The sequence below is a fragment of the Medicago truncatula genome, chromosome 5, assembly GCF_003473485.1.
Source record: "Medicago truncatula cultivar Jemalong A17 chromosome 5, MtrunA17r5.0-ANR, whole genome shotgun sequence".
Lineage (NCBI taxonomy): Eukaryota > Viridiplantae > Streptophyta > Magnoliopsida > Fabales > Fabaceae > Medicago > Medicago truncatula.
The window spans coordinates 27,387,737-27,459,825 of NC_053046.1; the positions used below are offsets into that span (position 1 = coordinate 27,387,737).

General features: G+C 34.3%; 7 protein-coding genes and 1 non-coding gene across 11 annotated transcripts in view; 2 read left to right on the forward strand and 6 right to left on the reverse strand.

Moving 5' to 3' along the window:
• Nucleotides 1-5,086: 5,086 nt before the first annotated feature.
• On the reverse strand, nt 5,087-5,440 carry LOC11428844 (rRNA-processing protein FYV7). The gene has a single exon (XM_003614949.3). It carries the CDS (start codon nt 5,438-5,440, stop codon nt 5,087-5,089), a length of 354 nt encoding a protein of 117 aa, XP_003614997.1.
• A 17,014-nt stretch (nt 5,441-22,454) lies between these two features.
• Nucleotides 22,455-25,634, forward strand: LOC11431993 ((+)-neomenthol dehydrogenase). The gene is made up of 5 exons (XM_003614951.4): nt 22,455-22,619; nt 22,756-23,002; nt 24,508-24,573; nt 24,721-24,900; nt 25,119-25,634. Exons 1-5 carry the CDS (start codon nt 22,600-22,602, stop codon nt 25,491-25,493), a joined length of 888 nt encoding a protein of 295 aa, XP_003614999.1. The 5' UTR covers nt 22,455-22,599; the 3' UTR covers nt 25,494-25,634.
• A 59-nt stretch (nt 25,635-25,693) lies between these two features.
• LOC11431994 (probable glucan 1,3-beta-glucosidase A) lies at nt 25,694-30,465 on the reverse strand. Its single transcript, XM_003614952.4, has 8 exons — nt 30,217-30,465; nt 29,980-30,099; nt 29,702-29,887; nt 29,367-29,525; nt 27,414-27,583; nt 27,177-27,332; nt 26,518-26,870; nt 25,694-26,088 (listed from the first exon to the last, which is right to left on the reverse strand). Exons 1-8 carry the CDS (start codon nt 30,406-30,408, stop codon nt 25,907-25,909), a joined length of 1,518 nt encoding a protein of 505 aa, XP_003615000.1. The 5' UTR covers nt 30,409-30,465; the 3' UTR covers nt 25,694-25,906.
• Nucleotides 30,466-34,159: 3,694 nt separating this feature from the next.
• LOC11431995 (zinc finger protein ZAT3) lies at nt 34,160-34,900 on the forward strand. The gene has a single exon (XM_003614953.1). It carries the CDS (start codon nt 34,160-34,162, stop codon nt 34,898-34,900), a length of 741 nt encoding a protein of 246 aa, XP_003615001.1.
• Nucleotides 34,901-36,745: 1,845 nt separating this feature from the next.
• Nucleotides 36,746-41,224, reverse strand: LOC11431996 (phosphatidylinositol transfer protein 3). 3 transcript variants are annotated; one of them, XM_024784508.2, is made up of 6 exons: nt 40,923-41,224; nt 39,107-39,202; nt 38,796-38,972; nt 38,473-38,571; nt 37,994-38,236; nt 36,746-37,433 (listed from the first exon to the last, which is right to left on the reverse strand). In XM_024784508.2, exons 2-6 carry the CDS (start codon nt 39,179-39,181, stop codon nt 37,029-37,031), a joined length of 999 nt encoding a protein of 332 aa, XP_024640276.1. In that variant the 5' UTR covers nt 39,182-39,202; nt 40,923-41,224; the 3' UTR covers nt 36,746-37,028. The 3 variants fall into 3 exon arrangements, with proteins under 3 accessions (XP_024640276.1, XP_003615002.1, XP_039690461.1); XM_003614954.4 differs by having other exon boundaries at nt 41,034-41,223; XM_039834527.1 differs by lacking the exon at nt 40,923-41,224 and adding an exon at nt 40,128-40,288.
• Nucleotides 41,225-47,600: 6,376 nt separating this feature from the next.
• LOC11432485 (probable beta-D-xylosidase 7) lies at nt 47,601-53,203 on the reverse strand. Of its 2 annotated transcripts, none has more exons than XM_039834094.1 (6): nt 52,762-53,203; nt 51,942-52,244; nt 51,362-51,531; nt 50,872-50,969; nt 49,350-49,916; nt 47,601-48,340 (listed from the first exon to the last, which is right to left on the reverse strand). In XM_039834094.1, exons 1-6 carry the CDS (start codon nt 53,176-53,178, stop codon nt 47,751-47,753), a joined length of 2,145 nt encoding a protein of 714 aa, XP_039690028.1. In that variant the 5' UTR covers nt 53,179-53,203; the 3' UTR covers nt 47,601-47,750. The 2 variants fall into 2 exon arrangements, with proteins under 2 accessions (XP_039690028.1, XP_003615003.1); XM_003614955.4 differs by having other exon boundaries at nt 47,647-48,340; nt 49,152-49,916; nt 52,762-53,201.
• A 15,737-nt stretch (nt 53,204-68,940) lies between these two features.
• LOC112422319 (5S ribosomal RNA) lies at nt 68,941-69,059 on the reverse strand. Its single transcript, XR_003012685.1, has one exon. It is a non-coding gene; the product is annotated as a 5S ribosomal RNA (ribosomal RNA).
• A 1,569-nt stretch (nt 69,060-70,628) lies between these two features.
• LOC120580484 (probable beta-D-xylosidase 7) overlaps nt 70,629-72,089 on the reverse strand; it is a 6,611-nt gene continuing 5,150 nt past the window's right edge. The window contains exons 5-6 of the mRNA XM_039834093.1: nt 70,783-71,547; nt 70,629-70,703 (exon numbers count right to left, since the gene is read on the reverse strand). Coding sequence (XP_039690027.1) covers nt 70,648-70,703; nt 70,783-71,547 — 821 coding nt within the window. The 3' untranslated portion in view covers nt 70,629-70,647. The remainder of the gene's footprint in view (nt 70,704-70,782; nt 71,548-72,089) is intronic.

Here is a 72,089-nt window from a genome sequence, read left to right on the forward strand (position 1 = left end):
CTTGTTGGTTTTTTTTAATACAATTTAATTAATTAATAAAAAAATATGAGTATATGAGATAAAGACAAAGAAATATCATTGATGGTGATGATGATTCAAACAACCATGGTATATGAGTTCAACCATTCATTTTATAAAAAAGTTTAGAAAAAAAGTTTGAGTATGATTATAGAAATCTAGGAAAATTTATAAATTTGGGGAAATAAAAAAGAGGAACAAATAAATTTGGGGAAATAAAAATGGAATGTTTGATTATAAATTAATGATGATAGATATGTTTCTTAATTAGGTGATAGAGAGTATTTGGTGTATATTAATTAATTTGGTGATAGTTTTAAACCTTTAGATTAAATGAAATGAATGGATGAGATTTGGTGTCAAAATAATTTTGACACCATGGTGTCATTTGATCCTAACCCATATTATATTAATCTTATCTTATAGTATTAATAATAAATAGAATTTTGATCATCTTTAAAAAAAACTAAATTTTTGACGTGTGTTAAAAGAATTTAATGGAGATAAAATATCAGAGATAATTTTAATCAAAATATCACTAATGTTTTTTTTAGAGAATTTCTAATCTGATTCACAACTTTAACAAATACTAACTAAATAACAATTAATATGATAACATTAGTTGATTTTAAAAAAATTATTAGAGAAATGTTAATTTGTATCCTTATGTCACATGTTAAGAATTCCACTAATAATAATTATGTATTGGAAAGTGTGTTCATTTATTACTCAAATTGTTTAATACTACTTCCATCCCTAATTATAAGACCCTTTTGAGAAAAAAATTTGTTCCTTTTTATAAGATCCCTTTGGTATTTCCAAGTACATTAATTATTTCTTTACTAACATACCCTTATTTATTTTGCATCTTTTTTTTCAATCAACAATAAATATTATGTTGAAAACATAAATTAACTCTCTCTTTTAAGGATAAAATTGTAAAAACAATAGTAATTATATACAAATTTAATACTACAAACAACTTTCTTAATCTTCGTAATTTTGGTAAAAGGCTCCTATATTTAGGGACAGGTTAATATAATGAAATTAATGCTTAACAAACAATAGTAATTATATTTTGGTAATTTTGGTAAAAGGCTCCTATATTTTGGTAATTTTGGTAAAAGGCTCTTATAAACAATAGTAATTATATTAAATTTTTCCCATTAAATTCTTACCATTAATATAATGAAATTAATGCTTAACATGTGTCTTAAGGGCATAAGTTAACAAGACCCTTAAAAAAAAAAAAAAAACCTACTAACTCATACGGACTTATCACTTATTCTTTCTGTCTTTAAATATAAACAAAATTGACTTTTTAGATTTATTCATTACATCATTAAATGAATGAACCTAAAAAGTCAATTTTGCTTATATTTAAAGACAGAGGAAATATCACTTATATGTAACAACACAATTTTTTCCCAAGTATAACTTAAAATTACCGAGTGGAGTATATTGCACACATTTAAATATATGTTTTTCTTGAAAGTGAGTCAAAATTGATGAATCCAGAAAGTCCAAAATCAATGCCCGAAGTGCACAAAACGGCGCCCCATTTTGCTGGTTTTTTGAGACCTTTTGTCTCGACAATTTTCGACGGTGGAAGGCTAAAAATCGACACCTTATTTTGCGTGACAGCAAAAAACATAAACGTATTTTTGGGTCTGGATTTGTTCCAATTTTTTAGGGATGCTTTTAATATAAATTTAAACTTTGTATCATATGAAAACGTGTGTAGAAAACAAGGTTTAGAAGCCAACAAAGAAACTATGGTTTATAGAGAATTCTCTTGGTAACAAACACTAGGGTTGAGATTGTTTTGATTCACCTTGAACAAAACACTATTAGGAGAGAGTCTCTTGGTCACGGGGACAAATTCGAGATTTGGTTAGAATTAGATTTGAGATTATTTTTGTCACTTTGAAGTTAAGAGTGTTTTTGAGACCATAGTCCTTTTTAGGTATAGTGTCCCTTCTGAATTAAGGATGATATTAAGAGCTTAGTCTTTTTCATAAATTACGTTCCTTCGGAATAAAGAATACTTTTAAGATCATAGTCATTTTTTAAGAATAATAATGTCTCTTCAAAATTAAGAATTAGCTTAAGAGGGTATGTATGTATATGTGTGTGTGTGTGTGTGTGTGTGTGTATATATATATATATATATAGGGTGGGGATATTTTGACTCCAAGAGTAAGTGTAATATCTTACTCCAAATCTTGACCTTTAATTCTAATATTGGTTAATGGTTTAGATTAATTGATATGATAGGCTTTAATTCAATTTTCTATTGTAGTTAACACTTATCACTACAAAATAACAAAACAATAAATGTCTTTTAATTGCATGATTTTTTTTCTTCTTCCATTGTTTTTTTTTTGTTTCACGCAAAAATCTTTTTTGAGTGTTAAATTAAAATCCTTTCCTTGAAATAAAAATTTCAAGATTCACACATTCTATTCCTTCAAAAAAATTGCATAAGAAAAAAAAAATTTGCATATATTTTTTTACGCTAAAAGATTTTTTTTTCTTCTTTTTCCTTCTCCCTTTACTTTTTTAACACTAAAAAAATTGCATATATATTTTTTTTAAAGAAAACAATTGTAAAATTCAAAGAATTGCATATTTATTCGTTCTCCCGTTACTATTTTTTATACGAATTTTTTTTTTATTTCTTCATTATAGTCCTGATCTTTTCTTATGTTTTTTCGTAAATACACATTTTTGTACTAATCTGTCACGAAAAAAAAAGACGATAGAGGAAGTAACCCTAGTCTTTTCTTATATCTAATTCATTTACGATAATTGCATAAAAAAATAAATAAATTTGTGTATTTTCTTATATAAATAACGACAAATTAAAAAAAAAAACACGTGAATCCAACATAACATAACATAACAAGGGCTCCCTTAAAAAAAAAAATAACATAACAAGGGTAAAAAATTCAAAAACAAATTCGCAAAAATTCCAACATCGTAAAGAGGGTATATTTGGGCACACATTATGCCACTCAAATGCTTTGTAAATCACTATGTTGTGGATCCAAGCATGGCCATAAACCTGCATTTGAACATAAGTAAAATTAGTTATTTTAATCATTAATTTAAATTAAATAATGAAGACAACATGTACAAATGTAAGAACACTTACCTACACATGTATTAATCCTGTTGAATTTTTATTTCAAGGAAAGGATTTTAATTTAACCCTAAAAAAATATTTTTGTGTGAAACAAAAAAACAATGGAAGAAGAAAAAAAAATCATGCAATTAAAAGACATTTATTGTTTTTTTTATTTTGTAGTGATAAGTGTTAACTACAATAGAAAATGAAATTAAAGCATATCATATCAATTAATCTAAGCCATTAACTAATATTAGAATTAAAGGTCAAGATTTAGAGTAAGATATTACACTTACTCTTTGAGTCAAAATATCCCAACCCATATATATATATATATATATATATATATATATATATATATATATATATATATATATATATATATATATATATATATATATATCCTTTGATATTTTCTGGAGAACTTAAAAGGTTAAAATGGTGGTCATGCCATATTTGAGTGGTTTGATATTTGGAGAAGTTAAATGTTAGATTGGTGGTAACATCATATATGAGTTGTCACAATACGATAACAGAGTGAACACAATATCTTAATTGATTTGTTTCAGTATTAAATTCAAGTGACCTTAATTGCCATATTTGAGGGTGTAACTTCGAATGATTTTCTACGGTGCAAGCTTGTTTTACCTTGGAGGCGACGTGGTTAATAATCTGCTTGCACAATTTAGGCGGTGCCACGATCTTGAAGAGAGCGACATGTTTGTAACTCAATCCAATAATAACTTTGGTGGGTGAAAAAACTTTTTCAAAATAGACTTTGCAACTTCAAATACAACAACTTAAAAACCCAAAAACTAACATCTTTTGATTAAAAAGATAAGATAAGACCAAGAAACAGTTTCTAGATCTTCTCAAAGAGGATCAGTATGAAGTATTTTCTTAACACTACTCCTTGCTTCAGTAGTTGTAGACTTCTATCTTCTAAGGCAAGACTTCATACTTTCCTTTAGAAAGAGTCTTTGTAAAAATATCAGATAATTAGTTTTTTATGTCCTTCAAATTCCAATATTCTAACAAGATGTCACCCGCTTGTTGAACTTGCTTGAATGTACAACTTTATACTGAATTCTTGTTCTTTCCATGAAACACGGAATTCTTAGTATATTTCATGCATCGCACGAGTCTAAATACTAGTTCTTTCATAATATTTAAAGGATTGGCGGCATACTTCAAATGATTGTTGTGTTTCCTAATATAACATAGAGAGAGGGAGGAAGAGTCCCTCCGATCACATTTATAAGTAAAAAACAATTTTTTTAAATTCATTGAATAAGTAATGTATTTGGTCACATTTATAGATCAACTACATTAGTTATTCGGTGAACTTAAAAAATTGTTTTTTTGCTTATAAATGTGACTGGATGGAGTATTTAATTACTCCATCCGTCTTGAAATATAAGCAAAAAAAACACATTTTCTTTGTCCCAAAATATAAGCAAAAATGACAAACTTTTATTCTATTTAATCTTGTTTTTTAAAAAAATCATCTTTTCCAATAAAAACTTTTTCTTATTCTCATGAAATTAAATGCAAATTACATTTAATTTTCTCTCTCTTTTATTTTTTCCATAAACAATTGTCAATGAAAATTGTTTTTACATCTTCCCATGAAACTTATTCCAAAGAAAACACAAAAAACTATGCTACAAATTTTTATGCTTTAGTTTTCTTAATAAGTGTGATTTTTGTTTTTTTGCTTATAATTTAGGACGAAGGGAGTATACATTAAACAAGTTCATAAGTTCACATACAAAAGAAACATCACACACAGGTCAACACACTCAAATTCCGGATTACCAAGGACCCATTTCCGTGGGAACCGAAGGGTTAACGTAAAGACAAAAAAAAAATGCAAATACTACTTCTACAAATCTTATTATAGTGCCCCTTCCTCTTGTATTTGGATTTGGTCTCCTTTCAAGGCTTTCCATATTTTATATTTAATCGTCTCAGTTTAGCTTTCGCATCATCTTCAATCTTATCCTTTTCGATTTGTAATTTTCTGAATCTAACTTTTGCCTCATCTTGAATCTTCTCCTTTTCAGTTTGTAATTTTCTGAGTTTGACTTTAGCGTCGTCTTCAATCTTCTGCTTTTGAATCTGCAACGGTCTGAGTTTGGCCTCCGTGTCGTCTTCAATCTTCTTCTTTTGGAATTGCAATGGTCTAAGTTTGTTATTCTTCTCCTTTTCAATTGCCTCCTTCTCTATTTTTATATTTCTTTGTCTGGCTAATTCCCTTTGATCTCTTGCAATTTGTCTCTGTCTCTCCATTTTTTTTTTTGGTATTGCTTTAGACCTACTTTCTCTCTATCTTCACTCTTCTCTGATGAGGTGATGACTTCCCTGCTTCTAAAGAGAGTATATATATAGGCCTATATATTCACAAATAATTATGCATGAGAGCTGTTCAATTATTGATTAATGGCAGGGTACTATTTTTTTAATTTGCTTTGAACTGAAGTCGTCTTAAAATATATTCATACTCTAATATATGAATTTCATACGTCTATTGTTAATTTTATATGAAATGCGATGGTAACATAGTTGTTGAAAACATTTAAAATTAAAAGCATCTTACCCAATTAAGTCATCTAAACAAATGTGGCCAAGAATGTTTTCGTTGGAAATCAATATTTTACTTGGTTGTCATTTGTCAAACCAAAGTTTGCTTATCTTGAATGAAATTTCTTCGAAGCATGCAACAACAATTTGCTACCCACAAGTGTTCATAAAAAATTTAGCCAACTACCAACTTGGATTGAATGTACGAAGGATCATTTATATGTTAATTTGTAGAACAACCATAAACTTGTAAAAAAAATATGCATTGACACAAAAATCAAAGCAATAGAAAGATAAAGCAACAACAAAATGTGAGTATGAGACAAAAAAATTGTCACAATAATTGTACAAATATCATTTCTTTTTACGGAGAATGATGCACATAAGATGCAATATAAGGTCCTGTATAGCACGGTCACATAAAAAATATTGCCACATGAGCTACTTATTTAGACTTAGATATAATTTTAAACTTTGACTAATATAATAGAAGAAAAGACTTAACAGTATGTTAAGTCTATACCAAAAGACTTTGACAATACACAAATTGTTAAGTTGGTCATTTTTAACCAAATTTATATTCAGAACCTTGTAGTGTGTGTGAGCTTTATCGATGTTGATCACTTCCTCTATAGAAGCTTCAAAGGACATATTAGGTTAAATATCATAATCTACTAAAACAAAAAGAGGTTGAACATGAATAATACTCAAGGTACAATTAGCGGTAATTAGTGGCGTAACTAGGATCCTAAGTTAGGGGTTTAAACTTTTGAATTTTAATTAATATTTATAGTTAAAAATAAATCGTTGATAAATAACTCAAGTGTTACAAATAAATAAAAAAAACGACTCTCGAAATAATTTTGTTACTTTATAATTATTCTATATGTGGTTTCATGTTATAAAATCGTTGATAACCAACTCATTATCAAAGGTTTTGAACACTTATCTTTTAGTTTCAACAAGATTTATTTAAAAAAAAAAATCAATTATTTCTATATGTGTAAAACATTATTAATCGTTTCTAAATGTAAGATCTTAAAAAGACAACTTGCGGTGAGATGAGAGTGAGTGACAGAGTGATCAAGAGCGGTGGTTCGTCGTGGCTCCGCCATGCACAACCACGTCGGTGTTCCTTCTTGCCGGCTGTGAGGACAAATTGGGGGGATCAAGATCTTGATGGGGACGATTGGCATGACGTGAGACGGCGATGAGGGAAAGCTCATAGACAGGTTGGAAGCGGATGGGAGGATCAGATGGAGGTCAGGCAACGTGGAGGAAGGAACGTCTTTGTTAACCAGCAATCTAGGGTTAGGTTTCCTTTAGGCAATCATGGCAATAACAGGTTTGGGCTGAGTGGAGGAGCGGTGGTGCACAACTACTGGCCACCATCACGTAGGGCGCAGGTCAGGCGACGGTTAGAGACGGCGGAGGACTTTCATAGGGGGCGCGATGAAGAAGATGACAGCCATGATGCTGAAGCTGCGCGCGGTACAGAGGCAGGGAGGGATCAGTCGACAGATTCTCAGCTTAAACGGTTCGTTACTTTTTATTTTACCAATTTTCCGCCTCAACTGTCAAATTTTTATTTGCGTAAAGGTTTTTAGGTCTGTGGAATTCTTGAGGACGTGGTGGTTCCGAATAGAAGGAATGCGGATGGAGAATTGTTTGGTTTTGTTCATTATTCTAGGGTTAGGGACGTTGGTAAATTATTGAAGGCTGTGAATGCTGTCTGCTTTGGAATGTACCGTGTTAGGGCGACTTTAGCACGTTTTGATCGTAGTGTTGCGGCAGAGGGGTCTAGAGGGAAGGAGGAAGCCACTGTGGGGAAGACGGTAGTTAGAGCCGGGGTTGTTGGTTTTAAGCATTCGGGAACGGGAGGATCTTGTGACTTAACAAGTGTGAAGGATGTAGGGAAACAGCGAGACGCGGCCGGTACTAGTTCTGTGAAGGTGGGGGATGTAATTGTTGAGGTTCGGGATGGAGCGGAGAAGGGTTTTCTAGGTAGGGGTGCGGAGAAGGATGTTGGGGAGACGGTGCGTGCGATTAAGAGGACAGGAGCGTCCTATGAGCTAAACGTTGACAAGCAGCAAACCGGTGTTAAGAAGTTGGTTCGTATGTATAGGTCGAACCCTGAGGACTTAAAGTGGGCCCGATCAGGTGTGCTAGCTAATGTGGTGAATGGGGAGGCTATTACTATGGTTCAGAATCGGGTTGAGGATGCGGGTTTTGTGGATTTGGAAATCATTCCGGTGGGAGCGGATAGAGTTTTTTTGTGTAGTAAATCCGAGAAGGACACTGTGACTATGTTAGACGAAGCAAAAGAGTTCTTTAATCTTATGTTTACGAATGTTACCCATTGGGATAAAGAAACGGTTCCTTTTCGCAGGGGTGCATGGTTGAGACTTTATGGTATCCCTCTTCACGCGTGGAATGAGGATTTTTTTAAACTTTGTGTTATGGACTGTGGGTCCTTTCTTCGGACGGACGAAGTGTCTTTGGTCAGAGGACGATGTGATTATGCCAGGGTTCTTCTATCAACACCATCTTTAGACATTGTCTCTCGAGTGGAGAGACTATCTGTAGACGGTCAATTGGTGGATATCAAAATCTTAGAGGAGTGGGGTTATAACATTGGGGAAGATGCCTGCATTTTTTACGATAGGGAAGATCAGCAGTCCCTCTCGGATTATGAGGATGTTCAAGGTGATCTGGAGGCTTGTAATAATGCGGATGCGATTGTTGATAATATTGTTAAGGAGCTCGAGAAGGAAAAGTCAGTCGTTCGGGAAGCTGGGAGAGAGGAAGTTGCTGAGGTTGAGGTGGGTTCAACAGCTTTTTCTAATCTAGGGTCGCACAGGTTAGCAGTTGAAGATGATGGTGGGATGTATTCTCAGAGTACACCACAATCTTTGGGTGTCAGTTTTGTTAATGCTAATGTGGAAGCAAATCCTTTTGATGGGGCGAAATTGGTGTCTAAAGATTTAGTGGAGCCTCACGAGGATGGCGATCTAGGTAAGAAGACCTTGGTACCGTTGGCAGGCAAGGGTCCTTTTCAGTCGGTGTCTGGCCCTCCTCTGGCAGTTGAGCCGGTAATGTCAGGTCCGTGGAGCTCGGAAATGTTGAAGGATCTTCATGGAGGAGCTGGTGTTATTTTTTCTGCTAAAAGAAAGTTGTATAAGGCGGGGAAGCGGAAAGTTAAGAATTCTTTAGAGAGGGTTGCGGACCAAAAGCGAAGAAAAGTTGGAGGTGAGTTGCGTCATTCCGTCCATACTTTGAAAAAGGTGGCGCGTTTATCTGGTAAAGATAGAAGAGCAGTTTTAAAAACTTTGAAGAAAAGAGCTCGTAAAAGGGGGGAGTCAAACAATACTAACCAGGTTAATGAACGGGTCCCTCAAGAGTCTTCTGACACTATGTCATCCTCAGCGTCAGTGAACAAAGATTGGAATCATTGGGTTGTTTTACATGGTAAGGAGAAGGAGGCGGCAGAGGATGTGTGGGGGATAGGGAAGGCTCTAGGGTTACAGTTTGAAGGGGACGTTCATAATATGTTTAGTGCACTCTCTAGAGATGGGAATGGGAAGAGAGAGTCTTCAAACTGCAAGGATGGAGGGAGAGGGGGTGTGAATGATGTTGCGAGTTAGTTGTGAGATGTGGAGGATGGGGAGTGTGAGTGTGGTTTGTAACACCCCGTTACCCAAAAGCAATTAAATAACATTTATACATCAGAGTAATCCACAAACGGGCATGCTACACGCCATTTCAAAATTTCTTGAATAGAAAATAAAACTATTTAATCAAGCAACTTATTATTTATGAAAACATAGCAGCGGAATAGTTTTCAAATCCATAACCTCATAGCATCCAACAACAGTCTATGACATTAAAGGCCTTAGCATAATTCAACAACATTGTTCAAAAGACAATAAAGGCTCCACATCACACTTCCAAAATTTGATACATGGAAAAGAAACAACAATAAATATAACTAATAGTTCCCATCCCACGTATCAGAGCCCTAGACACGACATTGAGCCACCACCAACTACTTAGGATCACCTGCAAGTTACCCATAGGAAGGGCAACATTTTCAAGCAGAAGGGGTGAGATTCACAACAATAAATATAGATATTAAAATCTTCAATTGAATCTAACACCCTAATCAACAAACACATCATCTTGTAAACATATATATGTATAAGCCACAAGCAACAACAACAACAACATCAATACACCACCATCACAATGAATATATATAAATGCACATTCAACATCAACATCAACCATCAGATAATAACTGCAATCAACAACCAAGACTCATGCAAATGACATGACAACACTGCTAAGACACCATCTTAGACTTCTCAATGAAATGCAATATGCATGTGGTACCAAACAGGACCGAAGCCCTCACCGCTTTTGAATGGTTAAAGCATTCATCAGGACCGAAGCCCTCACCGTTGTTGAGCAACTAGTACTCCAGGACCGAAGCCCTCACCGCTGTTTTATGCATATGCAATGGACCTACTTGTGTATATCTACATACAACTGACCATGCAATGCAACTCAATATATGACTCCACTTTAACAACATGTATGATTCAACAATTGGCATACATTTCAACCATCATCAGTAATCATTAATCCAGTAGTTCAATCAACCCAAATAATGCATAATTATATATAACCATGCTCAAAACAACCACTACTATTCAAGCTAGCAAAACAACATTCAGGAACTGTGCAGCTCGCCTCGCGAGCACAACTGCTCGCCATGGCGAGTTCACAAAACACTAGCTCGCCATGGCGAGTTCAAGGCGAACTCGAGGCGAGTGAACATCAGGTGCTCTCGGGAAAAATGACATTTTCTCACTCAAATCTCAATTCTAAGTTCCCTATTCATCTTTTTAACCTAAAACTTTCACCATTCATCATTAATATCATCTAGGTACCTTAAACCATCCCCAAAACATCTTATAACAACTTTTCAAAAATCAAGTTTTATCCAGGCTTGCTCGCCATGGCGAGTTGGACTGCTCGCGAGGCGAGTGATGATGTTGCTCACTCGCGAGGCGAGACATGAATGCTCGCGAGGCGAGCGATGAACATCAGTACGGGCAGAAAACTGGTTTTACCCAAAAATCCCATTTTTCTTCCAATCACTCCCCAAATCAGTTTACAGATACAAATTAACTTTTTGTATGCACTTAGAACCTATTTCTAACACCAAATTCACACTTACAACTTCAAATTCATCATTTCATCATAAAAACCCAATTTCCCCAATTCTCACCAAAACTCTGTTAAACACAAAATCAGAATTTAATAACTACATTCTTGAAGTAAACCTCACCCTTACCTTAATTCAGAATGAAAAATGCACAGCAAAAATGGATTCCCTTGGTTCTTCTCTCTTGTTCCTGGTTTTCTCTCCCTTGGCTTGGTTTCACGTAAAAACTGCTTCTGACATCTATTTCCCAACTTCCCTCTTACTTAACTCCCTAATATTTCCATTAGCTCCCCATTAATTTTAATAATTATTAAATAACTCCCCAAACTCCAAAATAACTAATATTTCATACTTATTCTAATTATTATTAAATAACTATATAATAAAATAGTTCACCACATAAATCATCCAAAATCACACACATATATATATATATATATATATATGCATATACTCCGCATAAATCACCAAACATCATATATAAATATATATATATATATATACTCCACATAAATTAAAATAATTAATTATAACAACTAGGGCGTTACAACTCTCCCCAAATCACAGAATTTCGTCCTCAAAATCTTACCTCAAGCAAACAACTTCGGATACGACTCCCGCATCTTACTCTCCAGCTCCCAAGTCAAACTTTCACCAGTCGCTCCACCCCAAACGAATCTCACAAGAGGTATCTCTTTACCCCTCAAGGAGTTCACCTTTCTATCATCAATCCTCAATGGCATAGTCTCAACTGTCAGGTTGTCCCTAACCTGCACATCATCATCCCTCGGAATCACATGTGAAGGATCCGCAACATACTTCTGAAGCTGAGAAACATGAAACACATCGTGCAAGTTCGAAAGATGAGGTGGCAAACCAACTCTGTATGCCACAGTTCCAACTCTCTCTGAAATCTGATACGGACCAATGAATTTAGGAGTCAACTTTCTCGATTTCAAAGCACGTCCAACACCCGTCAAAGGAGTGACTCTCAAAAAAACATGATCACCCTCCTGAAACTCAAGATCCTTTTTCCGCTTGTCATGGTAACTCTTCTGTCGACTCTGCGAAGCTTTCATCTTTTCTCTTATCAATCTGACTTTCTCAGTAGTCTCATGAACCAAGTCCGGTCCCAACACAACACTCTCACCCGACTCAAACCAGCATAAAGGAGTCCTACACCTCCGACCATACAAGGCTTCGAACGGTGCCATACCAATACTCGAGTGATAGCTGTTGTTATAAGTAAACTCAATCAAAGGCAAGTGACTGTCCCAAGCTCCACCTTGCTCAAGCATACACATCCTCAACAAATCTTCCAATGATTGAATTGTTCTCTCCGACTGACCATCTGTTTGAGGATGATAAGCCGAACTCAACCTCAACTTCGAACCCAAGGCGTCCTGTAAATTCTTCCAGAACCTAGAAGTGAACCTCGGATCTCTATCCGACACAATGCTCGACGGAACACCATGAAGCTTCACCACACTGTGAATGTAAATCTCTGCCAACTGTGCTACTGGATAACTGATATTGATAGGAATAAAGTGTGCCGACTTCATCAACCGGTCGACAACAACCCAAATAGCGTCATGCTCTCTCGGAGTGTTCGGTAAACTCGTCACAAAATCCATAGAGATACTGTCCCACTTCCACTCCGGTACATCCAACGGTGTCAACAACCCTGCAGGCTTCTGATGCTCAACCTTGGACTTCTGACAATTCAAACAGGCATAAACAAACTGAGCAACATCTCTTTTCAAACCGGACCACCAAAACAATTTCTTCAAATCATGGTACATTTTTGTAGCCCCCGGGTGAATACTCAACCTACTCTTATGACTATCATCAAGAATCAACTTCTTCAACTCATCATTGTCAGGAATACATACTCTTCCTCTGAACCTCAGAACACCCTGATCATCAACCTTAAAATCACTATCCTCAGTGTCATTACCTGAAGTCATCAAATCAATAAACTTCAAATCCACTTTCTGAGCTTCTCGGATACTGTTCAAGAAGTCACTATCAATCTTTAGCATCCCCAACTGTATACTCTGAGATGACAATTCACAGACAAGACTCATGTCTCTGAACTATTCTAGCAATTCAAATTCTTTCACCATCAAAGCAGACATGTGCAAAGTTTTCCTGCTCAAAGCATCAGCAACCACATTGGCCTTACCAGGATGGTAATTCAAGCCAAAATCATAATCTTTCAGTAACTCTAACCATCTCCTCTGCCTCATGTTCAGTTCCTTCTGGTCAAATAAATACTTCAAACTTTTATGATCACTGAACACCTCAAATCTGGAACCGTACAAATCATGCCTCCAAATTTTTAAAACAAAAACCACTGCAGCCAACTCCAGGTCATGTGTAGGATAATTCTTCTCATGAACACGCAATTTCCTAGAAGCATATGCTACCACCTTACCATCTTGCATCAAAACGCCACCTAAGCCTAGCTTAGATGCATCACAGTACACAACAAACAGTTCTTCTGGTTTAGGCAAAATCAAAACAGGAGCAGTTGTCAATCTTCGCTTCAACTCATTGAAACTACTCTCACACTGAGCATCCCACACAAAAGATTTACCCTTACAGGTCAACTGTGTCAACGGAAGAGCCAATTTCGAAAACCCTTCTATGAACCTGCGGTAATAACCAGCCAAACCCAGAAAACTTATGATCTCAGTTACCGACTTCGGAGTCTCCCATTGTGATACCGCATCAACCTTTGAAGGATCTACTGCAATACCACTACCAGAAATAATGTGACCCAGAAAACTCACTTCACTTAACCAGAACTCACATTTCGACAACTTTGCATACAACCTCTTTTCCTTCAACACTTGCAATACTATTCTCAGATGCTCTGCATGCTCCTCTTCATTCTTCGAATAAATCAAGATATCATCAATGAACACTACAACAAACTTATCCAGAAAAGCATGGAAGATTTGGTTCATGTACTCCATAAATACACCAGGCGCGTTAGTAACACCGAAAGGCATCACTTTGTACTCGTAATGACCATAACGTGTCCTAAAGGCCGTCTTCTGCATATCCTCATCCTTCACCTTTATCTGATGATAACCAGACCTCAAATCAATCTTACTAAAAATTTTAGCACCAACCAACTGATCCATCAAGTCGTCAATTCTCGGAAGCGGATATCTGTTCTTTATCGTAACCTTGTTCAACTGACGGTAATCTATACACAATCTCATACTACCATCCTTCTTCTTGACCAACAACACCGGTGCTCCCCAAGGTGAAACACTGGGTCTTACAAATTTCTTATCCAACAGGTCCTCCAACTGTTTCTTCAACTCAGCTAACTCAGAAGCTGACATACGGTATGGTGCCATCGACACCGGCTTAGTTCCTGGAACAAGGTCAATTGAAAATTCAACCTCCCTCTCTGGTGGCACATCAGGAATCTCATCAGGAAATACTTATGGAAATTCATTCACTACAGGTAACCTGTCAATCACAGCTTGATTTTCTAACGACAATTGTGCCATTAGAGAATACATCAAAATTCCATCACGTTCAAACTGTTTCATCTGTTTTGTAGACAGAAGCTCAACTTCTTCTTCCTCAGCAGAAGAAAAATGCACCGTCTTACTATAGCAATTGATATGAACTCGATTATATTCTAACCAATTCATTCCAAAAATAACATTCATACCCGTCAACGGCAGACAAACTAAATCAATCACAAAATCTCTACCAAACATAGATATAGGACACCGCAGACAAACAAGAGAAGTGGTTACTGAACCTTTAGCTGGAGTTTCAACAACCATTTCCCCTTTCATATCAGATACATCCAAACCCAACTTATAGGCACATTCAATAGCAATAAAACAATGAGTAGCACCAGTATCAATAATAGCAATTAAATGAGTACTATTAAAGAAACAAGTACCTCTGATAAGACGGTCCTCATTGGTAGTCTGCGTACCAGTCAAAGCAAATACCTTCCCACCAGTTCTAGCCTTCTTCGGCTCAGGACACTGTGAACTAATATGACCCTCTCCATTGCAGTTGTAGCAGACAATGTCTCCACGCTTGTATTCAGCTAGACTGTGACCCTTCTGACCACACCTGAAGCACTTCCTATCATCTTTACCACAAACATTACTCTTGTGGCCTTTCTCACCACACTTGTAGCAAACAATCTCAACAAGAGCATCTCTCCTCTTGGGCCTCCTATCATCACCCATCTTCTGCTTTCCTTTGTCAGCAGGAGCACTGTAAGGCTTAGGACGATTCTGCTGTCCCTTACCCCTCCTCTCACTCATTATCTTGTAATGAGCTTTGGTGTCTTCTTCATAAATTCTGCACCTATTAACCAACTCAGAGAAAACTCTGATCTGCTGATACCCAATAGCTCTTTTGATGTCAGCCCTCAACCCATTCTCAAACTTGATACACTTGGAGAACTCAGCTGTCTCCGCACTATAGTGAGGGTAGAATGTGGCAATTTCCACAAACTTTGCAGCATACTCTGTGACAGACATGTCACCCTGTTTCAACTCCAGAAACTCAATCTCTTTCTTTCCTCTGACATCCTCTGGAAAATACCTGCCCAGAAACTCCTTCCTGAACATAGCTCAGGTTACCACAACATCATCCTGTTCCAACACAAGCAACAGACTAATCCACCAATCATCGGCCTCTTCAGCTAGCATGTGCGTCCCAAACCACACCTTCTGTGTCGCTGAACACTGCATGACCCTGAAAATCCTTTCAATCTCCTTTAGCCATTTCTGAGCACCATCAGGATCATACCTACCCTTGAATGTCGGTGGATGATTCCTCAAGAAAGTTTCCAGCATCCTAGTTCCATCAGTACCAGTCTCAACCTTAGGTTGCTGTTGAACAGCTTGAGCTACAGCCTCAAGCGCAGCAACAAGGACAGCATCACTACTTCCAGTCATCTCGAAGTTCTACACGAGAAACAACAACTCAGAACAACAGCAAAAAAGCAACATTAAAGTTGACACTCTATCCTAGGTGGCTCAACACGACTCTACTACTTGGCCGGACGGACCAACCTGCTCTGATACCAAATTGTAACACCCCGTTACCCAAAAGCAATTAAATAACATTTATACATCAGAGTAATCCACAAACGGGCATGCTACACGTCATTTCAAAATTTCTTGAATAGAAAATAAAACTATTTAATCAAGCAACTTATTATTTATGAAAACATAGCAGCGGAATAGTTTTCAAATCCATAACCTCATAGCATCCAACAACAGTCTATGGCATTAAAGGCCTTAGCATAATTCAACAACATTGTTCAAAAGACAATAAAGGCTCCACATCACACTTCCAAAATTTGATATATGGAAAAGAAACAACAATAAATATAACTAATAGTTCCCATCCCACGTATCAAAGCCCTAGACACGACATTGAGCCACCACCAACTACTCAGGATCACCTGCAAGTTACCCATAGGAAGGGCAACATTTTCAAGCAGAAGGGGTGAGATTCACAACAATAAATATAAATATTAAAATCTTCAATTGAATCTAACACCCTAATCAACAAACACATCATCTTGTAAACATATATATGTATAAGCCACAAGCAACAACAACAACATCAATACACCACCATCACAATGAATATATATAAATGCACATTCAACATCAACATCAACCATCAGATAATAACTGCAATCAACAACCAAGACTCATGCAAATGACATGACAACACTGCTAAGACACCATCTTAGACTTCTCAATGAAATGCAATATGCATGTGGTACCAAACAGGACCGAAGCCCTCACCGCTTTTGAATGGTTAAAGCATTCATCAGGACCGAAGCCCTCACCGCTGTTGAGCAACTAGTACTCCAGGACCGAAGCCCTCACCGCTGTTTTATGCATATGCAATGGACCTACTTGTGTATATCTACATACAACTGACCATGCAATGCAACTCAATATATGACTCCACTTTAACAACATGTATGATTCAAATCATGCATAATTATATATAACCATGCTCAAAAACAACAACATCAACCACTACTATTCAAGCTAGCAAAACAACATTCAGGAACTGTGCAGCTCGCCTCGCGAGCACAACTGCTCGCCATGGCGAGTTCACAAAACACTAGCTCGCCATGGCGAGTTCAAGGCGAACTCGAGGCGAGTGAACATCAGGTGCTCTCGGGAAAAATGACATTTTCTCACTCAAATCCCAATTCTAAGTTCCCTATTCATCTTTTTAACCTAAAACTTTCACCATTCATCATTAATATCATCTAGGTACCTTAAACCATCCCCAAAACATCTTATAACAACTTTTCAAAAATCAAGTTTTATCCAGGCTTGCTCGCCATGGCGAGTTGGACTGCTCGCAAGGCGAGTGATGATGTTGCTCACTCGCGAGGCGAGACATGAATGCTCGCGAGGCGAGCGATGAACATCAGTACGGGCAGAAAACTGGTTTTACCCAAAAATCCCATTTTTCTTCCAATCACTCCCCAAATCAGTTTACAGATACAAATTAACTTTCTGTATGCACTTAGAACCTATTTCTAACACCAAATTCACACTTACAACTTCAAATTCATCATTTCATCATAAAAACCCAATTTCCCCAATTCTCACCAAAACTCTGTTAAACACAAAATCAGAATTTAATAACTACATTCTTGAAGTAAACCTCACCCTTACCTTAATTCAGAATGAAAAATGCACAGCAAAAATGGATTCCCTTGGTTCTTCTCTCTTCTTCCTGGTTTTCTCTCCATTGGCTTGGTTTCACGTAAAAACTGCTTCTGACATCTATTTCCCAACTTCCCTCTTACTTAACTCCCTAATATTTCCATTAGCTCCCCATTAATTTTAATAATTATTAAATAACTCCCCAAACTCCAAAATAACTAATATTTCATACTTATTCTAATTATTATTAAATAACTATATAATAAAATAGTTCCCCACATAAATAATCCAAAATCACACATATATATATATATATATATATATATATATAAATATATGCATATACTCCGCATAAATCACCAAACATCATATATAAATATATATATATATATATATATATATATATATATACTCCACATAAATTAAAATAATTAATTATAACAACTAGGGCGTTACATGGTTAATGCGGATTGTGTCGTGGAATGTGCGGGGGTTAAATGGGTTGGAGAAGAGAAAGGAAGTCAAGGAGTTGGTGCGGGAAAAGGTGCCTTTCGTGTTGTGTATTCAAGAATCAAATTTACAGTTGATAGATGATTATGTTTGTAATTCGATTTGGGGTCAGACGAGCCATGATTACTCCTTTAGTCCTTCTGTGGGGGCGTCAGGAGGTCTGCTTACGATTTGGGATACTTCGGAGGTGGAGTTTTGGATGTCTTCTCGAGGCAACCATTTTTTGATGATTCATGGCAGGTTTCTTAAGTTCAATGAAGAGTTCTACATTTTCAATGTGTATGCTCCGTGTGATAGGAGAGATAAACAAATTCTGTGGAATTCCTTGTCGTCTAGGGAGCTTTCGTTGGGAAGTCGTAATGTGTGTCTGTGCGGGGATTTTAATTCAGTTCGTGGTGTGGACGAAAGGCGTTATGTTCGGGGTTCTCAGGTGTTAGACGAGTTCGTGTCTTTCAATGAATTTATAGAGGAATGCATGTTGGTTGATTTACCTCTATGTGGGCGGAAATTCACTTGGTTTAAGGGGGATGGGCGGTTGATGAGCAGGTTGGATAGATTCTTGTTGTCAGAAGGTTGGTGTCTGGTGTGGCCTAATTGTATGCAGGTTGCTCATCTTCGGGGTCTGTCTGATCATTGTCAGGTCGTGTTGTCAGTAGATGAAGAAAATTGGGGACCGAGGCCGTTGCGTCTTCTGAAATGTTGGCAAGACATGCCTGGTTATAATGATTTTGTTCGTGAAAAATGGAATTCAATTCAGGTTACCGGATGGGGCGGTTTTGTTCTTAAAGAGAAATTGAAGATGATTAAGGTGGTTCTTAAGGATTGGCATGCTTCGAATACTCAGAACTTGCCGGCTAAGATTGATTCCCTTAAAAACCGACAGGCGGCTTTAGACAGTAAAGGGGAGGAAGCGGATTTGTCGGAGGAAGAACTTAGTGAATTGCATGGTATTTCGACGGATATTCATTCGTTGTCTCGTCTTAACACTAGCATTTGTTGGCAACAATCGAGATTAAAGTGGCTCCGTGACGGTGACGCTAATTCTAAATTTTTCCACTCTGTGCTGGCTGGTAGAAGACGTCGCAATTCTTTATCTTCGATCATTGTGAATGGGACGGTGGTGGAGGGGGTTCAGTCTGTCCGCCAAGCTGTTTTCTCGCATTTTAAAAATCATTTTAAATCTCAGAGAGTGGTGCGACCCAGCGTGGGAAATCTTCAGTTCAAAAAGCTTTCAGTGGTGGAAATGGGTAACTTGACCAAACCTTTCTCAGTGGAAGAAATTAAGTCGGCGGTGTGGGATTGTGATAGCTTTAAAAGTCCGGGCCCCGATGGCATTAATTTTGGTTTCATTAAGAATTTTTGGAATGAGATGAAAGAGGATGTTGTGAGATTTGTCACTGAGTTTCATAGGAATGGGAGGTTGTCGAAAGGTATAAATGCTACGTTCATTGCCCTTATACCTAAAGTAGAGTGCCCTCAATCCCTGAATGATTTTAGACCGATTTCGTTGGTGGGGAGTCTTTATAAAATTTTGGCAAAGCTTATAGCTAATAGGTTGCGTCAGGTTATTGGGAGTGTTGTGTCGGACGTTCAGTCCGCGTTTGTTAAAAATAGGCAAATTCTTGATGGCATTCTGATAGCTAATGAGGTGGTTGATGAGGCTCGTAAGTCTAAGAAAGATCTGTTGTTGTTTAAAGTGGATTTTGAGAAGGCGTATGACTCAGTTGATTGGGGGTATCTTGAGGAGGTTATGGTTAGGATGTCGTTTCCAACGTTATGGAGAAAATGGATCAAGGAATGTGTTTGTACAGCAACAGCTTCAGTTTTAGTGAATGGCAGTCCTACAGATGAGTTCCCGTTAGAGCGAGGTTTACGACAGGGTGACCCTCTTTCTCCTTTTTTGTTTTTGTTAGCTGCTGAAGGGTTAAATGTGTTGATGACATCCATGGTTGAAGCCAATGTCTTTACGGGTTACAGTGTGGGTGGCACTAATCCTGTCGTGGTGTCTCATCTTCAGTTTGCTGATGACATGCTCTTGGTAGGGAATAAAAGTTGGGCAAATGTTCGTGCTTTGAGGGCTGGTCTCGTTTTGTTTGAAGCTATGTCTGGTTTGAAAGTTAATTTTCATAAAAGCTCTCTGGTTGGGGTCAACATTAATGTCTCGTGGTTGTCTGAGGCGGCCTCTGTGTTGGGGTGCAAAGTGGGTAAAGTTCCGTTTCTATACTTGGGCCTCCCGATTGGAGGTAATCCGAGCCGGTTATTATTTTGGGAGCCTATTGTTAAACGTATAAAGTCTAGATTGTCTGGTTGGCATAGTAGGTACCTTTCCTTTGGTGGTCGCTTGATTCTGCTCAAATCTGTCTTAACTGCGATTCCTGTCTATGCACTTTCCTTTTTCAAAGCTCCGTCAGGTATAATCTCTTATATTAAATCTTTGTTTAATAAATTTTTTTGGGGGGATGTGAGGATAAAAGAAAGATTTCGTGGGTTGGGTGGAGTTCTGTGTGCTTGAGGAGGGAGTATGGAGGGTTGGGTGTTAGGAGGTTGCGAGAGTTTAACATTGCTTTGTTGGGGAAATGGTGTTAGAGGCTGTTAGTTGATAGGGGAGGTTTGTGGAGTAGGGTGTTGTTGGCTAGGTATGGCGTGGAGGATGGGGGCCGGAGTTGTTCTTTGTGGTGGAGGGAGATTGTGAGGATTAGAGATGGGATAGGTGAGGGTGGGGAGGGATGGTTTTCAGGTTGTGTTAGGAGGAGGGTGGGGGATGGAGCTGATACCGATTTTTGGCGCGATTGTTGGTGTGGCAGTGTTCCGTTGTGTGTGCGTTTTAGGCGGCTTTATGATTTAGCTGTCAATAATGTTATTACAGTGCGGAACATATTTTTGTTGGGGGTGGAGGGAGATGGGGGGGCGTGGCAGTGGCGTCGTCGTTTATGGGTATGGGAGGAGGAATTGTTAGTAGAGTGTAGGGATTTATTACTGACAGTCACTTTGCAGGAATCAGAAACTGACAGGTGGATGTGATTGCCGGATCAGATTTCTGGTTATACTGTTCGTGGTGCATATGACTTGTTGACATCACAGGAACAACCTCTTGTTCATCAAAATATGGAGTTAATTTGGCATAAACAGGTTCCTTTAAAAGTTTCTATCCTTGCTTGGCGACTGTTGAGGGATCGCTTACCTACTAAATCTAATTTGGTGGCACGAGGGATTATAGCTGTGGAAAACCGATTTTGTGTAACGGGATGTGGGCAGGTTGAAGATGTGAATCATTTATTTTTGTCTTGTTTGACTTTTGGTGCCTTGTGGCCTCTGGTGCGGGCTTGGCTTGGTGTCGAAGGGGTCGATTCTCATACTATCTCAGATCACTTTGTGCAATTTATTGAATATGCAGGTGGCTTGAAATCGCGTCGATCATTATTTCATTTGATTTGGTTTCAATGTGTCTCGGTTTTATGGAAAGAACGGAATGATAGGTTATTTCAGAATCGTCACAGTTCTATACCACTATTGCTAGATAAAGTAAACTCAAATACCTTGTGGTGGTTGAACGCTAGTAACATAGTCTTTATTTTTGGTACACATAGTTGGTGGTCGAGCCCGCTTCTATGTTTGGGCATTGACTATCCTTGATGTAATTTTGACTGTGTTGTAATCTTTTTGTGATTGTTTTGGCACGTCTTGTGCTTCAACAATTACAGTGTTTTTAGTAATATATTACATTTTTGTTTGTTAAAAAAAAAAGATCTTATTGACCAAACCTCAAAATTGAAAAGTTTGTGGCGGGTATGCAAGTGCATCACCTTAACTCAATGTGGCTCCGCATTGACGGTAATCTATATATATATATATGAGTCGGGATCCGTTGACACTAGGTGTCAACGGATTCGTTGACACCAAATCATAATCTTCCATTTCAGTTTAATCAATGGCTCGTAATTACTCACAAGAAATATATTGTGATCTCCAACTCTTACAGTGCATGTAATCTCGCTCCATTATTGTGTGTGTGTTTTTTTTTTTTAACGGATCTTGGACTTTATAATATTTAATGCTGAAAATTGGATGCATTATGTATTGCCAAAGGTGAACGAAGGCAATCAAGAGGATATCTTTCTTTATTTATTTCAGTCACAGACATATCATATATCATGACAATGGAGGTTTAATATATATATTTTTTTTATTTTTAACGGGATGCTCAGAATAATTGTTTGGAAAAATTCATATTAATGATAGTTATTTTATAGTAGAAATTAATCTGAGATCACTTAATATAATCGAGCAGTGTGAACATAATTAAATAGAATAAATCATAATCGAGCAGTGTGAACATTAATATAATTCTTCAATATTTAATGACAAGGTAATATAGTTAAAACATAACAACAATCCATTTTGCAGCAGCTTTGTATTCACACAAATCAATGGCAGAAGCAAGTGAAAGGTACAACTAGTTTTCTTTGCCTTGTTTTCTTCAACTAATCCAATAACCCACAAATTTCATAATTCATATTTTTTTTAAACTCGGTATCCAATCCAAAATCAACTATTTTAACACGATTAATTTTCTTGATTTCTAGGGTTGCACTTGTGACAGGAGCAAACAGGGGAATTGGATTTGCAATATGCAAGCAATTGGTTTCTAATGGTATCAAAGTGGTGCTGGCAGCAAGAGATGAGAAGAGAGGTCTTGAAGCTGTTGATAAATTGAAGGATCTTGCACTTCCTGGCCATGTGGTTTTCCATCAACTTGATGTCATAGATCCTACAAGTATTGGATCTTTTGCAGATTTCCTCAAAAATCAATTTGGTAAACTTGATATCTTGGTATGATAATTCTCTTGTTTTTTCGGTCTATTCTTTTCATAATTATATTTAATTTAAAAGTATTAGCATTTAGGATATGTTAGGAACTGTTGTAGAAATATAATATCAAAATTAGAGTCTTAAGACTATGAAGGAGAAATTAAGCACAAAATAAAATATATTTTTTATTGACTCATTCATTCATTCATTCATGTCCTAATGATAAAATTAAAATGAACCATTCTACATGAATGATAGCCATCCATGTATCACCATCATAGAAGAGCTTAATAAAACCCAAAATATAATCTCTCAAAAAAAATCAAAATATAAAACAATTAAAATTAAAATCATTACTAGCTTTTGTTAAAATTTTAAAATGAAATTGTTCAACTATCATTTTCTCCCGGTTCAGACTGAAATTTGTCTTATAGTTAAGAAGAAAATCTTAATATTTAATGTTAGTGTCTTGTGTACTTGAGAGATTTGATGGTGGGAGAGACCAATAAGATAAAGTTAATTGTTGACTTGCTAGTGTCTTGTGGAATTTTAATAAATAAAAAAATCAATTATGGAAACTCAAAAAGTTATATGTGCATGTTACATGGACTATGGTTATCTTGTTGGGAATAGTTAAGATAACATGATTCATGGAGTAATCCTATCACATGGTTTAAGGGCCTTGGAAAAGAAAAGGTGTATGAGGGAGTATGTCATGCTCATACGGATCCAAATATTTTAATAAGTGGGGTCAAAATTATATAATAAAAGAAAACTGGTTAAATATTTTATGTCATGCTCTAAGATTACTGGTTAAATATTTTATAAAAGAAAACTTTATCTTAAAAATAAGCGTTATTTTTATCGATATAATAATTACAATTTTTTTTATAAAAAACTACTTCTTTTGATTTAATAACTAGTGCTCTTAAAACACTCAATAGGATCCTTCTTAGTTTGCAATTTTTTGTAGTATTATAAATGAACTATGTGAAGACAATAATATTATATATAAGTGAAGTCAAACCGGATAAATATCTAATTTTAGATTAAAAATACAATACACAAGTGGAGGGAAGTGGAGTCGGTTGACCCCATTGCCCCCACTTTGGATCCTTCCATGGATGAATATATTCTCAATTTCTCTAAACAATGGGAGTATTTCATTGGAAAATATTAGATAGACACAAATACCCAGATTCAAGATCTAATTTTGAAATTATTTTTAAAAAAATGGTCATATCTATCTCTTTTATAAATTTTTTTATTTCATTTGTGAAAAAGAAAAGAATATAACAACTATTACTTTGAGTAAGTTACAACATGATTTCTAAGTACCAATAAAGACTAAAATGAAGTTTAAAGCTCTCCTTCAAGTTTATCCTGATCTTAGTTAGTCGCTGAGACTCAACTCACCTAAATTTTTTGTTTAGCAAAAAGAAATATAGAGCTAAATATTTTCATCTGTCAATTATAATTTCTTGCACATCTTGACATACCATAAATCCTTTAAAATTTGTCTATAGGTAAACAATGCTGGAATTGTAGGAGCACAAGTGGATGGTGAAGCTTTGGCTGCTCTTGGTGTTGTGGTATGATAATCACTTAATTACATCCACTCTTTGAATCTGTGTTTACAACAAAAGCTTAGAATGTTTTATTAAAATTAAATTTCAAATATATTGAAAATCAAATTTAATGAAATTCTCTTTGAATTGATTTCTTGTTCGGTTGTGCAGGTAGATCCTAGCAAAGTTGACTGGACTAAAATATATTTTGAAAACTATGAATTAGTTGAGAAAGGCCTAAGAACAAACTATTTTGGAACCAAAGAATTAACTAGAATTCTGATTCCCCTTCTTCAGTGTTCAAGCTCGCCAAAAATTGTCAATGTTTCTTCCTCTATTGGAAGGTTGGAGGTACGACTACTTAGCTTATGTTTGGTATTTTTGTGGATATGTCAGAATCAGGGTATGATCTACTCATCGTGGTTTTCTATTTTTGATCGAAATTGTTTCAGAGTTATAAGAATTTCCCCAACTCTAGAAATTTATCTAATATAATTTGTTCTCGCTCTTGATGACATGTATATATAACTAATTGAAGGTTTGCTTATTGTAATGTAATTTTTCCGCAGATTTTGGCAAATGGACGACCTAAAGAAATACTAAGTGATGTCGAAAATCTTACCGAAGAAAAGATTGATGAAATCATGAATGAATTTCTAAAGGATTATAAGGAGGGTTCACATGAAACCAAAGGTTGGCCTCAATCAAATTCTGCATACATTGTTTCAAAAGTTGCTCTTAACGCCTACACAAGAGTTCTTGCCAAGAAGTACCCTTCTTTTTCGATAAATGCTATTTCCCCTGGTTTTGTGAAAACTGATATGACTCATGGTAATGGTGCTCTAACATCTGATGAAGGTGCTGAACCTATTGTGAAATTGGCACTACAAGATGGTAGTCCTTCTGGTCTCTTTTTCTCTCGAGGCGAAGAGAAATCATTTTGATCGACGATTAATTTCAGCTTGGAAATAAAATATTTGTCTAAACCAGTCGTGTTTTAAACTAGTTTTTATGCTATAAACAATGATGTTCATTCTAATGTTAAACTTTATTTACATTCTTCTTATTAAATGGGATTGGAATAATATGCTGTTGATTGTGTTTTATACTTTTATCTGTGAGACAGACGATAAACAATGGAGTCTAGTATGGAACACAATTCATTGTCTATACCGAGTTATGAAACAGAATGAAGTACTTTTTTTTTGTGGTGGCCGGGGTTTGAACTCCGGACCTTACATATATTATTTATTCATACCAATTGAGCTAAGCTCAGGAGAACATAGAGTGAAGTACTTAAATAAAGGATATAAAGCCTTACATGATGATCATATATATAATCATAATTTTGGAGTAATTAGAACTTGATATAACCATTCTTCATCATCCATTCTAGACTCCAGTGTTTGTTCACGTTTTTGAATGCCCAATAAGCATACCCAAATGTTGCTCTCCCATAAACATCTAATTGAGCCTTACCAAATCTTTTGTAGTCATTTTTTATAGCTCCTTTAACTTGCCACTCAGCAACCCATTCACCTTGAATTCAAATTCACATTGTTTAGAAAAGAAAACAAAATTGTATATTATTTAGAGAAATAAAAATAATTGAAATTATAATTTATCCAACATGTACCCTAAAGTTCTCTATCGACTATACTCTTTGAGGGATCTCCTCTTTGAGTTCTCTATGAGACTAATCTTTGAATGGACAATAACTTTTTTTTTCACTTTTTTTTTTCTTTTGTACTGGGTTGGATTTTCTCTCAAAATGGACAAGTCATATAATCGAACCCATGTTCAAGTTATTTTTTAAGGAGATTCTCAACACTACATTGGTCGTTTTAATACTTTGTAGTCGAATTTCTCATATAAAGTATCTATTTGAAAATGTCACCGTAAAATGGCGAGTAAACGATTTATATTCAGAGAAAGAAAGATTTGATCATTAATTTGAAGAGTACTCACCGACAAAAATAAGAGGACCATTTGAGGTTGTAACAAAATTCAAATCCGATGATCGATTATTGTAAATATAATCAATATTTTGTTGAACACTCATGTTTGTAAACTCATCTCCAAAGATGCTGTAGTAGTGGACATCAATCACTGATCCCATAAGGCCATTAGCAAGAGGGAAGAATTCTCTAGGCATGGAGGATCCTAATCTATTTGAGAACACCACAAATACAGTAGAAGAGTGCTTTCTCACTGCTTCATAACCATCCTTGTAGTATTTGTTCAAACTTTCTAGTGTTGCATCAGGTGACCTAGGCTCGTTTAGAAGTTCAACTGCATAAAGACTTGGACTTTTTGCATACCTATGACACATAAAAATATAGAAATGATTATATATTTAATATACAAATAACATGGAATAATTATTACTTATATCATGAATAGTTGTGTATTATAATGTCATATTATGAAGCACGGACACAGACACAACCGGACACGACACAGACATCGACACGTCGACATGTATAATAATTTGAGAAAATGATATAATTCAGTGTAATTATAAGTGTCGTGTCAGTGTCGGGCACCGATGCGTGTCTGACACCGGAACATCCTTATTTAGAGAAGAGTCTGTGCTTCATTGCTTATATGTAATGTGATGTATGCACCTTGCAGTTAAGAAGTCAATGACTTGAACAGTTTGTTTGATACTTTCATCTGTTTTGCCCCATTCTTGTGCTCCATCTCTTGAAGAGCTATGCTCATAGCCATTTTGAGAATCAGGTGCTGCATGAAGATCAATCATCACTTTCAATCCATATTTTCTGCAGATAGAACATCATTAACCATAATATCATCATAGGCAAATTACTTGAAAAAAAATCTTATTTAGTTTGTGGACATACTCAGCCCACAAAAATGCATTGTCTAGTGCGTGCAATGAACCTCCCACATAAGGCCATGGTGGAGTTGGATCACTTGCTATCCACCAACCCACTGGAATTCTAACTGCATTTAATCCATTCCTAGCTATGAATTTGAAATCATCTTCAACTATAAAAGTGCTCCAATGTTCCTGAAAATTGAACCCCATGAAACGTTTACCTTTATTTTTATTGTACTATTGTATATTTAATTTTACTGCACAATTACCAACATGGTTAATTACCAAATGTCTGTCTCTTTTAAAAAAAAAAATATCCGGATTTAATTCTTGGAATCATTAGTCTCATAGCAAATTCAAATTATCTAAATTGTAATACTTTGTAATTAGAGTTGATTGATAAGAAAGATAAATTCAACACAAATAAAATTGTTCAACTATTATTAAGGACGTCTTTCAAAAAAAAAAAAAAAACTATTTATTAAGGACGATATTTAATGTTTTGCATTGAAAAAAAAAAAAAATTATTAAAGTTAATTAGTGGATGACTGGATTCCATCTACAAAAACAAAAGTTGGTGGATTCTTTGTCCTAATAAGACTACCTTAATATGACATTGCGCTACCCAACTAATTAAAAAAGACTATCTTAGTTGGACCACCATCACGTGTGAATGAGGAGACTTGCTAGTTGCGACAATAAAAAGGAAACTAGGTGGGTATTTTTTTTAAGTAACTTAATGGTTAGAATTCACACAATTTAATTGTTGTGGAGAAGTGGAGTGTCCGGATTCAAACCTTATATAAGTGTATATAGATTGAATTCTCTCAATTAAAAAAAGGGTTAAATATGTTTTTAGTCCCTATAAATATGTCAACTTTTCGTTTTAGTCCTTCTAAAATTTTCCTTCAACTTTTAGTTCCTATAAAATTTTCAATCTTCACAAAAAGTAAACTCAAATGTAAAATTCATATTTTTAAAGTAAAATATGTAAAATTCATATGTAAAATTCTAATTTTCAATCGTTTTAGTCCTTTTTAAAGTAAACTCATATGTAAAATTTATATTTTTTAATAAAATTTTCCAGAAAAATTCAAAATATTATAAGAATCTCTCCAAAAAAAATTAGAATTTATTAAAAAAATATGAATTTAATATGAATTTTTATATTTTTTACGGTTAAAAATTCATATTTAATTTGTGTTTTGTTAAAAAAATTTAAATTTTTTTATGCATTTTTTTTTTAGAATATTTTACACGTTTCTGGATAATTTCATTAAAAAATACAAAAGTGAAATTAAATATAGGGACCAAAAGTAGTGATTGAAAATTTTAAAGGGACTAAAAGTTGAAGGAAAATTTTAGAGAGACTAAAACGAAAAGTTGACATATTTATAGGGACCAAATCATATTTAACCCTTAAAAAAATAATGTCGAAATCTTAATTGTTAATGGTCAAGAATCTCTGCATCATTTTTCGGTTATCAATCAATAGTCAAAGAATCTCCGCATTATTTTCTCTTTTTTTTTTTAATTGACAAGTTCCATTTGAGTGTACATTTTGTTGTTGAACAAAAAATTAGAAACCTCTAGAAGAAGAAAAAAACAGTACAAGTGATATCTATACCAACAAAGCATTTTATTTGATTGACTTTCTTGTAAATATAGATCTAAGTGATGGTTCCCAATTCATCGTAAATGTTATAAATATATGTGAGTGTTTGAGAATACAAGATAAATTTACTGTTAGTATTATTTTATAAATTTATCTTATATTAATATTTAATGGTATGTGATAGAGAAATTAAAAGAATTAACTATTTCTTTTTTTTACCAAGCCTAAAATTATTTAATTATTATTAACTTTCTCATGATAACACACCACTTGTGCTTAGAATTTGAAAACTGTGCACCATATATTTAATTTATGATTTCAATTATAATAAATTTAGTTTACAACAAATATGAATAATACCTTCATTATTTGTGGAGCTTTCTTGAGCCCATAACCATTTGTTATTTGGAATTCACCTTGCATCCTATCAGAAATTGTCATTACAAAAATTGTTGGGTCATCATTTCTCCATTCGTTGACCAATGATACATCAGCAGTCACTACCTCTTCCGTCTTTACCTGCAAATCCTCTCCATGAATTCATCATTTTAAAATAGGATAATAATAAAGAACCTAAAAAAAAATTATAAAGAAAATGCTCATGAATACCCTAGTAACATTGTTTAAAGAAACAAATATTGTGTAACAAAATAATGTATTTTCTCCGGTCTTATTTATAACGAAGGGTCGGTCACCTGTAAGAAGTATCCATTTGAAGCTTTGATTCGAACACGGGTGGAATTATCATTTTCCTTAACAATATGGAAAGTTTCAGAATCAATGGAAGAATTAGAAACAGCAACAACGTTATATCCATCCAACCCCACAAATTGTTTGTTAAACACCCTAAATCTGAAAGTTTCTTTGTTTATTCTCCACAACTGCAATACACAAAATAAATAAATATGAAGAGTATATTTTAAACTATATAGTAACTTTTTAATGAAATTGAGTTGCAATTAATTGATCTTACTTTAAATGTTTCCCAACCAGAAGCACTTGAGCGGTTTGCAACAAGGATAGTTCCTCCTCCAGACTCAGCACACAAATATTTCTTCGTTGTTACAGATTTGAACTGAAGACCCGTTCCATCCTATAAAAAATATATAGAAAATTAAATATATATATAAGATAATATAAATAACAGAATAATGATAAATAAAATGTGTGTGTATATTTATATAAAATATTTCTTTATGTAATTACTAACCAAGAAGTCTTTACTTGGAATGGCATCAAAGAGAGAAGGTTTGATCCAACCTTCAGTAACCAACCAACCACCAAGGTTAACTGCTTTCAATCTAAACTTCTGATTTGGTCTCCCATGTGTGGTAGAAAGCATAACAAACAACATAATAATCAAGTTAAGAAACCATATTTTGAGGTTGATACAGTTTTTCATCGTTAGATGTCTATGAATCTTTGTCTTAACCTCTTCACTTTTTTGCCTTAAAGTGACTAAGATAAGATTAGTTGTATATATAGGGAATAGGTGATGGGGAGTTTAATTAAGTAAGATCAATGTACGTGAAGTGAACGTAGTCAACGCACAAACCTTTTTATTTTGTCGTGTTTCTCAAAAAAAAATTTTATTTTTTTATGAACTCAAAGAAGTTGTTGAGATTTCATATATGTCCTATTTTAAAATAAATAAGAAAGTAGTATTCTTATAAATAAGTAAAAAAGAAGAGTTTGGATAATTCAATTGGTTTGAGCAATTAGAGAAAGTGAAAAGTTCAGAGTTTAAATTATAATAAAAAGAAAATTAATATAACAATTAACCCACTAACATTTTACATTAAGCTTAATCAGAAAGCATGTGTGTTCTTTCAATAAAAAACCTGTGACTAATAAACTAAACAATATTTCCTCCACTTCCTTATAAATGTTTCATTTTTAATTGACACAATTCTTAAAAAAAATTGATTGATTTCATTTATTTTAATAATAAAATGAATTTTATTTACTAAAACGTTATTATTAATTGTATTTAATGGTGAGGTACTAGTTAGGTAGATACAACTCTTTAATTCTGACTCTTAATAATCTCTTTCTTTTTATATATAATAATAAACTCTACATTGCTTCCACCGACATCTCACAGGTAAATAAATATTCATGCTCGAACTATAGAATATAATACATAATTCTTCTTGTAAATAATCTCTTGTTCTTTCTTAGTCTTACTTGTCTCAGCTGTTTTCCTCAGTTATTTGCTGCAGTTGCACGTCAGGGTACTAGTATTCTTCATCATTTTTCATTTAAAAAAATTTCAAAAAAAGTTACATAATTTTACAAGTTATATCATACATGTTACAATTGTTGTCGCATAGAGTTATAGATTGCATATTGAAGTTGGATTCACCAAGTTATAGGTGATTTTAACATTCAGCAAGGAGTTGAAGCAAGTTTGCAGGGTTGGTTGTTATCTAACTGATGTTTGATATCTTCGACACAGCGAGCGAGGCAGCGAGCCCTTGTGAAACGAAAAGAACTTGTTCACTTGATGTGTGTTGATGTTCCACTGAGTAAGAAGGGCATATATGAATCAATAGAAGTTGGCAAAAGAATTAGAAGTATTCCTATGAATGGTTTTAATACATGAACAAATGACTGCAATGCTTGCCATGACACAGCACCGTCGCAGGAAGTTTATATTTATTGTTTCTGAAATGCATTCTTTCTAACTCGTCTTTCATCTTCTCTCTATCACTATGATGTCTTTTGTGCTATAACACTCTGTGTTTTGAAGTTCATATTAAGGTTTGACACTTCACATTAATTAACACTAGTAATCATGTGTTTTCTTTCGACAATTATTAGTTAGGAATCCTGCTCTTCCCCCTGCACTTTTCGCTCGCGCCCTGCAGCCATCACCAAAATAACCCTACGCTAGTTAACTAACGCAAGTGTAAAAAATAAGGGACTTAGTTTTTACACATGTGTGACTTAAGTCACGCTGCATGAGTTAACTCACGCATGTGTTAACACGTGCGTGAGTTAACTAACGCTGGTTTTCTTCCTTATTTTGTCTATGAACATGCTGCAACAATTATATAAAACATGACTTGTTTTCTTTCTTATTGTTCCACGTGCTGTGTTCGCGTGCTGCATTCTCATTCATGAAATTTGTTAGATTTTTAAGTGGATTTGCTAGTTGCCCCATAAATATAGTATAACACCTCAAACCTTTTCTCGGATGGTTTATAAAAGACATGTAAGCAATAAAGTGAAAAACAAAATAAGCAAGCAATTCATTGTTCAAAAAACATTAAAACAGCAAAAAACATGTATCCAGTTTTGTACTAGCGTTAACACATGCGTGAGTTAACTTATGCAGCGTGACTTAAGTCACGCATGTGTAAAAACTAAATCTTTTATTTTTTACACTTGCGCTAGTTAACTAGCGCAGGGGCATTTTGGACATGGCTACAGGATGCGAGCGAAATGTGCTATGTGAAGAGCAATCTTCTTATTAGTTTAGAATTGTCAACTGGAATTCAAATGCTTTATATTTGCAATAGGACCAACTGAAGCTGGATTTTGTGTCTATAGTAAGGTATGCATTCAGCTATTCACTGTTCCACAAATCGAGTGTTAACACGTAAACTCGCCCGAGTTTATGTTTTTAGGTGGCAAAAACGTGTTAACTCGGAGGTAAACTCGGTTTTTGGTGAAATCGGAAAGTTTGACCGAGTGAACACGTGTTAAACTCGTGTAAACTCGGAGTAAACTCGTCCGAGTTTACCTTTGAATTTTTTTTTTTTTTTTTGGTTTTTTTTTTTGCTTAATTGCACTTTTCCCCCCTATAGTTTGCCAATTGTGCGATTTTGCACCCCATAGTTTTAAACGAGCGATTTTGCCCCCTATAGTTTTCCCTCTTTCTGATTTTATGGTCCCCATGACATTTAGTGCTGATTTTTTATCAATTAATGTGTGCCACGTGTGTAACTCCATTTTTTTATTTTTTTAAAAATGGAATTACACACGTGTCACACATTAATTGATAAAAAACAGACATATCAGCACTAAATGTCATGGGGACCATAAAATCAGAAAGGGGGAAAACTATAGGGGGCAAAATCGCTCGTTTAAAACTATGGAGTGCAAAATCGCACAATTGGCAAACTATAGGGGGAAAAAGTGCAATTAAGCTTTTTTTTTTTTTTTTTTGTCTCATTTTCTTTCAAAATCCTTTTTTTTTTATTTTTAATCCCAAGGTGCTGAAATGTTGCCTTTACGGTTAACATAACTCGGTTTTTTCATGCTTGTTATGTACAGAAGCTACGCCAATACGTGAGAATGGTGTCTACATTGAATTTTAGGGAATGCATTCAGAAGCTTGTTATTATTGATTGTTTTGAAATCATTCGAATATATTACTTGCTCAAGTATTTAAATGAGAAAATAGAACAATTGAAGTTAAAGTTACAACTGAAGATGAAAAAGAGTTTAAATTACTCATAAATTTTGTTTTTTATTGTTAGAGTTTATTACTTAAACGTGGTTAATTGGTTATGTTTTGTTTAAATATTAGCTTACATATGCTATATATATAATAAATTTTATATAATTTTAATTTTAGGTAAACTCGTACGAATTTACGAGTCGAGTTTACGATTCGAGTTTACATAGCTAAAACGAGTTGAGGTAAACTCTCGAGTTGTAAAACATATCAGCTATATCCCTTTTATAGTTCATCCCATTTCTCATTATAGGTCTTTTCTATTTGTAAAGTTTTTCTAATGACAAAGTTATTTTTCTTCTAATGGAATTATCATGCTTAGTGGAAGCGACATGCCAGTCCACAATGTTTGAATTGTTAAACCATAGAAATCCTAAACGAATTCGATATTGCCATGGGTTTCAACAGTCATGTACTTGAACCAGTATTGTCAAATAGCAGCTAAAGCAGTGTTATAGCATAGAGAAATTTTAGCCATACAACATTGTTCCACGCTATGCAATTTAACTCAAAGTTTTCTCAAATAACCGCTATAGCCTCGTAGCATAACAAAATTCAAACAAAAAGAAAAAGTAGAAACCGTCAATTGGAAGTTGAAGTAACCGCTAGGGGGTGTGTGTATTACATACATAAGTGGATTGGTCATAAGTTTTGGTTTGTTGGTTATTTTCTCTTGAAAGAAAGAGAGATGAAAGGTGGAGATAAAAATTGGTCCGATGATCAATACAGGATGAAGAAGAAGCGTAAGGAATTGGGTGGGGAATCATCATCATCCAACAACATTGCTCGTACTTGCACTGAATGTGGTAAGATATTCTGGTCATGGAAGGCTCTTTTTGGTCATATGCGTTGTCATCCTGAGCGTCAATGGAGAGGCATTAACCCTCCTCCTAATTTCAGAAGACAACAACAACAACTTGTGACTCCAGAAGAACAGGAAGGTGCTGCTTCTTTGCTTTTACTTGCTAATTCAAATCCAAAGAACAAGAACAAGAACAAGAACAAGAAAACAACAACAACGGTGGTGGATGATGAGGATCAGTTTGTGTGTTCGTGTTGCAACAAAGTATTTGGATCCCATCAGGCACTTGGAGGACACAGGGCTAGTCACAAGAATGTCAAGGGCTGTTTCGCCGCCAATACAACTCACGATGACAACCATCACCCAATGACTCGTGGAAACGTTGAAGGGGAAGAGGTTAATAGTAATAATAATAATAATGACTGCATCATCGGACACAAGTGTAGCATATGTTTGAGGGTATTTAGCACTGGACAAGCACTCGGTGGTCATAAGAGGTGTCATTGGGATAAAGGGGAACCCACGACACCAACACTACCATTTGATTTGAATTTCCCTTTTCCACCTCTCCCTCCTCCTGCTCCAGATCATTCTTCTTCTCCCCTCACTCTTCATTTGAGGTTGTGACTTTAATTTCTTCTTCTTCTTTAGTGCTCATGTATGTTTGATTTGCAACCCTAGTTGTAATTACCCCCTCTTTGGAGTATTTATCAAATATTTTCTTTATGAAGATGATGATTCTTCAGGAAATTAGTTTGCAGTTTATAATACATGATGATTATATATTGAATCATTTGGACTGGATTTTGTGTGAAAGAGGAAGTTCCATTTATTTTCCAATTGAATATTTTAGTATCTAGAATCATTTATTTTCTGTTCTATTTTCTTGCCGTATTGGATATGAACCAATTAACAACGCAGGGATGATTATTAGAAATAGAAGTATATAAGATAAATCACTTGTATTATATGCAGGACCAATGTTAGATTATTTGCTGAGTATTTATTTTGAATTCATTTTTGGAGTTTTTTTTTCTTCCATGGAATGCTTTTGCTTCATTTATACAAAAACAATACAACACTTTTTGAGAATGTCCTTCTGTAAATGGATCTCACTCAACAGTTGAAATTTTAGGTGAATTTTTTATTTTTATTTTTGTTGGGTGAATGACTCAACAGTTGAATTATAAACAATATATCTCATTCAGGCAAACCAATAGTCAACAACACGATCACCCATTTTGTTCGTGCAAAATTTCAGGTGTTTGATCATATAATCCGTTATTATTAAGATGTCCACCAACAAATAGAAGTGTTATTTGAACAACCTTTAATTGACAACTTTTGGGGAATAGGTATTTACACAAAAATCAAAGGAATAGAGAGATAAAGTAAAAAATAATGTGAGCATGAGAGAGAAAATTATAGCAAAAATTGTCACAAAATGGATGTTCAAATATCATTTCTCACCAAAAAATAATGCCTTAGCTGACACTGTATCAACTATGCGTACATCAAGGAACAACTATTTAATTCGAGGGAATCCTCAATGCCACTACAAAGATTATGGTACAACTCAAATACCTTAATCAGGACAGGAGAGAACAACTTAGGCTCTGTTTGATAAAAATAGCGGATAGCTGATAAACTAGCTGATAACTTGTAGCTGATAAGATAACTGAAGTGTTTGGTAAAAATAGTGGTTTAACTAGCTGATAAATGTAAAATGACATAAAGGGTATTCTTAATTCATAATAAAAATTATATCAATTAATATTTAAGTATTTGTAATTTTGTAAACTAATTTTTCTTTAAAAAAATACTTTAAATTTATTAATTTAATATATTCTATGTATTATAAATTAAATTAAATTTTATTCACTAAAATTTTATCTTATATTTATTATCATTTAAGTGTTTCCACTTTATAAAGAAAATAACATTTACCTCAAAAACAAAAAAAAAAGATAACACTAATAGAGTAATAGTATTTTGTTTCGTAAAAAAAAACTAAGGTATATATTTTTTCAAAAAAAAAAGGCCCGCTCATATATAGACAAAAATTGGAATAACGGGATCGTAGTCTTTATTACGTAGCTTATTATAAAAATTGTAATGGATAAAAATGGAATTTAAATGAAATAATAAGGGTAAAATTAGAAGAAAAGGTGAGAAGCTATAAGCTCAAACTCTACTTGGAATAGCTTCTGAAAAATAAATTATAAGTTCATGGTGAAAAAGTGTTACCAAACAGAGCTTTTTTTGTCAAATGAGCTTATAAGCTATAAGCTACGAGCTAAAAGCTCTTTTTTGGGTGTTACCAAACAGACCCTATCAATATGGTCATGGCATACCATGTCCCCTGCCTATTCAATCCTTAACAACCCAATATTAGAAGAAAACTGAAAGGCTTAAGTGAAAATACTGGCGCTTCGATGTGATAACACAAGAAAACTGAAGACATACATGCAGTTGGAAGGAGAAGATGGACTTGTATGGTCTAAACAACTAGAAATAAACAATATTTCCATCTATGAGGGCAGAAAATAGATATATACTGTCAAAAGTAAGCATTCCATGCCAGTTTAAAAGGTTAGAACTTTAATCCAGTAACATCATGTCATTTTAAATTGAGCATCAAGTAAACAAGATGTCTCTTGATTCTAAATTTCACGCAGAAAACAATGTCACAGCATTGTATTACCTCAGTGCCTATTTTAAATTTTGAAGGCGCTGAGTTGTGTAATTTCTCTTTCTAATGCACAGCAGCACTCACATTCCGATCCTCATGATTAACCGAATTTTGATCAGGGTCCATTAAGCCGGTGTTCGTCACTGAGTCAGAAGAACGGACTATTTTCTCATTGTCAGAGGCATCGGAATCTGTGTCTAGTTTAATCGAATCCAAAGAAGGAACATCAGTTGCAACTGAGGATGGAGAGATTTCCCTTGTCCAGAAAGATGGAATCTTCTTGTCATCCTCTTTCATTCTCTCGGCATATTTATTTATGTCAAATGGTGTATTCTCGTTACCATCGAATGCAGATTCAAGATGGTCCAAATCAAATAAATTCTCCATAATCTTCTTGGTGTTCTGATCATCAGAATAACAAAACTTGACTTTGTTATAAGTCTTGGTATCTAATATAGGCTTCACCATCTGCAGCAACATATTTTTTGTCATCACGAAATTGTATAAGATTAATGATTAATGATTAGAATAGTAGCAGCTAAAAATGTGTAAGTTGAGCGCAAAAACTATAAATTTTCCACATTGCCATGCAAGTCTAGAAACAAAAAATTAGATTAAAATTAAAATTTAGGTTCAAAAAATTAAAACATTAAATGCTGAAATATTAAAACTTGGATTGACTTTGTCATATATACACCTAAAGAAGAAGAAAACGGAAAGGAGTTTGGATCCATGCTACAGTTCTAGACAAAGTACACTTTTATTTCGATTTCAATTATGAACTTATCTCAAGTGGTTCACATATGCATAAAATATTAAAAGTTCCTCGGGAATGAAAATCGTTTTGGACTCGTTGTGGCATAAAATGTAATTAGTCAACATCACATCATCAACTTGTGGATTCAAACACCTCCATAAATTTAAAATGTATCACTTATCATGTTATAACCAAAACAAAATCTACATGATACAAAAATCAGCAGGAAGAAATTGAAGAGTGAAATGTCAGAATGGAAAAACTTAGGTACCGTGAAGAATGGTTCAAAGATTTTAGGTGGATTGTACAGTATTGCCAGACCCAGCCGTTCAGGATAATGCTCTTGTAATACATGAGCAGTTTCGCGTGTCACTTTGATAGATATATGTGACATATTGAAACCCTGGAAATCAACCAGCCAGACCATCTGTTCCTGTTCCGGTGAAAGATTTAGAATAGCATTCTCCATGCAGTACACCAAATACTTAATTTGTCCTTTTGTAGTCTTCGAGTTCTGAATTCCAAATGATGAAGGAAAAACAAGAAAATGAATAACATTATTTTACAAGATCAAATAATAAATAAAATTTTAAACATTATGCATGTATTATCTGCTAATCTGACATCAATATCAAAGCAGAGTTAAAGAGTGCTTTCTAGGATTTAAAATTGTAGAAATGTAAACTGATAAGGTAAGCAAAACCTAAAACATCTGACTTAGATATGCTAGAGGTCGAAGGAATGACTTACCTGACGAGCAGGTCTCATTACAAGTACTGTTCTCCCATGCTTGTCAGTATAATTTGATCTGTAGATCTTTCCGGTTTCTGCTTCTTCAGCAACATCTTCCTGCATCGACAAAAAAATACAAATCAAAATAATCTTAGAAAATAGATGGTTTGACAAAACATACAAAGATGACAACCATTCCAGATGAGACTGTAATTAACTCGGTCAACCGAAATCAGATAGTCAAGTCTTAAGATCAATAATGATATTCAGATGCTGGTAGGGAACAAACATTATGTCTCAACTATCATTAAAAATTTAAAGAAAGACATGCAGCCACTCACCCAGCGGATCTCTTCTGGTTTATACTCTGCTCTCCATTTAAGGGTCTGCTTCAACATTTTAGCTGCCTTCTTGACATTCCAACTCCGTGCCCTTAAATACCTTGAGATCGATGCATCAGAACAATAAACCAATGCCTTACCGGACAGTGGCCCTATTAGCTTTTTCACCTCATTGATCTAGAGGAATACAACCATATTGAGTTGTGGGTCAAAGTTTTCATTTTCTCAAAACATTGCAGTTTTATATTTTCAGATGCCAAGTATTAAAACAGACTGAGAGTATGTCATATTAACACATAGGGGACATATACCTTTCCCTGCTGTTCTTCAGGTATTAACATTTTCACATGGCCATTAGAGGCAGTTTTCTTCAGGTCTTCACTCATGTTGGTCAGTGTAGAGATTCTCTAAAAATCAACAAAAAATACAGCAAAAGTCAATACCAATTTATCTATGTAATCTCTTATCATCGACATATTTGGAGAATAAAAGAAAGGGAAAATTAAATTGACATCCCTTATGGTTTTTTAAAATGTCACTGACACACCCTGTATTTTTCAAAAGACACAAAGCTCCCATGAATCTTAAATAAATTAAGCTTCCATTCCGAAAGTTTTAGTTTGCTGTCATTTCATTATTCTCTAGATGTGCCAGATATCTAATCAGATTATTTCATTTGTTCTCTTCCGTATAAATAGTTTCTGCAGTAAGCTATGAAGCACTGACACAGACATCAGACACTGCACTCGCACGTCTACACCGGTAATAGTTTGAAAAAAATACATAATTGAATGTAATCACATGTATCGGTCTCGTAACGATGTTGGACATTGACACGTGTCCACACACCAATGTCCAGACACCGTAAATGGCTTCAAGCAGAAGTATCGGTGCTACATACACAAATTAAGATATCTAAGTGGAGAGTAGTAAGACTTTCTTTCATTTTTTCTATTCCGTAGCATTAATATGTGCAGTAAATGAACTAGTGGGACATTTGTGGAAGAGCATACATTGAAATTCCCTTCATGGAACAAAAATTTCAGAGAAGTTGTGAGCAGGTGCCTTGTATATTTATCAAATAAGAGCTCACTGCACCATATGTGTAGTCTTATAGTTGTAATATATATAGCCCATAATATAAATTGGCTTGCGTTTGGTTTGGTTTCTTATCATCGGTAACATTTATTTAAACACATGATGCTACAAATCTCCGACGCTCAGTTGAAAACAAGAGAAAAACTCATGTAAACTAAAGACAATAACCCTCTTAAAAAAGAAAAATCGCTCGTACTAGTGGACTATGCTCCATCGCCTCTCAACCCTCCTTACCGGTACTTCTGTTGGTCTTGTCCAACGTATCTTCTCTAATCTAGCTAAGGATTTAACCCTCTAAAATGGACCCTTGATGTTATGGGAGCCAAATCCCTACAGGCTACAACAATTACATATCTGAGGTTCAGCAGATATTTATAAATTTTGAAAGTATATAGTTACAAAGAATAGTAGATTCCCTTGGTCTAATAAGTTTCTGAAACAATAAAATCAAATTATACCTATGAGTTTCAGACTCAGACCAATGTTTTAAGAACAGGGCAAAAACTTATTGAACTATGAAATACTTATTTTTCAACAAAATTACACTCGTCGTCCCTTAACTTAATTTCAGATAACGATATTATCAATTTACCTTTTTTTCATCTCATTTTCGTCATCCTGATCAATTTGCATACAAATTTTCAAACATCAAATTTAAAATTCATATGAAATAAACATGAGTGAAAGACCGTAAATTTGCCGAAAATCATGAAAGAGTTAGATTTGAAGCTTGAAAATCCATATGCGAACGGAGCAAAATGATAAAAATTACGTAAAAGAAAAGATAAACCACAGAATCGTTATTTAAAATTAAGTTAAGGGAGTATTTTTGCAGGGTGCTGCCGATGTGTTTAAGTGATGCAGTGGTGAATAAGGTACCACCTATGAAGCACTGATACAGACACACCGGGCAGGTCAACACCAGCAAAATTAAATGTAATCATATATATTATCGGTGTCAGACGCTAACATGTGTCAGACACTAGACACAAACGTTCTATCATAATGGTAACTGTTACCCATACATACCTGAGTTTTAATCAACTGAATCTCCAACTAAGAGTTTTGAAAACACAATTTGAAACAGTAACAAACGAAATTAAGAGAAAAGAAAGAGATGTAAGAATGTTGTTGGCTAACCTGTTGAGCACGATTGATTGTTTGGGAGTTGGTGGAATTATTTTGACTAAGAAAAGAAAAATTAAGGAAATGAGAAAAGTCAAACTTGTTGTTCTGATGAACAAAATGAAATGAAGATGTGACACAAAAACAAGAACTATGGTTTTTAAAGATAGTGATGCCGATAGATACTTATGCTGATTCCGATATTTGGACACACACTAACGCATGTGATGAGGTTTTAGCTGAATCAATCAATAATCCCATGTCATAGTCATATACCATTATTTATTCATTTGTCAAATCATCTATTTCAAATTTATTACTCCTAAGACAATTAAAAAAATAATAATCTTTTTCTCTTTGTAAGATATTTTACAAATTTTTACATGCATTTATTTTTTTTTTAAATATATTCCTCGTTTTCTGAATAAAAAATATATTCCTCGTTAGTAATACTAATTTATCTTATAATATAAAAAATCAACATTGAGTACATCAAGGGTAATTAACAACAGTGACACATATTTTAGATAAACTTATTACTTTTATCATTTTTTTAATACTCGTGGTTTTTGTAACGTCATCCTATAAAAAGAGAAGTGCAATTGAGACGACAATAAATATGTAAAATAATGGTACAATAATATAATATTCTAATTAATCTTTTTAGAGGTTTTTTTAGATGAAAGGAACTCTTTATCTCTTCTCTCAAAAAAAGGAACTCTTTATCTCAAAAATCATGGATCAATAAACGTAAATAAAGTATGAGAATTGTTGTTGACACATTGCATAAGGTTGTGTCACACGAGTAAAATACGTTTTTACCACTTCGGCAATTAAATGCCGAGGAATTCGAAACCGGCTGCAATTAACTGCCGAGGAAAACTTCGGTAGTTAACTGCCGAGGAAAACATTTATGCAGACAGTGGGTTCTGCATAATTCTAAAGCATTTCCAAGCCATTTTTCGGCCAGTTTTTACCTGTAATTAAACCAGAGCATTTTCAAAAGCAATATAAATCATACAACATTGAAACTTGGTCATAAACAAGAAAAATACAATATCTTTTACAATTGTCCATAATTAAATAACCGACATTTGGTTCAAATTACACAAAAGTTTGAAATTCATCAAAACGTTACAAAGTGTCCATAATTAAGTGTCCATAATTAAACAACTCATTACACGTGATTATATTAAATCCCTACTTACACATCACAATTGCATATGGAACAAACATACATATATAATATATTATTTTCCACCATATTCCGAAACATAAATCCGACGTCGCTATCGTCTTTAATAAGAGAAGAGAATATCTTCTTTAATTAAGAGTACTAATGTATAATTTTTTTTGCGGTCGTTTTTACAGAGAATAAAACAGAACGGAGAACGGTGGCGGTGGTGGTGGGCGGTGGCCGGAGAGTTGAATATAGGTGATGGTGGTGGTGTGAGCTATGTGAGAGAAACAAACAGCGGAGGGAGTGAGAGAGAAGATAAAGTAACAGACTAACATGGAAAGAAAATTAAAAAAAGAATACACTATATATATAGTGGTGTCTGTATTGTGTTTATTTTTTTTGTGTTCAATTATCATGACTGTTTTCAGAATACTTATTCTATAACGATAATGATATATCCTATTTTAGTTTTTTTTTTAAATACAAATTTTGAAATATTTATATTATAAAACATGATGAGCTGACATTGGACATGAATTACACCATATCAGTGACAAAACAAAACAAAATTACACTATTTGGTATTAATTCCATCTTCTTAGAATCCAAACATACTGAGATTATATGTGTCGGGTATACGGTGTCAAAGTTTTTCTCGAAATATTAGAGTTATATATTTTTTATCTTGTTATCTATATCAATATATGTAATAAGTAAATAAGAAATTTGGATAAATGGATGCTCCGAATCAGATTTTTCTTTATACCTAAGTTTCAATCAGAATTTTTTGGTACGCAAGAGTTGTGTGTATTAAATCATTGATCATTTGTTTAAGAGGCTCTAATTCTTTACTATTTAAATCACTCAATTATTGGTTATTAATCCGCTATATTATAATATCTTCGTTCACTATATCATAAAGTGTAAAAAGTTTATATAGTTAAAATATTTTCAAAAATATATTTATTCTTGCATATTTCAGAAAAAACAATTTTTCCCGAGAAATATTTTTCTAAACATGATTAGATTTCTGGATATCAATTAAAACATTTATCCAAATTTCTTATTTACTTATTACATATTTGCTCAGGAGATAATATTTTAAAACAATAGTATTGTATATGTCTAATTTTTCTATATAGATTTAGTCTTGTGACCAAATAATAGTCGCTCATTAATTGAATTGAGAAAATTAAACATACTACAAATCGTGTTAAAATACCAAATATATATTTAGATGTAAACAAGATAGTTCAACTCATCTAGAGAGCTATTAGCTGGTCCACGCCTATGGGGTTTAATAGCCCCGTTATATTTGTGGGGTAATATTTGTGTGATATTGGTGACATTATCAACCACAATGTTACAAGTGTATAAAACAATAAAAAAGTCTTGTGACGAAAAAAAAAATCACATGTGACATTGTGGTTGGCTAATATCACCAACCACAATGTCATCCAAATGCTATCTATATTTGTGATGCGCCTTCCGTCTAGAAGAGGTAGATGGAAAGAGGAAAAAGTAGTTCAGAGTTTATTGAGGAAGGGTCATTTTCATTTGTCAAAAACTCAAAATAAATGGAGTATAATTTAGAAATAGATAGATACAAAAAGTAGATAGTGAAACTTATTATTAAGTGTGTCCCACCATCATTAATTATTTTATACTTTTTCTTTAATTTTGTTTGTGTCTTTATCTCTTAAAATGAAAGAACTTGAGAGGATCTTAACTCCTTCGAATGTGCTCAAAATTTTGAATCTTCTCTAATTTTTCTCCATTACTAAGGTTTTTGAATATTTTGAGATATATAAAAAGATTTGATCATTTAATTTCATACTTTTGTACTTATATATTTAAAATTATAGGAATGATGCATTTATATATTTAAAACGATAGGAATGATGCAAATGGAGATAATAAAAAAAATGGAGAGGATCTTAACACGAATGAATTTGCTTAAAACTTATAATGTTACACAATCTTCGTGAGTTTAACTCAGTTTAGTTTGTAGTAACAATACATAATATATGTAAGATTCATGGTTCAAACCTCGACCAAAAAAAAAAATAATGTTACACAATCTTTCATGGAAGTTTTAAAAAGGAAGAATATAAGTTACAAGTTATGCTTACGAGTTATACAATCTTTCAACTGAAAATTTAATATTTAATATGTAATAACTTTTATACTTACGAGTTATTAAAATGTGGAAAAAGGAAGAATATAATAAAATTTATCCAATTTCAAATCAAAACTCGTAAGCATAAAAGTTATTACATATTAAATTTGCGAAATAATCAGAATTAAAATACAGAGACTTTATTCAAATGATAAAGAATAACCTCAACTGTTTTACCACATTTTACTTTGATTCTCTTTTCTCTTTTATTTTGAATTTGTAGTTAACTTGGTTTTAAAAAGAGTTTTTGAACTTATTTTATTTTCAAAAGATTTTTTTGTTAAACTTTGTTTATGAAAGAAAAAAGTTAAAACAAAATTCAAACACCGTCCTTTATAATTTTTTTTAAAGACGTCAGAATAAACTTGAAATGCTGGTCATCGGAATTAAGTCAATAGCCCTCCTTATTTTCAATGTCAAATTATAAATTTTAAAAATTTGAATTTGGGTGCTGCCAAGTTTGAACTTTGTAGAGCAGGATTTACATCTTTCTAGAACAATCAATCAATAATTTAATTGTAAATTTGTTGAACTAAAATCGTCTAATGCACTCCTTTGTTTTTTTAATACTAATGCGTTTATTTTTATTTTTATTTTGGTGATAAAAGGGGCGCCCCAAACGAAGCAATACCAACAGTATCTGCCCTTATTGCATTCCTTTTTTTTTTTTGGTTATGTTTTAAATATATTTTTGTCATGTAAATATACCCTTTTATTCTAAAGAAAGAAAGAAAAAGAGATAATGTGAGCTAGAATGCGAAATTGTGAAACATGAGTGTGTATTTATAGGTAAAATATGTATCATTTGTCAAATCAGTCGATAAAACTGTAAACACACCATATTTTTATTAAAAAAAAAGGTTAATAGTGCTTTTCACCCCTGTAATATAGTGTCATTTATGGTTTTCGTCCCTATAAAAAATTTTGTTTGATTTGCACCATCGTAAAATTTTTATTTTTCGGAAAACACCCCTAATAGGCCATTTTCAGAAAAAAATTTCAAGAAATTTTGGTATTCGCGCACCTGTATCGTATCGTACCAGGGCTTCATCACGACTATGTAAAAACTTGTACTTTGGAGAGTTTGATACAATACAAATTATATAATCCGAATCAATCAAACACAAAAATAAAATTATGTGGTCCACATTGCACCAATAATTTATGTAGTCCACGACACACATAAACTTTTATAAATTGACGTGTTTGGTTCATTAGAAAATCACACCACAGAACCATGAACACTTTTCATCTTAAATCCCTTCTTCATTCTTAATTTTCATTTGGGGGTGAGTTATGATATCATGATCACCGTTGACCATTAATATTATGGTTGTGTTTGGTAACATAAATAGGCTAGCTTATAGCTTGTTAGATTAGCTTATAAGCTCGTTGGATGAAAACGTGACGTGTTTGGTAACAAACTTTTCTCATGAGCTTATAGCGTTTTTTGAGAAACTATTTCAAGTAGATTTTGAGCTTATAGCTGGTAGCTTTTTATATTTACTTCCATTTTTTACCTTTATATCATTTTTTTATTTTAGAAAACAACCCACTCAAAAAAACAAAACTACCCACGTGGTGTTCATTTTTTTTTTTTACGGTTGCGTTATTCACTTTTTTTTTCTTTCTATTTAATGTTTTTTTTAATGTTTGTTGAAATATGTTTTGAGGTTTGTATATTTTTATACGGTCTCATTCAAAAAAAAAAATTGTAATAAATGTATTAAATATAATCTCAATTAAATTCATATATCACATTTATCATTTTAAAGACAAAAAATACTTTGAAATAAATAAAAATTGTTATAATAAATATATTAGTTAAAAAAATTTATAAATATAATTCACAACATATTAAATATATGTCCTTAAAAAAATATATTAAACTTATGTGTACTTTTCTGTCATTTTATATTTATCAGTCACTTTAAACGCTAATTTTACTATACAATTTAATTTCAATCAATTAGTTTTTCAGCCATAAGCTTCCAGCTATCAGCTAGCTTATAGCTTAATTTTACCAAACACACCCTATGTCCAAAAATGTTGTGCAAGTTTTGTAGCGAAGGTACGATGGTAAACATAGACCTTCATATCAATTATAATATGTTTTTTTTGGGCTTTGACAGGTTTCAAATTATATAATCCGAAATCATACAAAACAGATTAGGATTATATAATCGAACAAATGTATTTATGAATTTCAAAGGACGCGTGAGAAATTGGTAGGGTGGGAAAAGAAAATCTCTAACTTTTTTAATAAGCGTAAATTTCTTCCACATGATCTACTATGTTGCTAGTTCCATGATGTTTTTAAATTTAAAAATTGTAAATCCATTTATCACATGTAAAAAAAAGACTAATCTCAAATTTAATTTAAATGCATAAAAGGATTTAACTGATTACTTTTCTTGCACTAAGAAAATCACATTGAAATTATGTTATCCATCCATACATAACTGCTTCATTACTCACAAGCTCCATAAATTTCCTTTTTGCCGCTAAACATAACGTTTGGGAGTTATGAACCGAAGAAATTCGGGAGATAACTTCTTTTCGGTATGTTTTGGCGGGAATGGTCCTTTTTATATACCAGAATAGTATATATACGAGGTTTGAAACTTGTGAATTAACTACTTCAATACTTTGGACATCTCAAATTCTCAAATGTCCTTACTATTATATACGGCGAGTAATGTTGGGTTATGTCATGTTGGCTTTAGGGGTCGGCTGGTGGCTGTTGTGGTTGTTTCTGGTTCTGTCATGGCCAACCTTACCTGGCTGGTGGTTGGTTTTTGGATGCTTCCGCATATATACGGAGCATGGTATATTTGTGTTGCTTCATAGCCGCGAGTCTTCGTGCATCTTACATAATCTCGATGTGAATAATATTTGCTGTTTAAAAATAAATTACAGCAAGAGTACTGTATTACATAGTTATATAGGAGACTACAATCTCAGGCCGAGATGAATTAATTGACTTCTTTGCATTAGTGTTCTCTTGTTGACAAACTTTTCAAGATGGAAGAAAGCCTTAGATTATAACTGGTTTGGGTCATCATAGGCAAGTTTTGTTTTCTTTTCAAGGAAAACAAATTATATCAATGTCATCTACTCGCTAACTTGAAAATGCAGTGAATGCATATTAATTTACTCATTGGTTTTTTTAAAGAAATACTTAACCTTAAAAGACACTTAATATGAGACGGAGGATAGGGTATACCGAAAATAAACTATCATGATTATATCATCAGAGCCAATCAAGCTTCCATTACATAAGTAGAGTCATATTGCAATTAACTCATCAAGCTTTCCATTAGTTATTCATTACTTGATTGAAAATTTCTCAATACTACATTTCATCAATTCATCAAAGAGTGATATTTATTGAGTACTCTAACTCTCCCACAAGAAACAAATAACCACCTTCTTCAATCACCTTAACACCACTCTCATTTGCTCTACTAAGATGCTCACAAACACTAACTTCAAATCCAACTTCACCTTTTCCACCCCCTTCTACCGTCACACTCTCAAACCCTACCAACTGTTTTACTGGATTTCCATTTCTACCTTTCTTTGGTTTCACAAACAGCAACACAGGATGTTTCCCAGCCATGCTTCCAGTATTTGTAATTCCCAATGTTACAGAAATTGACATGGTTTTACATGCTTTCTTCCCTAACTCCGAAACAAGTTTGTAACGGATTGTTTCAGAGTTTTCGAGTATCGAATGAGTGGTTGATTGGTTGATGTGAATGTTGTTGTTTTTGACGGAAATGAAGTTGTAGGAATAATTTGAGTAGCTTAGGCCATAGCCGAATTCGTAGACCTTTGGACCTGTGTAGAAACGGTAGGTTCTACCGGGATAGCCTGATGATGGATCAGCTCTCATTCTCATGTCTGTCATTGGTATTTTGATGAAATCTTTTGGGTACCATGTCATTGGTAGTCTCCCTCCTGCATTGCAATGATAAAATAACAAAACATCAAATTAGTTAAGTAATAGTAGTTTTAGGAAAATATACTAGAAAAAGTTATTTGGGGCATATATACGATGTATTTCGGTCAACAAGAAAAATCATACAACACTATAATCATTGTTTTCAATTTTGGACATCACATTACTACATTCGTGGTATAGAAAATAGTTTTCGTTTGCGGTCACAATCACAGTTGCAGACTATTTTTAAATACTATGAACATAAAGACTTTGTGGCTGCAATTGTGGTTGCGACCTTAACTATTTTCTTGGAATCTTGATCCTCTGCTGCCATCTAGTCAGTTTAGCCAAATCTCTGTAGTTGGTTCAAGGTTTATTCCGCATCCAGTAATTGAGATTTAGTTGTGCTTACTAAATGGATGCACAGGATCGAAGCTGATTTTTCAGACTCTTTCCCTTGTTTCCCAATATAAAATAAACAATAAAAAATTTCTTTTTGTCTAACTAAATATTCTCTCATTTAATAATTAAGACTTTTCAGAATCTATGAAGTTTATACATGTTTTAAGGATCTTGGTCATGCGCAGCCACAACTACATAACTGCGTGCAGTTAGCAAGACGTGAACCATTCAATCAAGATTGAGCGGTCTACATTTCAAACTTGATATTTTACATTTTTAAAAAATCAAAATCGTCATTGAAATCTGAACCGTCCAATCTCCAGATGTTACCTGACTGCGTGCAGTAACACTGCACACAATCCAAATCCATTTTTTACCACATTATGTATGTGTATTTGTTCATGGATAAGACAGAAGAAAACAAACCTGGGTTATAGTCACCAAACACAACCTGAGCAAGAGCCCTTCCACCAAGTTCACCAGGATAACCAGCCCAAATAATCCCTCCAATTTTGTCATTATTCTTAGCAAAAGTAATATCAACAGGACCACCACACAAAATTACCAAAATAACAGGCTTCTTGGAAGCTTTAGCAACACTGTTAATAAGTTTCTGTTGCTTACCAGGCAACTCTAAATGATCTCTATCAAGTGTTTCCGTCTCTTGACTTTGGTCTAATCCCATAACCAAAATAACATAATCACTTATTTTAGCAACTTCAACTGCTCGGTCAATTTCGGCTGAAGCACACTTTACTCCATCAGTACATCCAGAACGATAATGTGTCTGGCTGGCATAAGTGTAAAAGCCTTTTAATATTGATACTTGTTTACAAGGTTGACCAAAATAGTTTCCTAAAAGAACTATTGATGATTTATTGGCATTAGGGCCTATAACTCCAAGGGTATTTACTCTTGGAAGTGGGAGAATTGAGGCAGTGTTTTTTAAAAGTACAATGCCACTTCTTGCAGCTTCAAGAGCAAGGTCTAGGTTTTCTTTAGAGCATACTTGATTTGGACCAATTCTGCCATATTGGAGTTTGGTTGGATTCCCATCAAACAAGCCTAGTCTTATTCTAATGGTGAATAGATTGTGTAGGGCACGGTCGATTTGAGATATAGGAATTTTTTTTTGTAATACTGCTGACTTTGCATGCTTTGTCATGTAGTTACCACACTCTACGTCCATCCCTGAAAAGTTTGATTACACAACATGTAATTCGCCTTGATTATAATAGTACTTGTGTATGTTTGAAATTATGGCGAGTTTGACAAAATTACAATGATACTATGATTTTGTTGAAAAGTTCTAAAGTATAACTTGTGCGGAAATAACGGTAGCTAGTACAATGTGATTCTCCTAAATTCATCAACAATCCAAACATTCACTAATTCTAAATTCATTTTCTGTTACAAAATAAAGATAACTGTGATTATAGACCTTAGAGATAAAGAGGTTTGACATAAACTAAAACTAAGACAAATAAAGTGTGATTATAAAGCTTAAGGTATTAAATGTCCAAATAGAGTACAATTAAGACAAGTAATGTAATCATAAAACTTAAAGAGTGCATGAGTGAATCTTAATTTATCTTAGACAGTTGCAAACTTCTTCACTACAAGACATAAATGAGCCCACTTACAAACAAAATACAAAAGAAGAAGGAAGTCACAACTTTAACTACAAACTATGATGAAAATACACATATAAATTGCATACAAATCTACATTATCACCAACTTTTTTCCAATGGAGACTATGATGGGCATTGGGCCATGACCACCATTGATGGCTTAGAATGGCTTGCCTCATATATATGGGGAGTGGGAACTAATGATGGCTTAGAATGGCATGTGTCATATATGTGTGGTCCAATGGAAATGTAGGCCAAACCATGTGACTTAATATAAGCAAAAATTGTAAACCGACAAAAATACCAATGAGAAAAGTGCCTTCCATTGAGACCATTGATAAAGTAAGATAACGATAGTTTTAGGTCACATTGTCATTGTGATTTCATTTAGTTATAAATCAATTCTAAAACATATAAAAGTTAAAGTAAATTTTGATAGAATCCATAAACACATAATAGTTATATTTATCTACTTCTGATTATGACATAAACAAAGGAAGAGTGAAAGTATACCAGCTCGAAGTACATCGGCTACAACATCCTCTGGTGTTTTTGCATAACCTTGTTTTTCATATATGAATCGAACTGCGTCACAATCCGACGCAATATACCTGATTTAACAGCCAAAATCATTCATACTAATCAAGTAATTAAAAATTAAATTTCAATTTCACATTTTGATGAATCATACATTATAAATATGTAGCTTCAAAAAGAGAGAAAACTGAAAATTTGGAATTGAAAACTGTTTCACCAACTAAGTAGGCCATGCTCATACCTTTAATAGAGTGGAAAACATTGTTTCATAAAGGAGATATTGTTTAATAGAACATATGTTTTTAAATATATTGTTGAATTCTTATAAAATTTACATTTTTGTACACACTTTTAAATATCTAAAAATGACAAAACTACATATTTTCTGTTTCCACTTTTGTAATTTATAAGAACTAAAAAGTAGATTTAAGAATTAATAAAACAAAATTGAAATAATTATATATACCCATTGAAATTCCATTTTTTCCTTGCCGTATTGGTTAAAAGATTGTAATCTGCACAGTTTGGAACTCCATTGACACGGTTGTAAGCACACATGATTCCACTAGATCGTCCTTGTACCACGCAACTATGAAATGAGGGTTGATATGTATCTGCCAAATCTTGTAAAGTAACCTGAATTATTAGAATGGAACCTGAATTATTAGAATGGATTTGGATTATTAAAATGGAAAAAAGTTAAAAGTTGAAGAATATAAGAATAAGAATCATTAGCATAACAGTATATAGAAAAAATATCATATCATTTTTGAATTTCAAAATTAAATTAACTGTTCTTTTGCAAGTCATGATTCAATTTCCAAGGATTCATCAACGAGATAAAACAAAGCATGCTTTGCAGTCTGCACAACACAACAAACAAAACTCAAAGACAAATTTGAGGACGGCTTGTCTAATAAGCACAAGCCGGTTTTGTGGGATTGTGTTAGGCCTCAACCACGATTTTAAGAATGCTAGACTTATCGTAATTGTTCACCATAGAATTAATCATCGAAGGACTAAACCATAGAGAAAAGAAAACTTACTTTGGCATCGAAAACATAACGATTCACACCCTTCCAATTTTCCAAATCATAGGCAGTAAAGTGTTTGCAACAAGCAGAAGCTTTAAGACGACCTCCAATCAGTTTCCCACCTTCAAAGGAATCACCTTGAAGTCCTCTCACATAGGAAACACCATACTTTGAATTTACCAAAGGATCTTCACCAGCTGTTTCTTGTCCTCTTCCCCATCTTGGGTCCCTAAATATGTTTATGTTTGGTGCCCAAAACGTCATCCCTTGAGCTTGTCCAGCATTGTACACTCCTCTAGCCTCAGTTCCAATCACCTTCATTCATACAACACATAATAATAATTACAATACAAACAATACTCGGGTATCTGCTTGGTGACTGACGTGACAGACTACTTCAGGAGACTAATCTCACGGCCCATTAGTAGAATTCATTTGAAATCATAACCATGTATGAACCCACTCAATACTATAATTGTTCGCCACAATCCCATCGGGAAACTCTGAGATTGGGTAAGTACCTATGAAGCAAAGACACTCCCTGAATTAGTCGTGTCCCGGTACCGACACGACACGGAGACTTATAATTACACTGAATTATATGATTTTTTTTAAAATTATTAGTAGTGTTGGTGTGTCTGTATCCGTGTCGTGTCCTGTGTCCGTGTCTGGATCCGTGCTTCATAGGAAGTACCGAAACTTATTTACTAAATACTAAATGAAAACTATAATTTTAATCTTCAACAAAAATCCAAACATGGGTTAAATGATTTGCATGAAACTATTTTAACCAACAACATTTTGTCAAACATGGGTTAAAAGAGTTACTAACCTTACTGATTCGGTACCAAAGTTTGGGATCAAAAGAAGCTGCTATGAGAATAATTTGAGGGAAACTAGTTGCAGCTGTAATACTACCATTCAATCTTATCCCCTTACCAACATAAGAAACACCATGCAAAGCTTCATTCCACCATTGGTAACTCGGTATACCGAGTCGAGGAATGGCAGGAGCTGTGTTAACGAGTTGAGAGATTTTCTCATCCAATGTGAGCCGTGACACGATGTCTTTTGCTCTTTGAGTGATGGTAAGGTTGAGATTGCAGAATGGAAAGGATTTTGTAAGTGGGTTGGAGGTGTCACAGGAGTAAGGGGGTACATTAGTAGCAAGTGAATCGGCATGAACGAGTCGGTGGTAGCGAGTTAAGAAGAGAAAAATGAAAGTAATGGTGATGGAAAAGTGACCCATGCTGTGAGGGATGTATGCAACGTGCTAAACAGAGTACAGAGCATGTGTATTTATATAGGTACATGTGTCTGTCTTTGATTTGGACTGATACTTACGTGTGTCTGTTTTTAGCCTCTTTTTCATTCTTTGACTAATTTTTCTGAGATTTGGTTTCTATTTTGTTCGTTAAACTAACCAGCGAGATTGCCATATGTCACGCACTGATTCACTTAATCAAACTCAGCCACCAAACGTACAAACGTTGTAAATCTCAGAACCAAGTATACGTTGGAAAAATAAGTTGGAAAAAAAAACTTGGATTTATATGTTAAGGTGATTGATGAAGCAAGCATACATAAGTGCAATCAGCATTAGTCGGTAAAATGCATAATAGGTTGCATCAGCGGGGGTAAAGATATTATTATGTAAGATGTTGTTTGATTTGTTTTATTTTTAAAATAATAAATTTTTATAATTTTTTACTTTAAATAATTAAAATATTATCGGTTAAAATTGTGTATTGACATATGTGAACAGATTGACTTGAACATGTATTTTGAAACGGATGGAGTATATCATAATCAAATAAATACAAACATAAAAAAAAATATAAAATTTATACCTATTAATAAAGATTATGACATAATATCATCAACTCTGTTTGCATGTTAAAGATACCAACAATAAAATAGTACCTGTAAATCCAAGATGTTGAAAGCATTACTAGATGAATTACTATTGATCATTAATCAGTAATCAACAATTTAAAAATGAATTAAACATTAAGATCAAAATTAACTTTTCCAGAAAAGTCAGTTTCCTGACTGCATCGTAGAAGCTCCCTTTTTTTAATACCTAAACGCCCTTTTTCAATTATATTTTTCACACTATTAACTTCTCATCACACACAATCAATTAATTTTTAACCCCGGTTACTTACTTCCCATTAACTTCTCACCTCGCACAATTGTTAATGAGAATTGCTGTTTACACTTTACATAAGGCTGTGCCACACAAGTATTTTACTCTTTTGCCCCCTCAGCAGTAAACTGCCGAGGAATTTGAAATCCGACTGCAGTTAACTACCGAGGAAAACCTCGGTAGTAAACTGCCGAGGAAAACTGATTATGCAGACAACAAGTTCTGCATAATTCTAAACATTTCCAAGCCATTTTTTCGGCCAGTTTTTACCTGTAATTAAACCAGAGCATTTCCAAAGGCAAAATAATTCATACAAGATTGAAACTCGGACATAAACAAGATAAATACAATATCTTATACAATTGTTCATAATTAAATTAAACCGACATTTGGTTAAAATTAAACAAACGTTTGAAATTCATCAAAACATTACAAAGTGTTCATAATTAAACAACTCATTACACATCATTAAATTAAATCCCTACTTACATTCAACGCAATTGCATATGGAACGAACATACATATATAATATATTATTTTCCACCATATTCTGAAACATAAATCCGACGTCGACGTCGTCGCGAATAAGCAAAGGCATATCGCTTGCTGTTTTCCACGCGTATTCATCTCTATCTTCTCCTAGGGCTATGCATGGCATTTGACCAAACAAGTGACGTGTATATTGATTTTCACCAAGATGCTCAAAATAAGTGTTAAGTTGTGCCTTCAAATTGTCAAGAGAGTCCGTCAGCGTTATTGATAAGATAAAACCGCAAGTGCACGGTCTTACCGAAGTAGTATGAAAAGAGTATCGTTCCGACAGGGAATAGTTTAATTGAATTAACCTTTGACAATGATTAGAGGAGAAAAGAGTTGTAAGTTGGGGTTTTCAAGCAATTGAAAGATAATAATAATAAAAGGAGCATTGGGATCATTGGTTCATCTAAATAACAAGTCCTTCACAAACCAAACTATAAGCTTATAACTTTATGTTAGACCTAATTTCTCAAGACAGTTTCTATTGTGTTCCTTTAGCAACCAAGCCTATTTCGATGACCTGATTACTATTAGATTTTGGTTCCTCTAACAACCAAGCCTATTTCGCTGACTTGATCATTATTAGTTCCCTTGAAGATCGAAACTATATGTCTCAAAGATTGCAAAGACTATTTCGCTGCCTTTGCAATCCTTGTCTAAATTCACTTGTTCGAATATCAAAGCTCCACTTTCGTTTTATGAATTGATATTTGAGATAATGGATAAACAATTATCAAACCCTCCACTTTCGTTTCCACAGTTTGATAATGGTTGATCCATGTTAAAGCGGTGAATTTAGATAAGAAATTAGGGTTACATAAGATTAAGGCTTAGAGCTTGGCTTGATTAGGATTATGTCATTTAGACTTATCCAACAATCCCAAGACAAAGAGAAGTCTACTCACTCATGTTCATCGTAGACATGGGGAAGAAGAGAGAAAGCATAAAAGTAAATGACAAGAAAATAAAGGAAAAGGAAAGAACTTTTATTAGAAAAGCAATTGTCACTTATTGAATTCCAAGAAAAGATGAATATTTGTGATGGATAGCTACTCTATTTATAGCATACATTCGACTTAAAATCTAAGCAATTACATTACTGGAATGTTCCACAAGAAACTACGGGCTAAAATAGAGTAGCTTAAAATCTAAGCAAAAGCAGCAAAAGTGACTCTGGAGGGTGGCACGGCCGTGCCAATGCTAGCACGTGTCGTGCCAAGCTTCTGACTTTGGGGAGACATATTTTTGTCTCTGAATCTTCGTATTTTCGTACTAAATCAGCTCCAAGTCCCTTTCTTTTGCTACAAGACTCAATCCATCCAATATTCGTTCCTGAAATATAATAAAGTGCAATTTGTAGTAAACTAACTCAAAAAAGAAATAATACTAATATAAAATAGAATCTATTTAAAACTAAACTAAATAACATATAAAAATAGATATTAAATCACTCATCAGTTATCATAACCTTAACCGTCTTTTTAAACGCGGAGTACCTAACACGCCCTTCAATTTGTGCAACCTCAGACATGTCTCACTTGAAAAAAGCTTTAAGAAAAGAATCATATATTAGAACAAAATTAAATGGAATGTAATAATGAATAAATCAAATGCGTAAACATTAATAAGCTATAAATAAGTATTGCATTAGTTTCACCACATAAAAGTCATATTATCATATATATATATATATATATATATATATATTAGTTATATATTGGCCACAAAAAATTGGCGTTACAATTTCGACCCCAAAATATACTTTGGTGTAATTTCTACCAAAAAAAAGGACTAACACCGACAAAAAATCACTCATTAAAGACCAAGTGATTGGAGAAGATCAAGTGACATAGAATCTTCCTCATCTTCCGCAATAACATCAAATTGTTGCTTTGGTTTTTCGGGAGTGTCCAACAAAATAGGCGCCGCTTTGTTTGACTCCTTTTGTGGTTTGGACGGTTTGTTTCCACTTTCAATAGCCATGAGCTTTCGGAACAACTCATGTTGATCCAAATACTCATCTTCCCAAGTCACCGTATCTTCTTTTTTGTGATTGTGCCAATCCGTAGATGATGGAGGTAGTGGACAACCATTCTTCAAATAAATAAACACGAAATGATTCGGAATTGCCCCAAGGCACAAGATGGGAGTTTTTTGATTACCCGGCGGTGGTGGCCCTCTTAGTGGGAAAAAAGATTCAGAGTTTCCAACTTCAAGATTTGTCAACATGACCACACACATTTTGTAATAATTAGCAACAATGTGTCCCATCTCCGGAAAAGTCAACCACTTATCAACAAGATGTGCACAAGTTTTTGTATTTGCGGGAGGATGTAAGCCGTTTAAAATGTAGTTATAACGATCCTCACCCGCAAATACTTCAACATAATCATCTTTATGATCTATCAACTCTTGAATAAGATGTGTACGGATCATGAGATGATTTTTTTCAGTCAAGCCCATGAACTCGGCTATAGCCCGGAATCCACAATGTCCATCGCCGATAACATCCATCACTTTTTCAATAAATGGAAGCATGAAGTGTGGCATATAATCAATAGGACGCATAACCGGGATAGCCTTAGGCTTTGGATACCGAGTAGGTGGTGGAAGTGGGGAAAGTGATGTTTTACCAAGACGAGTACCTTTTTTTCTTTTATACGATGATGTTGTTGGTGATGGTGACGGTTGGCTATCTGGATTTTGGGAATCAACAACCTCCCACGAAGAAGGGATCCGACTAGTCGATGTAATTTTTCCTTTAGACCTCGCAATGTCGAATTTTTTCTTTGCTCCCTTGGTTGGTACTTTTCGTGGTGGTGGAGACATCAAGGTGGTTTCAGGAAATGCCAACTGCCGTAAACCCTCTTTGACCTCAAGCTTCATTTGGAAAGGGAGTTTCTTTAGACGTTCTACAATAGCCTTCAACTCAACCTCGACACAAAAAGCATCTTCGTTACTTTCTTCACCCATAGATAACCTAAGCCAATGGTGGTATATCTCATCCAATAAAATTGGCTTCTCTTCAAGGAGCTTAGTAGCAATTTCGCATGCACTTGGTAGCCCGTAAGATGTCCTTTGAACACAACCACAAATGTCATTGTCCATGCACAATGTTTCTGATAAGTGCTAGAAAGTTGTATTTTAAGTGATATATTTTAGGCACTTTTGTTACTTGTTTTGCAAGTTATTGAGGGAAAAGCCGAGAAATAAGTGATTATTGCCCTTTTACGCTTTATCTATCTTACTTCACCCATTTGTGCAGGATTCGAACTCAAGACATCAAGCAAAGAGAAGAAAATGGAGAAGAGTACAAAAAGGTAGAAAAATGAGATCACTCGCCTCCAACTTGCCATGGCAAGCATCAAAGGCGAGCAATTCCAGTAAGCATCAAAGATCCTTCGCCTCCACCTCGCCATGGCAAGCATCAAAGGCGAGCAATTCCAGTAAGCATCAAAGATCTTTCGCCACCAACTCGCAATGGCGAGTGGAAGGCGAGAAAACTCGCCATGGCGAGTGGAATGACTCGCGAGGCGAGTTAGGGCGGTTTAGCCTCTCACAGCTGACGTGGCACAAACCCAATGGCGAAGGAACCTCAACTCGCCATGGCGAATGAATGAGCTCGCGAGGCGAGTTGATGCAGAGTCAGAATTGTATAAATAGCCCACTCAACCATTTCATTGATATATAGTTTTTACTTAGTTTTTCTCTGAGTTTTTTTCACTTGTAATGTTTCTAGAGAGATAGATAGGGCTTGTTCTTCATAGAGTGAGAGTGATAGAGAGTGGATTCTTCATTCTTTGTTGAGAAATCACAAGTTGTAAATGAATCTTTCTCCTTCAATTCATTCTTGCAAGGCTTCCATGACAATGAGTAGCTAAATCTCCTTTGTTGGGATTAGAGGTACTTGATCTTAGCTTAACATGTAATCTTTTGATCTATAAATATATGGTTCTAGCATTTGATTTGATATTGATGTTATTCTTGCACTTTAATCTTTATCTTTGATTTAATTGTGATTGAGAAATACTTTTGAATCTAGGTTTAGAATAACCATCTATCAAAACATAGGTTCTAGACATGGAATCGATGTTTTGATAATCACTTTGTGTATCCAAACCTAAAGCTTTCTTAGCATTCAATAGATCGAGAAATCATCGATTGGACGATAAGATCGACTCTTGAATCATTCAATAGTTTGAGACATCGACGATTGAATGATACAATTGATTTCACAATATTGTTTGGACACGAATAGTGTTGTCGAGGGATACGTGATAATATCAAAGAAAAGCTAGAATCGATGTATGATCATTAGGTTACGTGCGACGCTTGATCAAGGAACTCTAATCCTAACAAGTTTCACGCCCTATTAATCTCAATTTTATCGTTTGCAAATGAGTTACTAAAACAAACAACCAATTATCTTTTTAACTTGGAATGGTATTTGGTGTCGAACGGTCCGCGATATCGCACTAGTCCCTGAGGAGACGATATAAATACTTACAATTGTTTGATGCAAAAATACTACATCAGTTTCCCTACAACGTGTCTCTTCCAAAGCAATGTTGTCCAAAACATATCTAGACACATGACCACCTAACCCCGAGTACAAAGTGACATCTTTGAATCTATGTTCCAACACGCTAACGCTGTGACCAAAGGATGTCTGTATAGCAGTGAACTGAAGCAACAACATGCCATGTATTTTCTCCCAACAACTACCCAAATCACCCACACTATTGTCCAAGTATTTCTTCAATAAAGCATGAGCCGATTCGACCATGTTCGTGGTCCTGCAACCAAGATGCAACACATGGTCTGTCCATGCCCTCACAATTTTGTCCTTCACTTCATTCAAGGTAGTCATGGCATAATTTTCAAAAATTGGGAAATCACTACATGAATCTTTGAACTCCACTAATGCATTTGCATATAAATGTTGAGTGGCCGATTCAACCATAGCTTTCCATGCCTTCATTATCTTCTTGACAACATCGCGATTGCTCGCCTCTTTCCCATCCTTTTTAAAACCCAAAGGATATTTACAATCTAAGACACACCTTTGTTTAACATTTGCTTGCACATGAAAGTAACAATTCATTGCATAACTTTCGGGAAAAACATGTGCAACCGCTTTCATCAAAGACATATCCCTGTCGGTAACAATCACCTTAGGCATATTCATCTTTGACGAAAGAAGTTTACGCAACATTTTTAAAACCCAAAAAAAGTTTTCCTCTTTCTCATGTGTCATAAATCCAAACTCACCCGAATATGTCAAATCGGTCGAAGTGACCCCAACTACCTCAAGCATTGGCATCCTATACATGTTGGTTTTGTAGGTGGAGTCCATAACCAAAACCGTTGGAAAATTGTTAAACAACTTAATGGATGTTGGATGAGCCCAAAAGATATCTTCGATTGTAGTACTCTCACTTTGTGTTCTTGAGTAATAAGTATAGTTGTGCTCCTCCAACATATATAGATATTAGATATTGCAACGGCTTCTTGTCACCTCTATTTGCCTTCCATATTTGTTGACGTTCATTGTACACTTGCTTCACATTTGTCATGCAATGTGGTCTTTTGTTTTTCAAATGTATCAAAATATTTCTTGGAAGCATCTTGCTCTTGGTCAAGTCACGTACAATCTTCTTGTCGTCCTCCTTTAATCTACCGGCAAGAATGTGTCCTTCTAAAGCCGGCTCCATGGGATGGTTGTGAACTCCATTAAGAATGTTCAATCCCCATTCCTTTGTTTGCTTACTTTGATATCCACTAATCATGAACAAGCACCCACATTTTCTTGAGCCCGTTCTCGCATGCTTCGGTTTTTTTTTCAGCACTTTGTGAGTTCCACTCCTTTCACACACTAGCCGGAACATTGGATTGATCAAGCTTGATCTTTGTGTGACAATTGTAAATCCCGCCTTATTTTCTTGTCGACGCACTCACTCAAGCAATTCATCTCTATTTTTCGACTTAACGTCGTTTGAAAAAACCTAGCCGTGTCGACCTCGTGGGCTTGAAGTGGGAGGACACCGGAGCCGCCAACATACTTTGAAGCTTCAACATGGACGGAAGCTCCATCAATGTTTGGTTTCGCTTCAACTTTAGGCGGTTTGACATCTCCGGAATTTTCGACAAAATTTTGTTTTCTCTCTCCCGGAACATTTTTCGCGTTCTCTACCATTACTATAATTAAACAACACATAAATATGAATTAACAACTAAGTAATGTATAAACATCAATGCCATAATGAATTAAAACAAAAAAAAAAAAACAAAAGAAAAAAAAATTTGAAAAACTGGCAGTAGCTGCCATTTTTTCGCTGTGAAAATTTTTCACAAGAGTTCCTCGACACCTTACTACCGAGGTTTTCCTCGGCACTACACTGACTGCCGAGGATTCCCATGACAGGGTTCTACGTAACTGACGTAGATACCCATAAAATACCCAAAAAATCAATCGAATAAAATGCACAATACCTGTTTTTTACGTCAAAAGTGTGTTGATACCTCCTATGCTTGATGCTTGAATGATTTTGGATCAAGAATTGATTAAAAAAAATTGGATTTTGGGATTGAATGGAGGTGGAAATGAAGGTGATGAAGAAAATAGCGTGTAGGGGGAGCAGGTGGCTGTTTCATCGGATGAAACATTTCCTCGGCAGTTAACTACCGAGGATTTCCTGGGCAGTTAACTGCAGCCGGAGTTCAAATTCCTCGGTAGTTAACTGCCGAAGGGGTAAAATAATATTTTACTAGTGTGGCACAACCTTATCACATGTGGGAACAACAATTCTCATTGTTAATAACTACTTCCTCACTCTGATTTCGCAAACACACATTTGCTCCTACAGTCATCAATTCTATCATTTTTTTTATTAACAACTTCTCTATCTATTGTTCCTGTTAACAAAAAAATTTCTCTATCCATTGTTATTCTTATCTCTCCATTAATTCATTTCATGCTCAACCATTTTTACTCAAAAAAATAGGACATTTCATCAGGAATAATGTTGTCAACTTACAGTAAATCATTCGTACTTCCTACAATTGTATGTACATGACTTTATTCTCTCAACACCTGAAAAAACTTTCGGTTCTTCTATTTTTTCTTTCCTTTCAATTTTCCAATATCACTTTTATACTCTTTTATTTCTTCTCTGTATACATTCTTCTATCTCTTTGGTTATGAAGCTTCTTACTTAAAATTGTTGCTAATCTCTCTATACCTTTTTTTTTTTTTTATTGTTGTTAATCACTCTTTTTTTCTTCCTTTCTTAAAGTAATTTTTTTTCCTAAAATTATCTCATCCATTGATTTTCGGAAAAAATCTTTTAGGGGGTGTTTGTTTCAAGGTTAAGAATGACATTCCCGGGAATACATGGCTAGGGAATGATTATACCCATGTTTGTTATGAGGTTGAGAAAAAAATATTCCTGGGTATAAAGGTTCCTAGGAATGGAGTAACTTCCTATAACTTCCATTATTCCCATGAATATATTCCCATATAAAGAGATGGGAATGTGCATTCCCATGATATTATGCATAGATTTAAAAAAAAAAAATTGTAACTTCCAATTTTTTCAGGAATGTCAAGTTATTTGCCAAACACTTTTTTTAACAAATACCCAAGAATCAAATTTTCATATTTTCATTCCCGGGTATGTTATTCCTGGGAATAATTTGTGTTTCCCAAAAACAAACGCCCCCTTAGTAACCGGTTTTTTTTTTTTTGGAAACTAAACTGTTGAATTTGGTATCTTTTTTCAATTTAATGGAAACAAAATTGTAGTAATTTACTTCCTTAAAAAAAACTGTAGTAATTTACTCTCTCCCTCTTTTTCTCAATTTCTATCTCAAACTATTCCATCATGAACTTATTTTAATCATCAGTTTTTTATACTTGCTTCATTTATTATTGAAGTACAAATACATAATTGGGTGATATGTTTTTTGAATTTTCACTTTGTTCTGAAATATTTTTACCCAAAAAAATAGTTTTAAAACTTCAATGAAATGTTTTGCATCTACTTGAAGACCCATATAGAAGGAACTTTAATGAAATGTACTATGTCTTTGAATAATTTTTCTATACTAATGCAGTTGTAGAATTTCCATTTTAGTGGGGTTAAGGATGAATTACGAATTCATATTAGAACTCTGCTCTTCTCCCATCACATTTTGCTCGCGTCCAGCATAATTTTCAGTTATACCCTTGCGTGATTTAAGTCATACACCACTGGCCTAGGCGTGAGTTAACTCACGCACGTTGGCTGGTGGTCTGAGTTCATGAACAAACGATTTTTGGACGGTGGTCAGGTTTTTAACCTTCAATCTACACGTTTTTTTTACAACTTCTACACGTTTTTTTTTATCACATTTATGGTGGTTATAACCTATACTACCATTCCCACCTATAAATACCCCTCCATACTTCCCTATTTTCTCACACCATATCACTTTCTCTCCCTCCTCACTCTCTCCCTCTATTTCTCTTCTTTTTTTTCTTCAGTAGTCTCTAGTCACTTGCGGTAAATGGTGGCCAGTTATGAGGTAAATGGTGAGTACCCAACTTGGAGGAAGTGATCAACCCTTGGGATAAAATTAACTTTGCTTCTTTTTACCCCAAAAACTTTTTACCGTGGGTAAAAAGAATCTTCTTAGGGTATAAAAAGAACCAGATTTAGATGTAGCGCAAGGGTTGATGATGTATTTTCCCCAAGAAGGATGCTCACTATTTACCCCAAGACTGATCATTATTTACTCCAAGAGGGTAAAAAGAAAATAAGTATATTTAGTGAATTCGAATAAATGTTTCAATTATTGTATGAATTCTATTAATAAGATGAGATGTTGTTATATGTATTAATTTTGTTCATTTCTTTTTATTTATATTTGCTTTTATTTTCTGATTTTGTATTTAATGAATAAATCCGAATAAATATTAATTTAGTTCATTTCTTTTTATTTATATTTGTATTTATTTGATGAATAAATTCGAATAAATATTTATTTTAAGTACAAGCGTTAGTTAACTTACGTTCAAGACTTATCATTCAACTATTAATGGTGTTGAGGTTGTACGTGGTTAGATAAGATGATTTTATACTATTTCACATCCACACCTCATACTTCTGGACGAGGATCTTCATGTTCTGAGGTCAACTGAGTAGGAGGCCCTTGATGAGATTGCTGCTGAGCAGAAGGGAGAGCATGGGTAACTAGAGCTGAACGGAATGTTGGGTCGTATCAGAGACCGTGTCTTATATGTTATGGGTAGTGGTGTGGTGGATAGAGGGAGCGTTGAATGAGAGTTTAGAAGCAATTTTGCAAGAGGTTTCATGGAGGGCGGGTTTATCGTTGTAGACGTGGTAGGTGTTGTAACAGCCCGACTTTTAGCTAGATTTATTTTAATTATTTTTATTATGTGTTTGTGTGTGATTATTTGTGCTTGTGTGTAATTAATTGTCATCTGGTGCATTTACGTGGGTTTTCGTATTAGAAGGGTAGTTTGGTAATTTTGTGAGGATGAGTAAAATTATAATTTAGTGGGAATTGCTTTTAGTAATTAGTGAGAATGGTTATTTCATTAAGTTACTAGAGAAAGTCGAGATTTTACCGTTAGTGACATTTTACCGTTATTAATTAAAATATCGTTTGGAGTGTAGTAATATTTTTGGTTTGAATAGAAACGGGTTAAGCCCACTAGAAACTAAGTTAAGCCCATTAGTAGAGATAACACTAGGGTAGTGTTAGAAGAACCAATTCATTTCATTTTCACAAACATTTCTAGAGAGAGAAAGTGGGAAGAGAAGATAAGGGTTTGGAGAGAAGGACTTGAAGAATCCAATTGGGAAAGCTTAGGAGCTAAATTAAAGCCTAGGTTTGGTCTAATCTTCATCTAAGGTAAGGGGGTTAGTCTTTATCATAATCATGTTCATTCTTTGCAATTTTTCATGATTTGGATGAAATGGGTTGAAATGAATGAACGGATAATTGTTGCTAAATTCGTGCTCCAACTTTGATGATATGTTTGTATGCATGAATTGATGATAATTGTATGATTGTTGGTTAAATTATATGTTTGAATATGTGAAAATGAAAAGTTATGAAAATTGTGCAAAATGGATGAATTGACATGTTGTTGTTGAATTATGATGGAGGGTATGATTATATGTTATGATTGTAGTTGATTGATGATGTTGATCTCATTTCATGACTTGGGTATGATTTATGTTGAGATGTTGTTGAGAATTGTGTTGAATTTGAATAGATGAATTGTGGTTGTTTGAGAACTTATTGTTTTGAGAAAAAATTATTTTAAACAATTTCATAACTTATGCAAATGCCCCGAAACGAGCGAGTTCGATGTGTTAGAGCCTCGGGTTATGCCTCGGATCACTTTTGATGATTGAGGATTTTAAACGTTCGATTTTTGATCGAAATTGGCGAAAACCCGCGGCCGAGACACGCGAAAACGCGCGTTTACGGAGCGCTGGGCGCTCACTTACAGGGAGTCAGCGGGAACGTTGTTCCGTGTCCGGGTGCTTGGGGGTGGTCATGCAGGGGTCCTAGGCGATCGTTTTGAAGTGTTCTTTTGCTGTTTTCACCTACTTTTCTACTGGAACACGTTTGGCTTTGTCGGAACTTTAATTTTCTAAATGGTTTGAAACTTGAGTTTGTGTCGTTTCGGTTTTTCGGAAATTGTTGGAACTTGGTCTTGGTGAACAAAAGGAGTTGCAAGCTTAGTCTACAGTTCTTATGGGCTTAGGCAATGCTTGTAAGGTTGGTACAATGTCGTAATCATGTCAAACTTGATTTTCGGGTGGGAATGTGGAATGTATAAACTTGGGATTTTCTCATACGAACTTAGGCTAACCTTTGAACTAATGATCGATAGTTTGTAAGTGGCCTATGCTCATACTTATATGATTGATTAAGATTGAATTGTAGGATTTCAAACTTGAATAAGTTGCCTAGCTTTGAAAATTATCAATGTTGGCCGTTTGCCACATGATTTGGATTTTTGGCGGAAATGTTTCTTTAGCAAATTGTTTTGTGAGTTATTGAGATTATTCTTGTATGACTAAGTGAAGTTGTATGAATGAGTGATTATATTTTGGATACGATGTTTATCATGAGATGTTGTATGTTCTCTTACTTGGAATATGAGAATCCTTGAATGGTGAAACTATATGTGATAGTTGATGTTGAATGATTATATGTTGAATATGATATCTATCATGAGATGTTGTTTTTCCCTATTACTTGGAATATGAGAATGCTTGAAATGGTGAAACTATATGATATAGTTGATGTTGCTTGACATTGTTAATTATTGATAATTATGTTGAAGTGTGATGGTGAATACTATGATTTAATTGTGTGTGGGCATGTTTTCTTAGTAATGCAATGTTGAGGAGATAATCAATATAATTGGGTGTTGTCCTATATATTGAGTTGAGATTGAGAATTGTTGTCGCATTATCGAGTCATTACACATGTCCATGCATCATAGTCGTTGTTGCTGTAAAAGGGATGACTCTTTTACTTCGAGATTATTGTAAGGCAGAGGTGAGCCTTACATGCGATGTTGACTTGTCCATCGAAGGTGACGACCTTATAGAGATTTGGTACCGCATGCATTTATGTGTCCATAAGTGCATATCATAGCATGAGTCCTATGTGAATTATGTGATTGGTGATGAATTGAGATGAATGAATGTTGCTAATGATTGTCTGTAAATGATGTTGTGAATGAATATTTATGATTGGATAATTATTCATGTGATTGATATATGTGGATATGAACTAGCAAGTTGTGATATAAGTATTTATGCATGACTATTATTATTCAAGTACATGATATTATTGAATTTGATTATTATCTGGATTATGATAATGTAATGCTTACCCCCAGTGGTTTTAACCGCCTACTTGCCTGTATGGGTGAGTAGACGTTGTGCAGGAGTAGTCTCGGTGAGTCTTTGCTTGGGTATCGGGAGCTTCCTCCGATATCGGTGTCGTGTCGGCTCTGATCTAGGCTTGTCATGTCGGTCTAGATTAGGCTGTTTATATTTTCATTTGGATTATTATTTTGTTGATGACTACCCGTATGTTTGGGTTTTGAGATTTATCTTTGGAATATGATTTATTTGCTCATGGCATGTATATATTTGATCACTCTGATTTATATTCCGCTGTAACTGTCGAGGTTTACATACATGTCTATCGGTTTTTGAATTTTGAATAAGACGTAATCTCTATTTCTTGAATAAATGTATTATTCGCATGTTTAATTGCTTTAATAGAAATAGGAGCGTTACAGGTGTGGCAGGGGTCTTAGAGCCACCTAATAGTTTTATGTTGTTGTAGTAGGGTAGTGGTGTGGTGGATAGAGGGACCGTTGAATGAGAGAGTTTAGAACCAATTTTGCAAGAGGTTTCATGGAAGGTGGATTTATCGTCGTAGACGTGGTAGGTGTGCAGGAGTCTTAGAGCTACCTAGTAGTTTTATGTTGTTGTAGTATTATGTACAAATTTAATGTTTTTAATTTTTATGTTTGAATATTTGGTTTAACCTACGTATAATTTGTGTTTAATTCATACAATCTATGTCTAGTTTGTGTTGTTTAGTATCATTTTTTTATAACTTCATGAATGCATGTTTATATCATATAATTATATAATTTGTATGTATCAGAGAAAAAACATAGAGTTTGTCTCTGTTCTGATACCATTTGAATTATATAATCATTACGGTTTTATAACATTTTTTTTATTATATAATCTAAAATGTGTCTTTTTTAAAACCACAAATTGCTATTCTGGATGGTGACACTTTTCGGATTATGAAAGCTGAAATATTGTAAGGGGTTTATGATTTATATAATCCGAAATACATGTTTTACTAAGACTAATACAAGCATTTCTAGGATGCTTTGTCTTCCAACTGATTTTATATTGTTGAGATTATATAATAATCATGTATTTTGAAGAAAAAAAATAGGGCACGTCAGAATCAGATAAGGTTCGTAGAGAAGCTCCTTACTCTTATAGATGGCAAGCTTGCTGTTTAACCCAGTTATATAGGAGACTACATCTCACGCCAAGATGAATTAATTGGCTTATTGCAATTAGTGGTGTCGAGCCTTCTTGACAAACTTTTCAAGATGTTAGAAAGCCTTAGATTATACCTATTGGGTCATCATTTACAAGTTTTGTTTTCTTTTCAATGAAAACAAATTATATTAATGTCAATATGTCATCTACTAGCTAACTTGAAAATGGAGTGACATGCATAATATTAATAAGAGTATTTGAGTAAAAGAATTTAATTTATCATTAAACAAATTTACTCATTGGTTTTTAAAAATATATACATAACCTTAGAAGACATGAGATATGCTGTGAAAGTGATTCAAAATTGGAGAAATTGAGTTTGCCGAAGCTATCAAAATTGGAGCCCGATTTGGAGAAATCGGAGCATGATTTTTCGGAGCAGAATTGACACTTTTATTCATAAAAAATCGGAGCACGATCTGGCAAAATCGGAGCACGATTTCGCGCAGAAGAATAAAAATAAAACGTATTTTTATGGGCCTAATTTGGTTTCAATTTATGAAGGATGCTTTTACTATAAATATAGACATTGTATCAGTGTAAACCTTGAGATAGAGGGGGCTGAAACAAGGGTTTAGAAAGACAACAACAAAACTAGGGATTGTATAGAGTTTGTCTCTTTGGAACAAACACTAGGGTTTGAGGGTTGATTCACCTTGGGAAACACTATTAGGATTGAGTCTCTTGGTTACGGGAAGAGATTAGGGCTTTGAGTATAATTAGGCGGGAGACTTATTCTTGTAACACATTGATATCTCTATTGTAACGTTACTTATCATATAGTGAAACGGATGACTGCTCTCTCCCCCAGACTAGGTCAATTTGGACCGAACTAGGTCAACAAATTATTTTGTGTTCTCTCTTCCTTTCTCTCTCGCTGTTTTCTACTTTTGGTTTGTGTTTATAATTGTTCCATACACTTTGTTTTCATTGCTTGACTATCCCTTGCACCACACATCAAATTTATTATGGTGTGTTTTCTCATCGAATTCGCAACAAGATGGAGGATAGGGTATACCAAATATAAATTATCATGATTATATTATCAGGGCCAATCAAGCTTTCCATTACATAAGTAGAGTCACATTGCAATTAACTCATCAAGCTTTCCATTAGTTATTCTTTACTTGATTGAAAATTACTCATTATTACATTTTTTTTACAAGTTTTTTTTTTTGTTCACAAGTCACGAGAGGTGCAACACAAGGACTTTCCAAAAGGTCATCCATCTTAATACTACTCTCGTCCAAATACGCTTAACTGCGGAGTTCTGATGGGATCCGGTGCATTAGTGCTGGTATGATCGCACCTATTACTCAATATTACATGGCATCAATTCATCCAACATGATATTTATTGAGTACTCTTCCTGTCCCACAAGAAACAAATAACCACCTTCTTCAATCACCTTAACACCACTCTCATTTGCTCTACTAAGATGCTCACAAACACTAACTTCAAATCCAACTTCACCCTTTCCACCTCCTTCCACCGTCACACTCTCAAACCCTACCAACTGTTTTACTGGATTTCCATTTCTACCTTTCTTTGGCTTCACAAACAGCAACACAGGATGCTTCCCAGCCATGCTTCCAGTATTTGTAATTCCCAATGTGACAGAAATTGACATGGTTTTACATGTTTCTTCGCCTAACTCTGAAACAAGTTTGTAATTGATTGTTTCAGAGTTTTCGAGTATTGAATAAGTGGTTGATTGGTTGATGTGAAGGTTGTTATTTTTGACGGAAATGAAGTTGTAGGAATAATTTGAGTAGCTTAGGCCATAGCCGAATTCGTAGACCTTTGGACCTGTGTAGAAACGGTAGGTTCTACCGGGATAGCCTGATGATGGATCAGCTCTCATTCTCATGTCTGTCATTGGTATTTTGATAAAATCTTTTGGGTACCATGTCATTGGTAGTCTCCCCCCTGCATTGCAGTGATTAATTAATAAAGCATCCCATTAGTTGAGTAATAGTAGTTTTAGGAAGATATACTTAAAAAAGTTATTCGAGGCATATGTATATAGTGTATTTTGCTCAACAAGAAAAATCTTACAAAACTATAATCGATGTTTCAAATTGTGGACATTTTTAAGTTACATCGAAAACATTTGTTCAATATATTTGATATTGCTACAATCGTTGTATAGAAAATAGCCTTCGTTTGCCATCACAATCACAATTGCAGACTATTTTAAAACTGTGGCTGCAACTGCAATTGTGGTTGTGACCTTAACTATTTTCTTGGAATCTGGATCCTCTGCTGCCATCTAGTCCATTCAACCAAATCTCAATCGTTGGTTCAAGGTTCATTCTGCATCCGGTGATTGAGATTTAGTTGCATTTAATAAATGGATGCAGAGGATCGAAGCCGAATTTTTCAGATTCTTTCCCTTGTTTCCCAATATAAAATAAAAGGTTAAATAAGTAAATGATCCCCTTATATATACCAACATTTGATTTTAGTCCCCCTAAAGTATTTCATAGGCTTTTGGTCCCTCTAAAATTTTTCATCTATAAAATTAGTCCCTGCTCTACATTGAGTATTACACTAGAGCAGAGACTAATTTCATAAATGAAAAATTTAGAGGGACCAAAAGCCTAAAGAATATTTAAGGGGGACTAAAATCAAATGTTGATATATTTAGGAGGATTATTTACTTATTTAACCCTAAAATAAACAATAAAAAATTCCCTTTTTGCTTGACTAAATATTCTCTCATTTAATGGTTAAGACTTTCCGGAATCTATGAAGTTTATACATGTTTTAAGGATCTTGGTCATGCGCAGCCACAACTACATGACTGTGTCTAGTTAGCAACATCTGAACCATTCAATCTAGATTGAGCTGTCTACATTTCAAACTTGATATTTTAGATTTAAAAAAATCAAAATCGTCATTGAAATTTGAACCGTCCAATCTCCCGATGTAACTTGACTGCGTACAGTAACACTGCAAACAATCCAAATCCATTTTTTACCATATTATGTCTGTTTATTTGTCAATGGATAAAGCATAGAAGAAAACAAACCTGGGTTATAGTCACCAAACACAACCTGAGCAAGAGCCCTTCCACCAAGTTCACCAGGATAACCAGCCCAAATAATCCCTCCAATTTTGTCATTATTCTTAGCAAAAGTAATATCAACAGGACCACCGCACAAAAGCACCAAAATAACAGGCTTCTTAGAAGCTTTCGCAACACTGTTAATAAGTTTCTGTTGCTTACCAGGCAACTCTAAATGATCTCTATCAAGTGTTTCCGTCTCTTGACTTTGGTCTAATCCCATAACCAAAATAACATAATCACTTATTTTAGCAACTTCAACTGCTCGGTCAATTTCGGCTGAAGCACACTTTGTTCCATCAGTACATCCAGAATGATAATGTGTCTGGCTTGCATAAGTGTAAAAGCCTTTTAAGATTGATACATTTTTACAAGGAGGACCAATATAGTTTCCTAAAAGAACTATTGATGATTTATTGGCATTAGGGCCTATAACTCCAAGGGTATTCACTCTTGGAAGTGGGAGAATTGAGGCAGTGTTTTTCAAAAGTACAATGCCACTTCTTGCAGCTTCTAGAGCAAGGTCTAGGTTTTCTTTAGAGCATACTTGATTTGGACCAATTCTGCCATATTGGAGTTTTGTTGGATTCCCATCAAACAAGCCTAGTCTTATTCTAATGGTAAACAGATTGTGTAGGGCACGGTCGATTTGAGATATAGGAATTTTTTTTTGTAATACTGCTGACTTTGCATGCTTTGTCATGTAGTTACCACACTCTAAATCCATCCCTGAAAATTTTTGATCACACAACATGTAAATCACCACGGTTCATCAAGATTATTCCTTTTTGAGACAAAATCTCTTATGTTGTTTACAGACTGCCTTGTAATGTTGTTTTTGTTTTTTGATTTACGGCTGTTTTAGCCTTACTGTATTGTAATTAACTCTTTTCAGCTCCTCTTAGCACACATTGTGCTTGAGGGACTATATGTCTCTTTAATATATTTCTTTTAATTTCTTAAAAAAAACTAAGTGATTATAAGCAAAATACTATCTAATTACGTTCATTATTTATTTTCAAGTGCATAATTTATTTATTTACTAACATAGCTCTAATTATGTTACATCTTTTTCTGCAACCTATACTAAAAACTATGGTGAAAATATAAACTACTAATTATTTATCCTAAAGAGTAGACATAAAAATACACATATAAATTGTATAAAAATCTATATTATCACCAATTTTTGTCTGAAGTCCTGCTGTGAATTTTTTAACTAAGATATTTAATTTGCTTATCGCCAAAGGAAACGATGACGGGCCATCATT

Bases quoted from the DNA above. Each gene is read 5' to 3' on its own strand.
- LOC11431996 (XM_024784508.2), bottom strand. From the start codon at position 39,181: ATGAGTGAAGACCTGAAGAAAACTGCCTCTAATGGCCATGTGAAAATG. The intron at 38,973-39,106 runs GTATATGTCCCC...GTATTCCTCTAG, and splicing joins CTGAAGAACAGCAGGGAAAG to ATCAATGAGGTGAAAAAGCT. The intron at 38,572-38,795 runs GTGAGTGGCTGC...TTGTCGATGCAG, and splicing joins AACCAGAAGAGATCCGCTGG to GAAGATGTTGCTGAAGAAGC.
- LOC11428844 (XM_003614949.3), bottom strand. From the start codon at position 5,440: ATGGAGAGACAGAGACAAATTGCAAGAGATCAAAGGGAATTAGCCAGA.
- LOC11431995 (XM_003614953.1), top strand. From the start codon at position 34,160: ATGAAAGGTGGAGATAAAAATTGGTCCGATGATCAATACAGGATGAAG.
- LOC11431994 (XM_003614952.4), bottom strand. From the start codon at position 30,408: ATGAAAAACTGTATCAACCTCAAAATATGGTTTCTTAACTTGATTATT. The intron at 30,100-30,216 runs GTTAGTAATTAC...TATTTTTTATAG, and splicing joins TTCCAAGTAAAGACTTCTTG to GATGGAACGGGTCTTCAGTT. The intron at 26,871-27,176 runs GTGCATACATCA...TATGTGTCATAG, and splicing joins ATTGACTTCTTAACTGCAAG to GTATGCAAAAAGTCCAAGTC.
- LOC11432485 (XM_003614955.4), bottom strand. From the start codon at position 53,178: ATGGGTCACTTTTCCATCACCATTACTTTCATTTTTCTCTTCTTAACT. The intron at 52,245-52,761 runs GTTAGTAACTCT...GTATGAATGAAG, and splicing joins TTTGGTACCGAATCAGTAAG to GTGATTGGAACTGAGGCTAG. The intron at 49,917-50,871 runs GTATACTTTCAC...CAAACTTTTCAG, and splicing joins AGCCGATGTACTTCGAGCTG to GGATGGACGTAGAGTGTGGT.
- LOC11431993 (XM_003614951.4), top strand. From the start codon at position 22,600: ATGGCAGAAGCAAGTGAAAG. The intron at 23,003-24,507 runs GTATGATAATTC...ATTTGTCTATAG, and splicing joins TTGGTAAACTTGATATCTTG to GTAAACAATGCTGGAATTGT. The intron at 24,901-25,118 runs GTACGACTACTT...ATTTTTCCGCAG, and splicing joins CCTCTATTGGAAGGTTGGAG to ATTTTGGCAAATGGACGACC.